Consider the following 72,089-nt stretch of genomic DNA (forward strand, 5'->3'; position numbering starts at 1 on the left):
CTCTGCCAGGAAGTGGCAGACAGAAGACATCTTTTCAATGTTGATTAGTGAATGAGTGTATTAACAAATAAATGCAGTCTTTCCAGCTCCAGGCAAAAGTACCAGGGAGTCCACTCCAGAAGAGGCTTGGCTTACATGAAATACTGGTAAAACTGCTTTTCCCTTGTCTTTCTTGCATCCAGAGAGTGCAGTTTGAGCGGAAACAAGTCTGTTTGCCCAGGCCTAGAAAACTGGGGCCTTTGTCCAGCCCTGAATAGGAGAGCCCTGTATCATTCCCACTCTCATCTTGTCGCACTGGAGGGTTTTCAGGGACAACAGGAACCTCTATCTCCTATGATAATGGTACCTTCTTCTGGAATACCTTCTGAAGGACTTGCCTGAGGTTCTTCTTGAGGTGTCACTCTTTTGAGAAATATGTTCACAATGCTTTTCTTCATTAGTTTCTTTTTATCATCATAGATTTGCCTGTGAGACAATAAAGTACAATGTACATTATTATATTATTATTATAATGTACAACATGTTAAACATGTGGAGCTTCTGCTAAACCATTTCACTGTGTATTTTCTTGGGAGTTCTTTTCTTCTGCTACATTTTTTTTTTTCCCTTGCGCCTTCTTCAGCTGTACATTTCTGGTCCAGTTCTAACAATCCCTCCTTAGTTAATTCCTCAGAAACTATCTCTAAGAGCTCCTACCTGTCATTCTTGATACAGGGTTCTCCTATTCAAGGCTGGACAGGGAGACCCCAGTAATTTCATGAAGGAGTGCCCTGCCATCTGGTACTGAGCTGGAGGTATTGAATTCATTCATTTGTTAATATGCTCATTAACATTAAAAAGGTGTCTCTCATCTATCAAGTCATGGCCAAATGTAATTCTCAAGACCATATGCCCCTATAAAAGGACCCCTGAGGAGACTTCTCACTTGGGTCTTTCCTCTGCCAGAAGGTCTGATGCTTTTTATTCCTTCTGAATTCCTTTCTGCCTAATAAATCCTGTCTTACCACTGATCTGCTGTCTGCAGGTTCATTCTTCAAATGCCTGAGATTTGCAGAAAGAAATTCCAGTAATAGTCTCATCCACCCTCAGGTGAAAACTGTTTGCCATCTCTATCACTGTCTTGTTGATTTTAGCAACTTCCTCACCTTTGGCAAATCTTTTGAAGTTGAAAGGTGTATGCAGTGGTGCACAGAGATGAGATGGGGTGGAGATGTTCAGGCCAGGTTTATAGAAATGAGAGGGCATCCTGCCTGCTAGTGCAAAAAAGGTGGCGACTGCCTTGGGGTCAGTAGAGACCCCCTTTTATATGGGAGATTGTTTGGAAAGTTAGGGTCTTTAGGGGGAACTTCTCAGTGTTGGGGTTAGCCAGATCCTTTGTGTCTTTGTCTTAGGAGGAAGGGAGGAGGAGTTGAAGGGGAAAATGTTCATGTGTGGCTATGTTAGAAGTTATGGATGAATTTCTCATATATCTTCTTCCAGATGCTATTTATATACGCCTTGGTGACTATAATCCAAGCAGAAGCAAGGTTCTTAAGGGAGTTATAAATATTGCAATCCGTCCATAATTGCACCCAAGTCTTCCCTGTGTGTTTCTGAGCTGCAGCAAAAGCTTGGGCAAAAGGTCCTTCCCAGGAAACAGACCATAAAAGCTATTATAACTCCTTGATCAATTGATTGGATCAAAGAATGCTATTTAGAGGCAGAAATAGTACTTCGGGAATGAAGATGACCAATAAAAGAATGATGTGAAGTAGGATTATCAGCAATAAGCAAAATCTTGAAAAGTGCATCATTTTGAAACAGTACTTCTCCGTTTTGCTGGAATAATAATTCATGAAGGCATCTTGGAAGAGGAGCTGAGCCCTGCATGACTTCTTTTTGCTCCTATAGTGCACTGGTACTGTGTGCTAATTACTATGCTTGAAGGCTCTGAAATTCTCACTGTGCCAGATCACAAGCAGTTTCAATTTGTAGCCTGCAACATTGCCCCAAGCAAGACTGTTATTCTGCCCTTGAAAGCCTTGAAACCTGGCATTGACTCGGCCTCCTTATGGATAAAAGTCCTTTCAGGCATCATCTTGCAGAATGAGGTTGCATTCATATTAAAAATTTTCTCTAGCTAGTCATTTTTTTTCTAGAAAGTCATTTTCCACCGCAATCAACTTTTTTAGAGTTTTCAAAAGTTCTTCAGCTGCCTTCACAATAGCTCTTGCATACTCACCACTCACTTTCATATTTTGAAATGAATACCAATTCCTGAATAATTTAAACCACCTACAGCAGTAAATGCAACATCATAGTTGAGTCCAACCTTTTGATTTTTCCAACATCACAAATTTTTTGCATTTGGGAGTGATTGTCATAGTCCTGAGAGGGATACAGTTCTATGTATGATTTTTAACCAGGTCATTAGGGGTTTCTCCATATCTAACATAGTTTGTTCCCAAATTTTTGTTTTGTTATCTGAGATGAGAAGCTGGTTTAACATCTTCCATAACTTTTCCTTATTCTTTAAAATCATAACTATGTTAAAATGGAACATTCCTAACTTATAAGAAATAACCATCACTGATTGTCCACCCTTGTAGTCCTTAATCACTTATAATTTTATTTTCTGGTTGCTCACTTGACATGACTTAGTGGCAACATGAGCAGTGGATTTTGTATAGTTAGGGGCCATGATGAGCAACATGAGATTAAATCAAGCACAAAAGGATATAATGCAATTAAGAGGTGATGTAAGCCCAAAATGTATAGGACTACTGCCAGCATTACAGGACTACTGCCAGCATTACAGCATTACAGCAAATTATGGTCAAATTTTTTTATAGGCAGCAGAAGTACACTCTAAAATATAGTATAGAACTTTAAATACACAAACCAGTAGCATAGTCATCTGTTGTAATTATCAAGTATTATATACTGTACATAATTGTATATTCCAGATTTTTATATGACTGGCAGGTTTGTTTACACCAGCATCACCACAAATGTGTAAATAATGCATTACACTATACACAGCTATAGCGTTACCACGTTATAGAAAATTTTCAATGCCATGATAATCTTATGGGACCACAGTCATTAGCTAAAACATTGTTATGGGGTTCATGACAGAAATAGAGATTATAACTAAAAAGATTATAATGTCTATAAAACATAAACATTCTCTGTAGAAGAGTACTCAGGGAAGTCCAAATACAATAGAGCAGACAAAAACAAAGACGCCAAATGAATTTTAAGCCTCCTACATATATAGCTACAGCAAATATTAAAAATAGCTCTATTCCTAGTCAGATCAACAGAAATCCCCCCTGTAGAAAGGCCTAGTTACCTCAGTTTTACTATACAATCCAGGGGAGAAATAAACAGTGAGTTTTCAATAAAAAAAAATACAGCACACTAAAAGGAAGAAAATTCACAGTTTAAAGAGACAATATAAGCATCAGACCCAGGCTTATATATTGTACAAATATTGGAGTTACCAAACAGGAAATTTAAAGTAACTATGATTATGTGCAGGGAGCTCCAATGGAAAAAGTAGATTGTATGTATATAAGCACAAATGGGTATAGAAACAGAAGAATATGAATTCTACAAAATAATCACAAGGAAATGCTATAAGTCAAAAACCCTGAGACACAATTAAAGAATGCCATTGATGAGTTCATGAGTAGATAGGACATGGCTGAAGAAATAAACACTGAGCTTACTTCCAAAAGTGAATTAAACATCCAATAACTGTGAGACAATATTTAGGTATGTGGTGTGCATATTTAGGCTATAAAAAGGAGGAGAAATAGAAATGAAAAAAAATGACTTTTTTAGCAACATCAACTTTCAATTACATAGCTGAGAATGTTCCAATATTAATGATAGATACCAAACTACAGTTCCAAAACCTTCAAAGAATATTAAACAACAAAAAAGTACCAAAATAATTACATCTAGCCATGTCACAGTAGTCAAAGAGAAAAACTTCAAAATATCTGGAGTTTGGTAGAGAGGTAGGGCATTTTATCTATAAAGGACCAAAGGTATGAATTATGCCAGACTCTTCATCAATATTACAACAAAATCATGCAAGCAAGAAGAGAGTAGAGTGAAATATCTAATGTGTCCGGAAAAAATAAGAAAAATACAAAGCCATCAACCTACAATTCTATGTCCAGTGAAATTAACCTTCAGAATCAAAGGAGATATAAAAACTTTCTGAGAAAAGAAACCAAGATAATCCATTGCCAAAACACTTGCACTTGAAAGACAGTTAAAAGAAGTTCGTCAAGCAGAAATAAAATACATACTGTTCCCAAAATAACTCCCTAAATAGCCATATGTAGAGAGAAGGAAAGGAAAACTTGTAGCTTAATGTACTGTATGGTGACTTTTGGAGCCCCCATGATATAAGTCAGAAATAAGGATCTAAATTTAAAGAGAGCATTGGAGAAGAAAAAAGTTAAGGTAAAATATATTTCATTTTTCTTTCTGAATTTTAGACAAAATTGATTTGTTTAAATTGGTAAGTTTAATAATGTACTGGATGAATATAGCATATAAATAAATGAGATACTGGTGGCAATGACATAAAAGATAGGAGAAAAGAATTGGGAACACTCTGTTATAAGGAATCTGCACTATACATGAAGAAGAATAGTATTATTTAAAGATGGACACAGTTTCATTAAAAGATTTACATTGGAAACTCTAGATCAACACTATTCTTTTTCTTTTCCTTCCTTCCTTCCTTCCTTCCTTCCTTCCTTCCTTCCTTCCTTCCTTCCTTCCTTCCTTCCTTCCTCCCTCCCTTCCTTTCTTTCTTTCTTTCCTTCTTTTCTTTCTTCTATCTTTCTTTCTTTCTTTCTTTCTTTCTTTCTTTCTTTCTTTCTTTCTTTCTTTCTTTCTTTCTTTCTTTCTTTCTTTCTTTCTTTCTTTCTTTCTTTCAGACAGAGTCATGGCATCACATCTCATGGCAACCTCAAACTCTTGGGCATAAGCAAATGTCTTGCCTCAGCCTCTCAAGTAGCTGGGACTACAGGCGCCTGCACAATGCCCGGCTATTTTTATTGTTGTTGTTGTTGTTGTCATTGTTTAGTGTGTCCTGGCTGGGTTTGAACCCAGCAGGCTCAGTGCACATGGCTGGTACCCTAACCACTGAGCTATGGGCACCAAGCCCAACCACTAAGTTTTTAAAAACAAAGCATAATTAATCTGCTTAGAGAAGAGATAAAATGGAATCACACGAAATGGTCAATTATACAAGAGAAAACCTCAAGGAATGAATAGAAAATTGTTTTGAATATCACAGATATTAGTCTACATTTATTGATTACTACTTTAAATATGAATTGTTTAAATACAGCAATTACAGACATGATTTTTATAATTGATTTAAAAAATAACAAGTTGTAATGATATGTTGTCTGACAAGAAACTCAATATAAATAAAAATATTATGAGGTATCAAAATTAAAGAGTAAAGAAAGATGCTATGCTCAAAATTAACAAAACACATTAGAATAACTATAATTTCAGGCAATGCAGTCTTTCTAACAAGGAAATTATCAGCAGTAAAAACAAGAGCTACGTAACATGGATATGGAGAAAAGGGAACACATTTGCACTGCTGGTGGGATTGCAAACTAATACAACCTCTATGGAAAGAAGTATGAAGAATTCTCAAAGAACCAAAAGTTCACCTTCCATTTGATCCCACAATCCCACTGCTAGGTATCTACCAAGAAAAAAATTATTTTACTGTAAGGACATTTGCACTAAAATGTTTATTGCAGTTCCATTCCCAATTGCCAAGAAATAGAATCAACCCAAGTGCTCACCAACCCATGAATGGATTAATAAACTATAGTATATGTATGCCATGGAGTACTATTCATCCAGAAGAAAAGATGGAGACTTTATATCTTTTGGGTTACCTGGATGGAGCTGAAACACATTCTTCTTAGTAAAGTATCTCAAGTATCCAATGTACTCAATGCTAATATGAAACCAATATATAAACAACTATAAGCCTACATGAAAGGAAAACACAACAATAGTCTAGGGGAGAGGGGTGGAGGACCCAGGCACCCTATCCAGAGCACCAGAGCAACAGAGTGAGACTGTCTCAAAAAAAGAAAGAAAGAAAGAAAGAAGGAAGGAAGGAAGGAAGGAAGGAAGGAAGGAAGGAAGGAAGGAAGGAAAGAAAGAAAGAACATAACCTAAACATTTGTACCCTCATATTAATCTGAAATAAAAAATAAAATAAAATAAAAAGAAAGCTACTTAGTGATGAGGTCAGTTCTTCATAAAGGCCTTATAATCTTTTTTCCCCTATTGTTTGGGATTCATTGAGCATACAAAGAATTAGGTTACGCTGATTGTATTTCTTAGGTAAAGACCCTCTTATAATTGTGTATGGCCCCCAACAAGTGTGCCATATACCATGATTCCCCATCCCTCTCCCTTCTCCCCTCTCTGAGATCACTCATTCCCCTACCCCCACCTTGTATTAAATCATCTACTGCCTTCATATTAGAATTGAGTACATTGGATTTCGCACCTCCATTCTTGTGATGCTTTACTAAAAAGAATGTGTTAGCTCAATCCAGATTAATACAAAATATGCTTGTTAATCCATTTCTGAGTTGGTGGGTGTTTACGTTGTTTCCCAATTTTGGCAATTGTAAATTGAGCTGTGATAGACAGTTTAGTGCAAATGTCCTTATGATAAAATGATTCTTTTTCTTCTGGGTAGAAGGCATTTTAATCCTAAATGCATATGCCTTAACAATAAAGCATGAACATATTGGAGGCAAAAATTGATGCAACAAGCAGGTCAAAAACCAATAAGTATATAGTTCGCTTGAACGAGTATATCAGTCAGTGTGATCTAATTGACATTTAGAAAATGACACTCCATTCAACATTAGCAGAGCACACAAGCTTCTCATGATCTCATAGAACATTCTCTAAGAGATACTGTATTCTGGGACATAAAATACACCTTAAATATTTAAAAGAACAGGAATCACCTAATAATAGATCTCAGACCACAATGGAATTAAACTAGCAATCAAAAACTGAAAGATATATAGAGATGATGAACAATTTTTCATGTGTTTGTTAGCCATTCGTCTGTCATCTTTAGAGAAATGCAAATCAAAACAACCCTGAAATGTCATCTAACCCCAGTGAGAATGGCCCACATCACAAAATCTCAAAACTGCAGATGTTGGCGTGGATGTGGAGAGAAGGGAACACTTTTACACTGCTGGTGGGACTGCAAACTAGTACAACCTTTCTGGAAGGAAGTATGGAGAAACCTCAAAGCACTCAAGCTAGACCTCCCATTTGATCCTGGAATCCCATTACTGGGCATCTACCCAGAAGGAAAAAAATCCTTTTATCATAAGGACACTTGTACTAGACTGTTTATTGCAGCTCAATTTACAATCGCCAAAATGTGGAAACAGCCTAAATGCCCACCAACCCAGGAATGGATTAACAAGCTGTGGTATATGTATACCATGGAATACTATTCAGCTATTTAAAAAAATCGAGACTTTACATCCTTCATATTAGCCTGGATGGAAGTGGAAGACATTATTCTTAGTAAAGCATCACAAGAATGGAGAAGCATGAATCCTTTGTACTCAATTTTGATATGAGGACAATTAATGACAATTAAGGTTATGGGGGGGGAAGCAGAAAGAGGGATGGAGGGAGGGGGGTGGGGCCTTGGTGTGCATCACACTTTATGGGGGCAAGACATGATTGCAAGAGGGACTTTACCTAACAATTGCAATTACTGTAACCTGGCTTATTGTACCCTTAATGAATCCCCAACAATAAAAAAAAAAAAAAACTGAAAGATAGCTGAAAAATCTAAAAATGCTTTGAAATTACATATGACACAATAAACCAAGGATGTTTAAGTGAAACTTAAAAATATTTTAAACTAAATGAAAAGCAACTTCAAAATTTCAGGATGCAATAAAGTTATTACATAGAAATTTATAGCATTAAACACATGAATTAAAACATAAGAAATATTTGAAATCAATAATCTAAAATATTGTTTTAATTCTAAATTACCAAACCCAAAACACAGTCTGACACATCAGCTTTCTCCTGACATGATCACTTTGGAAGGAAGACATTGATTCAGTTAGGTGTAATAACTCAAATACAGACAATCTTAAATCTGAAAAAAAACATACTTACGGGGAAAGTACTTTTGATTAATCCCAAAGCATAAATGAAATACATTGTACTTATGAGCAATATAAGAGTGAAGCTATCCTTTGAAGAATACAGTTTGATTTGATTATCTTCAGCATGAACTTTTTAATTAAAGGTTGATCAATATTATAAGCAACATAATTTGTAATTTGGCTTGTTTTATATTATATTAATTGTTTAGATTTTATTTATTTATTTATAAAAATATTATATTTTTTAATTTTTTAAAAATTCCATTTGCATTTAGAATACTTGTTGAAGAATATATGGACAGAATGAAAATATTCATGGGAAATTAAGTTCTATAGTAGTCTGAAGACATAAAGACTTCAGGAAACAGGCAGAACCTTCTTCTAAAATAAAGCTCTGGTGTGAGTCTATTGTGAGTCCATCTATTATACACGAGTAGTAAAAACAAAAGATCTTAACTATTCATCCAAACCCTCTTGCATGTTGTCCTTGACTTTTAATTTTGATAGATCACCTATGTGATTTATAGGACTGATGTAGCCCAGGATCATAGGCTCCCAACCTTAACTAACCAGGCATTAATTACAAAGAGACAGTTAAAAGATGATGTGCACTGTCCTGAATTTTATTTTTTTATTTCTCATAACCTTCCTCAAATAGCTATGTATCAAATAAGGAAGTGTGTGTGTGTGTGTGTGTGTGTATGTATTTACATATATTTCTTGTCATAAAAATTGTAACCTTAGATTCTGATGACTAGGTTGAAGTAAATTACAAAAAATACAAAAAACAAAAAACAAGAAACTTTAAATATCTATGTGGACAGGAAGAACTGACATTGTGTGTCTTCTTCCAAAATTTTGTTTTTAATTTCTGAGGTGATACGTGTTCAGTAAAATATTCTAGCTCTATAAATTAAAAAGTTAAATTTCTCCTCACTCAGCCATGTGCAGTTTTACTTTTCCTCTCAGAGACAACTTAACGTATCATATTTGTTGGTATAATAAAATACTTTTTAACAGGCATCCTCATTTATATTTATGTGTACATTATACATATTCTACATTTATTCAATCATTTAAGTGGTTATAAGTAATTTAGTGCAATGAAAGGAGCATAATGTATTACATATTTCTCTAATAAACCACCATTATAAACGAATAAACTGCTACAGTACACACACACACAAACACACACAAATAATGTTTTGTGTAAGTTTCCATAACAGATTCTTGTAACTAACTTCTGGGTTCAGTTACATGTAGGCTTATTTTTATTAGTAATAACTGGGATTGCATTAAATTTATACATTATTAAAAACTATCATGTTTAAAATCTGTCTCATCTAGATAATTTTTTGTTCATGTATTCTCCTTCATGACCTACAGAAATTTTTATTAGTTTTCTTATAAATATCTCACATTTATTTTTAGTTTAATGCAAAGTACTTTAAAATGGTGTTGAGATGTTTTATTATGTTAAATTTTACCATGAATAATTAATTTTACCCTAGCTCAGTTAAAAACTAACACACTTTAAAATTTTTTGCTCATATAATTTTGGATGGATAATATTTTGCTTTTTTTAAAATTTATCTATGATATGAAAGTTGTTGAATGTACACATAGTTTGGGGATTGGTGGGGAGGAAGGGAGGGAAAATAGTTGCTAGAAATTTCTATTTCTTTTAAAAGAAATTTTGGGGAACTGCTTTAAATATTAAGTATCTAAATAAAATTTCTGGGGTGCCTGGAAAATAATTAGAGGAAGATAATATTTGATGACTTAATTAAATAAATGAGAACACAAATGATGGTTAAATTAATGAGTTAAATTAAATTGATCTACCTGAATATTTCCACTAATCAGTATTGATAATTTTCTGTGACTAAGATTATCTGTTTTGCAGCAAAATCTCCTCTTTCTCATATCTCAACAATATGCCTGGATTTCATCTCCAAGTTTGCTTTCAGTTATACATAGTTATGTGCTGAATTGAGCTCCAGTGGAAGTAGAACTTAAGCTCCAAGCCTATTTGTTTTCATTCTTTCTGTGTTTCCATGGGTTACAATCTAAACACAAGGGAGACCTCACATTGAACATTCAGTGCCCTACCTGATGACGTCATACTTCATACAGCTACCCATCATAAAATAATAGCTGGCATCATCTGTATATTGTTTTATATTTGGTTTGATTTGTTCAAGTGTATTGAGGTATAATTTTCATAGAGCATAATTCACCATTTTGTATATATATACTTTTACATATTTTAACTAACATGTCCCTAATTTTACTTCCACTCTTGCCAAATTTAATAAAAAATTTAATGCTTGTTCATTTCTCAAATTCAAGGTCTGACGTTTTTGCATCAGCATACAAACACACACAACAACAATAATGAATGCCACTCAGTAAGACACGGCCATACATTGACATGAACACAACTGTAAGACACTGATGCTGATATTACTGAGTTGTTTGTACAGTGCTGCCAATGTATGCATATGGTGACAATTTCACAAACTTAATTGTCAGATCTCCTATTTACACAGTCTGTAGCTGCCATTAATATCAAGATAGAGAATGTTTCTATCATCTCAAAATGTTCACTCTTGCCTTTTTGTAATCGATTTCCTTAGCCTCAACTTCTCCCAGTGCTGAGAAACCATTAATCTGTTTTATTCCCTTTAGCATTACTATTTCCAGATTATCACATTAAAGGAAGTACACAGTATGTATCTTTTTAGTTGGACTTATCTCGCTTGCCATAAATGCTTTTCAGATTCATCCATAACAGCTCATATCCTTTAATTCTATTTTATGGATTTGCTGCAGTTTGTTTTTTAGCTCAATATACATCTAGAATTAGTATATAATTCTGGCAAATTGACCCTTTTTTATCATGTGATAGTTCTTACATTTTCATTTGTTTGTGTTTTACTGGTAAAATAGATATCTATAATTGCATAACAAATTTCTCAAAATCTTATCAGGGTTAAAAACAGTATAATTTGTATTACAGGTTTTTTTTTTATTTTTATTTTTTTGTTAAAATCAGGCTTCCAAGTAAAAGGGAGGTATGATTGCCACCAGGTATCTCATGAAATTGTAATCAAGCTGTTGACCAAAACATTGAAGGCTCAACTTGTCAGGGATATTCTTATAAACTAACTCATGTAAATTTGGGCAGTATTCAGTTTATTGTAGGTTGATACATTAAGGTGTTGAATTTCTCACCAACTGTTGGTCAGGTTTTTCTATCAATTCTTTGTCATTTTGAACCTGCTAGAAAAAAGATCACAACATGGAAGCTGAGTTCTTGGTAGAAAAAAAAAAATAGTAAACACTGAAGATGGAAATAACATTACTTTTATTACCCACTTGCAAAGTGCGATCTGATTAATTCTGCTATATTCTGTGATCAGAAATGAGTCATTAAGTCCATCTCAAACTTAGGGGAAGGAGGTAAAACAAGAACATAAACACAAATTGGGAAAAATTAGGAGACTTTTCAAAGTATGTCTACCCCATATTCTTCCTTCTTCTTTTGATTAGTGTGAACATACTATGTCCATTTCCCATTTTTACCATTAACTTATGCATACTTTTATATTAAAAGTTGGTGTCTTGGAGACAACATAGAACAGTTATTTTTTAGTCATCTGAGTTATTTAAATTAAAATCTTATATTTTAATCATTTAAATCCATCTATTAACAACCAGGCTCTGAAAATTATAACCAACAAGAAGTTATCATAATGATAATACATAAACAATTAATATGAATGCACAGACTCCATTGCTTCAGGAAATCTATACCTCACTCTAAATAATATGAAATAATTCAGTATGTGTGAATTCATTCAATGAGCCACTTTGATTATTAGAGCTGATCATTATAAAATGCAGATTTTTAGGTGATGAAAGCTACTAAGATGGATGGAATTTTAATATGGTCAGTGCATGGGTTATATAGAATTTTCCATGAGTATGAACACTTTGTCATACATCTTTTGAAGTGAATTCTCTGGTCAGAATCAATACTGTGTGACTTAATACAAGAGGGAACAAGACATTCTGTAAGTCTATAGATCAGGGGTCCTCAAATTTTTTAAACAGGGGGCCAGTTCACTGTCCCTCAGACCATTGGAGGGCCGAACTATAGTTTAAAAAAAAAAAAACTATAAACAAATTCATATGCACACTGCACATATCTTATTTTGAAGTAAAAAAAAAATGGGAACAAATACAATATTTAAAATGAAAAACAAGTAAAGTTAAATCAACAAACTTACCAGTATTTCAAAGGGAACTATGGGCCTGCTTTTGGCTAATGAGATGGTCAATGTCTGGTTCCATATTTGTCACTGCTAGTCATAACAAGTGATGCAAGTGTGCATCAGTTAGTCTAGATCTAGTTGGAGATTTCAGATGTTTCATTCTAGAAAAAGTCTGTTCACAGACATAAGTGCTGCCAAAGATGGTTGCCATTTTGAGTGCATGGTTCCTGAGATTAGGATATGTCTCAGAGGGGAGAGATGCTTGAAATTAGGAAGGCTGCTTGACTTAAATGCGTCTTTCAGAGAGTCACAATTCTGTAGTTCAGCAGTTCCATTTGGTAAATCATATGCACATGTTCAATGTCAATAGAAAATGGGTTATGGAAAAGCTATATGTCCTGTTCATGGAGATGAAGCTCTTTAAATCTAAATTGGAACTCCTTTTGCAACTTTTCCAGTGAATCCACACATGTTTTATTTGGGAATGCAACCAACGGATTTTCCACTAACAGATTTTGAGTTGTGGGGAGATGGCAGAAATTTTCCTCCTTCACTTGTTTGATGAGGAGGCCTGATTTTACTTCAAATGCTTTCACATGTGATTCCATATTAGATGAGCTTCCCCTTTCCTTGAAGTTGCACATTGAAACTGTTGAGTAGCTCTGTTACATCTGTCAGAAAGGCAAGGTGCCATTTCCATTCTGCATCATTGAGTTCTGGTACTTCTTTGTTTTTTGAAAGCAGAAAAGCTGTAGTCTGTGGAAGTAAGTCATAGAAATGTTTCAAAACTCTCCCTCGACTCAGCCAACGGACTTCTGCATGGAATGAAACATCTTCACAGGCAACATTTAGCTCAGACAGAAATTCCTGAAATTGTCTGTGGTTTAGTGCATTACCTCTAATGAAGTTAACAGAAGATACCACAGTTTTCATAACAGAGTCCCACTTCAGTGATTTAGTACACAGCACTTGCTGGTGGATGAGGCAATATATGGCTATTGGATGAGAATTTTTATGTTTGTCCATCTCTTGGTTAATGCAAGCAATTACTCCTTTCTTAGACCCCCCCCCCCCATGCCAGGAGCACCATCACACTGGCTAGTTTTGCCCAGCCAGCTCCAAACCATTCACAGTTTGGCAAACATTTTCATAGATATCCTCTCCTGTAGCTGTTCATTTGATGCTCTGCAGTGCAGCAAGCTCTTCTGTGACTTTGAAATAGTCATTCATTCCATGAATAAAAATAGAAGTAGTGCAGAATCACAAATATCATTACTTTCGTTGAGTGTCAAGGAAAAATAGGAAAGTATTTTTGCAGAGTTTTGCAAATGCTGATGCAAATTCTCCCATTTCTTCAATCCTTCGTGTAATTGAGGGTCCTGAAAGACTCACTGTACTAAATAAATTGGCCTTCTCTGGACACATCTCTTTGGAAAAAGAAAGAAGGCATTCTTTAACAAATTCTCCCTCTACGAATGGTCTGCCAGTGCACACTATTAGCTTGGCAACTTGAAAACTTGCTTGCAGACAAAGTATTTAGCTGTTTCTGCTTCACAAAAGTATTTTGCTGAGTTGTCAATGTATATTTCAGTTTTAATATTCTATCTTTTCTCACTTCTCCAACCAAACTATCATATTTATCTTTATGTTGAGTTTGATAGTGTCGACACAAATTGTATTCTTTGAACACAGACACTGTATTGTGGCATATCAAACACACAGCTCTTTCATTGTACTGCATGAAAAAGTAATCATAAGTCCACTGTTCTTTGAATATCCTACACTCGGAGTCAATTTTTCTCTTTCTTGATATCATTGTTTCCTAGGGATTCCAAATTATTAGTAAAATACATACATATATACAGAGCTCCAAAAACAATATACCAGCAATAACTTTGCCCACACAGAGACATATAGACTGCACTGCCCAGCAATGCAGTCTGATCACTGCCCATCAATGCAATATGATCAGTGTCCATTGATACAGCCTGCCAGTCCACATCATTTCAGCCTCACCAGTGCCCATATGCTGGAACTCCACTTTTACCTCAGGCTCACACTGGTGCGGTGTGGGAACAGGCATGATTACAGAGCCAGTTCCTCCACCACCTTTCCAGTTCACACTACCCTGGGTGAACTGCACGGTGATCTGTGAATTCGCACAGGAATCTGATCACATGGGTCTTCTCACCCATGCGATCAGATTCCACTGCAGGAAAAAAAGAAGGCATGTATGCCTTTTTTCTTCTAAATCTAATGTGAGTTCAGCCATAAGCTTGTATGCACTGCTCGGAGATCTCAACAGTGTGAACTGGGGCTTACACAGCACACAACATACAACATCATACACAACTGAATAGCAATCAGAATATAAATGCACTTACTGGCAATTAAATTGGGTTTCCTACTCCTCGGCTGTCTGCAGAGCTGGATTAAGTTCCCATGGGGCCCTAGGCACATTACCAGCTTGGGGCCCCTATGCAATAACACTGAGCACTGACCATTTGCATTAACACTGACTGCTGACCATTTGTGATAACACTGACTGCTGACAATTTGCACTAACACTGAGCACTTTCAATTATCATTACCACTGAGCACTATTTGCATTACCTCTGAGCTCTAACCATTTGCATTATCTCTGAGCACTGACAATTTGCATTAGCACCGAGAGCTGACTATTTGTGTTATCACTGTGATGCAACCCCCCTAGAAACCATCTGCAACCAATTAACCAACTTAAAAAAAAAGCTCTCCTAACTTCAAAAAAGTCTCTTCTAACTTCAAAAAAAGGCGCCCCCATCTTCAAAAAAGGACATCCTAACCAGTAAAAAAAGACCCCCCTTAACTGCAAAAAAAGGCCCTACTCACTGCAAAATTAAAAAAAAAATAGACCTCCTAACTTCAACAAAAAATAATAAATAAATCCTAGCTTGTTCTTAACTCAGTTCTTAGGCAGCAGCGGGCTCTGCACAGGCAACCTGGTGACTCCTCTGATTACACCAGAGACTGAGAGGAAGAGTCAAGAGACAGAGAGAAGGAGGGGTGGGGAGAGACAGAGAGAAGGAGTGGAGTCAGAGAGTTGGCGCACATTCCACACATGAGCACTGCGGCTCGGGATGAGTCGGCTGCTAAGCATGACAGGCAGGATGGCAGAAACACCCAATGGGCCGGGACAAGTCGGCTGCTAAGCAAGACAGGCAGCTGGGGCAAAACCACCCGGTGGGCCTGATAAATGTCCTCAGCAGGCCGCATGTGGCCCGTGGGCCGTAGTTTGAGGACCCCTGCTATAGATGGTAGATTTGGCAGAAGCCTGTTATGTAAGGAAGCAAAACTGTGTCAAGAGTATCTATTCTAGAAAGAATAAATGCTACCTTTCTATGACAGAAACAGTGTAATCAATGTGCCACCAGGTGGCTGGCTGATCATCCCAGAGAATGATGCCACAGCATGGATTCAGTGTTGGACTCTGCCTTTGGCAGATCAGGCACAAAGCAATGGCTTTAGCCAGATTGGTCTAGGTGAGTGGAAGTACATGTTGTTGATCCCATGATTAATTGCTATTCTTGTCAACATGCCCACTCATTTATGAGACCTTTGGGCAATAACAGAGGTGTTTGGAAAATGAAACTGACTGTGATTCACAGGACAGGTCAATTTGTCCATTCGAATATTAAAATTTTCCTCTGCTGAGGAAACCCTCTAGTAAGCATTCACCTGGGACACAATATCATAACATTTTTGCCCATTCAGAAAGTTCCATCCACTCTCCTTTTTCTTAAATTTGTTAGTGGTTTTTTTCAGTTATGTCTCTTCTAAGTCATTGAGAATCCAGCCAAACCATTGGCTAAGACCCAGTAATTAGTATACAATTGCACATCTGGCCATTTCTTTTCCTAAGCAAAGTGAACATCCAGGTTAAATTCCTAAAGTTTTTCTCACCAGGAATATTTCCCTTTATTGCTGTCCTTCAGTGATGTCCCTAAAAGGAATCATAGTACTATAGTTACATATGTTGGGATGGTGTCTGCATGTTATGCAAAACCATCTGTAAATCATGTCCTAGTCTTTTTTCTCCCATTTGCTATTCATAGTGGGCTCTCCATGAAGTCATAGATAAAGATTAGAAGAGAGACTATAGTTTAGCAGGAGTGGGGACTATGGGCATTTGGACCATTTTTCATGTAACCTACTTGGGCCTTGAGGGCCTGCTTGGGCTCTACCATATAGGCACATACACCACTTCCATTTGATAATAGAGTGCTCTGTGTACATCCAACTTAATGGCCTGGTTGGTCAAATAACTCCCAGTTAATGATGGACAGGAATTATAGCACTTTGGTGACTCACAGTTAGACATCAGTCTCTACTAAGGCCTAGTAGCAGGCTAAGAGCTGTTTCTGAAAAGGAGTCTAGTACTGTGTTGACTATGACAGAGATTTTCTCTAAAATCCTAAAGTACTGAGCTATAATTCACCTATAGGGACCTGAGAAAAGCTATGGTAGCATCTGTATTTGCCATGGTCACTTCAAACATCTTTGGATCTGCTGGATCATATGGCCCATGTGCTGGAGTTGCTTACATGGCAGTCTGGATCTGTTGTACAGGTCTCTAGTTTTGGGCCCCATTCAAAACTAGCAGCTTTTCAGGTCACTTGGTAAATGAGCCAGTGTATTATACCCCAAAAGAGGAATATGTTACTTCCAAAGTCAAATAAGCCCGACAAGGGAGTGGATCTCTTTTTTTGATGGTCTCAGGAGTGAGATGAAGTAATGTTTCCTTCACCTTAGATAGGATACCATGACCTATCCATACCACCAGATGAAAAACTTCACCAAAGTAGAAGATGCCTGAAATTTAGTCGTACTTGTCCATTATTCATAATTAATTATCAAGAAATCTAGGTTATTTGTTTTTTTCTCCCTGTCTAGTCCTCGTAATGTCATCAACATTATGAAATAGTGTGAAAAATTGTGGAAGGATAAAGTGATCAAAAATTTTAAAAAGTAAATTAAGCTGTGGTATATGTATACCATGGAATACTATTCAGCTATTAAAAAAATGGAGACTTTACATCCTTCGTATTAACCTGGATGGAAGTGGAAGACATTATTCTTAGTAAAGCATCACAAGAATGGAGAAACATGAATCCTATGGACTCAATTTTGATATGAGGACAATTAATGACAATTAAGGTTATGGGGGAGGAAAAGCAGAAAGAGGGATGGAGGGAGGGGGGTGGGGCCTTGGTGTGTGTCACACTTTATGGGGGCAAGACATGATTGCAAGAGGGACTTTGCCTAACAATTGCAATTAGTGTAACCTGGCTTATTGTACCCTCAATGAATCCCCAACAATAAAAAAAAAATAAAATAAAAGAAACATGCATACATTAAATACAAATACAATTAGGAAAAAAATAAATAAAAAGTAAATTATGATATAGGCCTAAAAAGTTGATATGTTTTGAGGTAGAGCAGTGAGGGTGTATTGCTGGCCTTGTCCATTGAGATAAAACTGCTTCTGCTGGTTTTCCTTGATAATTATGAAAAAAAATGTACATGCTTCATCAACAGCTGGGGAGGTATTAATTTTCTCAAAGAATAAATCTACATCTGGTGCAGTTTGTTAAATTTGTGACAGTTTTTTGTCATTTTCTAAGATCTGCCTGTCTTTTTTCCAGCCCAAATGAGACAGATGAGAAGGAGATGGGGTGGGAATCATTACCACTTCATTTTTAAAGTTTTCAATAGGGGCACTAATCTCTGCAATCCCTCTGAAAATGCAATATTGCTTTTGGTTTACTATTTTCCTCTGTAGAACTTTCACACAAAAAATAGCTCTCACTCAACAGACCAGAGAACTGATGTGGAGATTCTTGTATTTTTATTCCGAATATGCATTCCAGAACTAGGGGTGGGGGGAATAACCACAGAATGAATTTGGGGACTCAATGTTCTCAGTGAGATAGATCTGAACTAAAACTCCTTCCATAACCTGACTTCTCTAAGTCCCCATTGTAACTGGTGGGCCACAGTGATGTTGCATCTCATCTCCTGCAATCAGTGTCAGCACAGAGTCAGTGTCCCTTAGTCTCCAAAAAGTCTGTTTATTTCCTTTTCCCCACAGCACAGTTATCCTAGTAAAGAGTATAGGTTCCTTGCAGGTAGGCTAACAGTTCAAATTTTTGTCAATGTACCAGGATTCTTCCTCAAGGAATCCCAGGTTATTTCAAGGGGTCTTGGTCTATAAACTGGCTCAAGTCTAGGAATTGTACGAGGTTATGTGACTCTCTGATTTTATAATTCGAGTTAGATTTTCATTCACTAAGTTTTGAACATTCCATCTTATACCAATCAAGTAAGAATTTAGTAAACTTTCCATGTGTTTCACTCCTAGGAATGTCATCATCAAATAGCCAATGCCATGGGTTGCATGAGTCAGACTATTCAAAATGCTATCGTGGCTTTGTTGTTCATAATAGTACCGAGGCCCACCTTGCGTTTCGTTGTTGAGTGCCACTACTAGGTCCTGCATTACTTAGCATTGTGCCTGTATTTCCAAATTGAGTCACTGTAGTTTTCACCAGATGGCCTGACTTAAGAACAGAATGAGGACAGAGCTCTTCAAGGATGCAGCAGCTCCCGTCACAAATTTCTTCTCCTACTCATGGTGGAAGGTGTGTATTTTGGACCTCTCTGAGTGTGTGAGTATATTATAAATGAAAAATCTCTAATATTTCAGTACCCATAAACCTTTGAAAACTTTTTTTGCATTAAACCAAGTCAGGCCCAGCATTTCTTACTCATAGTGGGACACCTTTTGGTTCATATTTCAAAAAAAACTATTAGGGCCCTTTATAACTCCTTAAACTACAAAATTAAATAGGGAATTTCTGCTTTGTGGGCCCCTATCAATGAATTAAGCCTAGCACTCCCTAACATTCCTTTTTCTTGGCATCTATTCCCACAATTATTCCCCAGATTTTTATTTGTATAAATTAGAAAACTCAAGTTGTTCTTTTGGAGTGTAGTACATCTTGTAAGGGGTTATACATTATACCTTCCTTTTAAAGACTTGGTGGAATTGAATCTAGTTATAGGCAGAAGCAAACAGGCTCATTGGGTGTGGGTCCTGAGAAGAATCAGCATTATCTTGCAAGACAACTATCTCAGGGGCAGCCACTAAAATTTCCTCAGGCAATGCAGGATTAATACCACTGGACAAGGTGCAGAGATTGCCTCCACTGGGTGTGTAGCAGCCTGTTTACTGAGAGCGGAGAAGCCTTTTCCACTGGCAAGGAAGACTCACCAGAATTTGGAGATTCAATGTCCCCAGGTTCATCAGAGTTTTTCCATCCATCCCCATTTCAACTTTCAGGATCCCATTCTTTCCTAATAAACCCTCCCACTCTTAACAGTAAATATTCTCTGAGGCTGAGTATTCAACTCAAGTTGTAATTCAGCCAGTTGTAGGATAAAATTTGGGGTTTATTTTTCAATATTCTCATTTCTTCAGAAATAGGAGCTAAGGATGTCATTTAAGGCATATGTAATTTTAGGTCACTTATATGGGGATTGAGGTAGGAATTCAAATCGCTGACCTCATCCTTTTCTTTCTTCCTCCAATGACTTTTGGAGTAACAGTCACCCAGAACCATGCCTCTGATGAGTGGGTGATTAAGAGTATTCACTTGTGATATTTTGTGTATCTCTATTCCTATAATACCTTACAGACTGACTACCTGTTCTCTCTTTATCATTTTCCAGTAGTAATAGAGTCATTAGCATCTTTAAATCTTTAAATTCATTCAGTTTAGAGAGCCATTTCCTGAAACCTCAGAACTGATTCAGAAACTCCATCCTTCAAAGTCTATTCCTCTGGAACCTCTGTGTTAATTAGGGTACTTAATGAAAACATAACAAATATTATGTGTTGGGGGGGTCAATGGGGAGAAAGGGAGAGTGATAGGTTTTTATAAAAAATTGAGGAATTGGTTCAGGCAATTATGGTGTCTGACAAGTCCCAAAATCTGCAGTAGACACACTGGAGATCCAGCCAAGTTTGATACAGTAAATTCCGGTTTTGCTTAACATAAGATTTAAACTTGTTACCACAGTCCTGAATGATTGTACACTTGCTTTCTTGTTCAAGTGAGGGCGGACTTTCTCTTTATCTCTCTCACACCATTTTCTCCATTTTTTTGTTCACTCACTCAGCTCTAAAACATTACCTTGCCTGCAGTCTATTTTTAGTTCTTCCAACATGACAAAGTGTTATCACCTGAGGTTCTTTGTACATGGGGATCCCTCTCAAATTCTCCACTTCATATTTTAAACTGATTTATTGATTCTCAGCCTAAGCTTGGGTCTCAGTTTAAGTATCATCCTAAAAGATGAAGGAGACTTTATGATAATGCAATTTTGTTTCATTTAGAGTACAATCTCTAATAATTGTATTAATTTTTATGTGAGTACTTAGTTTATTTTTCTAAAGAGATCATCTTGAGAGTTATTATCAGGTCCAATTTGATCAATTGTAAGACTTTAGAATTTTGAACAGTTCTCCATACCTAACAGGCCACTTATAAATATGTATTGGCTGCATTGGTAAACACAAACATTGTCATTTTCCAAATTTTCGCTATAAAGTCTCTGGTTTCACTGGAGCTAAGGTGGCTCCTGAAGAAAATAACTTTTCTACAGAATGATTTAGATTAAGATTACTTGAAATACCAACATATGTTATAGCTTTTATTTTCTGTTGTCATTGACATAGCTTTTTCTAATCCCATATGCTTAGAGGTGTTAATTATCCCTATCTCACTTTATTATGTCTGTGTGACTGTGTATATTGCATGGATTCTCAGAGGAAAACACAAGTAGGCCAGGTGTGATGTTAACAAAATACACCACATGAAAAATTGCTAAGCATTCTGCAATATAGATTACATTGAAAGTTACTCCTATGCCAATATCACGTATTCATTAAGCTTTTCTTTCAAGACAAGATGACTAAATTACTTGTTTACATTTATTCATGCCATACTCTTCATTTATACATTGATTTTTTTGAGCACATTTAAACTGGGCAGAATTCCTTTAACAGTGATATCTGTTTTATCAGCTAATGTTGCCAATTTTACACTGTGACTCCTGAGAATTTAGGAAGAATGCAGACTTAATTAAACAGTAGGGCAGGGCATGGTGGCTCACACCTATAATCCTAGCACTCTGGAAGGCTGAGGTGGGTGGATTGTCTCAGCTCAAGAGTTCTGAGACTAGCTGAACAAAAGTGAGACCTCTGTCTGTACTAAAAATAGAAAAACTAGCCTGGCACTGTGGCAGGCACCTGTAGTACCAGCTACTCAGGTGAGGCTGAGGCAAGGGGATTGCTTGAGTCTAAGAGTTTGAGGTTGCTGTGAGCTAGGATGCCACAGCACTTTACCCAAGGCACAGAGTGACACTCTGTCTTAAAAAAAAATTAAATAAATAAAAGCAGGGAATTTTAATATATATATATGTTTTATTTTTATTTTTATTAATTATGGACATATCATAGTTATATGTATATATAAATACTTATAGACTACATGCAATATATATATATATATGTTTTTATTTTATTTTATTATTATTTTTTTTTTTTGCAGTTTTTGTCCAGGGCTGGGTTTGAACCCACCACCTCCAGCATACGGGGCTGGTGCCCTACTCCTTTGAGCCACAAGTGCCGCCCTACATGCAATATTTTTATACAGGCATACAAGGTGGATTAATTAAATGAGGGTAATTGGGGTATCCATCATCTCAGGCATTTATCACTTCTCTGAGTTAGGAAAACTACATTTTCACCTTTTTAGTTATTTTAAAGTATACTGTAACTTATCGTTGACTATAGTCATTTTGTCATGGCACCAAATATTGTTCATTCTATGTAACTAATATATTTTTTCCTCTTGTTAATCATCCCCACTTTATCCCAGAATCCCTGCTACCCTGTCTACCCTCTGGTAACCATCATTCTACTTGTTATCTTTGTAAGATCAATTGTTATTAGCTCCCACATTATGTATGGGAATAAGTGAAATTTCTTTTCTTGGTTTCTTTCAATTAACGCAATATTCCCCAATTCCATCCATGTTGCTACAAATGACAGAATTTAATTTCTCATGTCTGAATAATATTCCATCGTGTATATATACATTGCCTTTATCCATTTGTGCATTGGTGGGTGTTTAGATGATTCAGAATAATGCTGCAATAAAGATGGGAGTGCAGATACTTCATTATATTCTGATTTCTCTTATTTTGGATACATATATAGAGTAGGATTACTAGATTGTACGGAGTTTGAATTTTGGTTTTATGGGGAACTTCCACACCATTCTCCATGGTGGGTGCACTATCTTACCAACAGTGTATGAAGGTTCTCCTTTGTCCACAACTTTGACAGCATTACTTAATTGCCTTTGTTTTTGCTAAAAGCCATTTTAACTTGTGTGAGACAACATCTCATTATAATTTCCATTTGTGTTTTCTTGATGATAAATGATGTGACATTTGTTCATATTCCTGCTGACCATTTGTATGTCTTCTTTCAAGAACTGTCTACTCAGATTACTTGACTATTTTTTAATGAGATAATTTGATTTTTCCCTACTGAATTGTTGGAGCTCCTTGCATATTATAGTTATTAATTTCTCATTAGATTGGTAGTTTACAAATATTTTCCCCCATTCTCAGGGTATCTCCCCTCACACCCATTGATTGTTTCCTTTACTATACATACGATTTTTTAGCTTGATGTGATCCCATTTGTCCAATTTTGCTTTGTTGCCTTGTTTTGGAGGTTTTAGTCAGGAAGTTCTTGTCCAGACCAATGTCCTCAATGTTTTCCTTTTTCAGTTTTGTAATTTTAAATCTGAGGTTAAGTCTTTAGCCCATTTTGATTTTTTTTTATTTAGTGAGAGGTAAGGGTCTAATTTCATTCTTTCACATATGGATATCTAGTTTTTCCAGCACTATGTATTTATTTGTATTTCAAATTAATATGAGGGTATATCCAATTGGGTTACAATGTTTGCATTTGTAAGGCACCATTTATTGAAGAGACCATCTTTGTGTTTTCCCCAGTACATGTTGTTGGCACGTTGTCAAAGATAAGTTCTATAGACATGCAAACTTTTTTCTGGGTTCTCTATTCTGTTCCATTGGTCTATGTGTCTGTTTTTATGCCAGTACTATGCTGTTTGAATTACTACAGTAGCACTCCAGCCTGATTTGAAGTCAGATACTGTGATTCCTCTAGTTTTGCTCTTTTTGCTTAAGCTGGCTTTGGCTATTCAGGGTCTTTTTTGGTTCCATATAAATGTTAAGATTACTTTTTCTTTTTCTGGGGAAACTGTCTTGGGTGTTTTGATGGCAATTGCATTAAATCTGTAGATCATTTTGAGTAGCATGAATTTTATTATTGTTATTTCAAAATATTAAAGGAATACAAATGGTTTTGGTTACATGGATAGCTTTTGTTATGTTTGAGTCAAGGCAATAAGTGTGTCAATCACCCAGAAAGTATTCATTATGCCCGCTAAGTATAATGTACATTTACACACATCTCCTCATCCTTCTTTTGGTCTGTTGGATTTCCACTGAAGTTTACTTCCCCATATAAATCATGCATGCCCATCGGTTAGTTCCAATTTAATTGTCAGTACATGTGGTGTATGTTTTCTCATTCTTTAGATATTTCACGTAATAGTCTCTAGTTCCATCCAAATTGTTGCAAAAGGCACTAATTTATGCTTATATAAGACTGGATAGTATTCTAAGCACATATATACCGCATTTTGTTAACCCACTCTTGAATTAATGGGCACTGGAATTGATTCCACATCTTTAGAATTATAAATTGTGCTGCAATAAACATTTGAGTGCAGGTGTCTTTGTGATAAATGATTTCTTTTTCTTTGGATAAATACCCAGAGGTGGAATTGCTGGATCAAATGATAAGCTTACTTTTAATTCTTTGAGGACTTTCCATACTGTTTTCCACAGAGTATTTTGCAGTATACCAACTGCACATAAGAGTTTCTTTCTCTCTCCATGCATGCCAGCTTTTATTCTTTTTTGGACTTTTTAATAAAAGCCATTTTAACTCTGGGAAGGTGATATCTCATTGTCTGTGATTTCAATTTACACATGATGATGAGTAACAACGAGCGTTTTTTCCACACGTTTATTGACCATTTATCTTCCTTCCATAGCATCTGTTCGTATCTTTTGCCCACTTTTTTATGGAGTTATTTTTTTCTTGCTGATTTGATTAATTTCTTTGGAGATTTTGTTATTAGCCCTTTATCAGATGTATAGCTTGCTAATATTTTCTCTCATTCTGTAGGTTTTCTATTAGCTCTGTTGATTATTTCCTTAGCTGTGCAGAAACTTTTTGATTTATTCAAGTCCTACTTATTTGTTTTTGTTGTTGCTGTGATTGCCATTGGGGTCCTCTTCAAAAATTCTTTTTCTGGTTTATAGCTATAGAAGTCTTTCCAGTTTTTTTTTTTTTTTTTCTAGCTGTTGAATGTCTAGTGGACCCCAAACTGAGATAGTGGTCAGCAAGAGAGATGGCCCTGGGGAAATCACAAAACTTACACCAAACTTAGTGCATAAAACCTGGAAGCCTGTAAAGGAATAAATTGTTTCACATGCCTGGTGGCAGCATGAAAACAAAGCAGCAACCTGTTCTGCTTCCTGGGATTATTTTATTGGGTACATAACAGAGTATATGTGCAAAGATGCACAGCAGTTATTACTCACCTGTCAAGGTTAAGAATAAGAGAGGGAAGAGCACAGTTCCCAGTAAAGTTGAGTAAAGGTTAAGCAAGGACATAGGAAATTATATGTTTCAATAATGGAATGCCTGAAGTGGCCAGGTAACAGTGCAAGCAAAAGAGAGAAGGGAGAGCAAGTCTCTCAGCTGCCTGCCCTGCTGATTTCCCCACGCAGGGGTAGTCACGGAGATGTTTCCCTGACTGGGCACTTTACCCTGAGTTGGAAGGTCTGTGAGGTGTTCAGCTTGTCTGCCTCCCACATCTAATATTCTTACAATTTCATACCTTACATGTCAGTCTTTTATCCATCTTGAATTTATTTGTAAGTGATAAGAGACTTGGATCCGCTTCATTCTTCTGCATGTAGCTATTCAGTTCTCTTAGCGTTATTCATTGAATAGGGCTTCTTTTACCCAATATTCATTCCCCAAATCATGAGCATGGAATAGCTTTCCATTTGTTGTGTCCTTTTCAATTTCTGTCTCCACTCATACACTGCTGGCAAATGGGGTGGCCTAGGCACTGAAAGACGCTTTTCTGTCCTCTTCAGTGTGCCTTCCCTGGATATAATATTCAATCCAGGTACTGGGATCACTCTCCTGATTTTGGGTCCTTCTTTTGTGTGTGTGTGTGTGTGCGTGTGTGTGTGTGTGAGAGAGAGAGAGAGAGAGACAGAGTGCACAGAGTGCTGTGATGTCATTGCAGTTCACAGCAACCTAAAACTCTTGGACTCAAGCAAAGCCCTTTCCTCAGTTTCCTGAGTAGCTGGAAGTACAGGTGCCTACCATGATGGCTTACTAGTTTTTCTTTTTCATTTTTTTTTTTTTTTAGTACAGACGGGGTCTTGCTCTTTCTCACATTGATTTGAAACAACTGAGCTCCAGCAATCCACCCTCTTTGTCCTCCCAGAGTGCTAGGATTGTAGGCATGAGCCACTATGCCTGGCCTGATTTTTGGTTCTTCTGAAGGTACTTCCTTGCATAAGTAGTGTTGAATTTGGTGTTTTTGCAGAGGGACAATCATTGAAAGTTTTTATTTGGGCATCTTGCTCTATACCCTTTTCACAATTAAACAATAGTTTTAAAACATTTTCTTCTTAATTCAACTTTATAACAATTTTAATTTTGTCACTACAAATATACAAATTTGTTATGATGTGATCTTTGGTCTTCTGGGTATATACCTAGTAGAGGAATTATAGGATTGAATGGCAGATCTATTTTTAGATCTCTGAGTGTTCTCCAAACATCTTTCCAAAAGGAATGTATTAATTTGCATTCCCACCAGCAGTGTAGAAGTGTTCAAAGATATTTGTACCAGAATGTTTATTGCAGCCCAATTCATAATTGCTAAGTCATGGAAAAAGCCCAAGTGCCCATCGATCCATGAATGGATTAATAAATTGTAGTATATGTACACTATGGAATATTATGCAGCCTTAAAGAAAGATGGAGACTTTACCTCTTTCATGTTTACATGGATGGAGCTGGAACATGTTCTTCTTAGTAAAGTATCTCAAAAATGGAAGAAAAAGTATCCAATGTACTCAGCTCTACTATGAAACTAATTTATGGCTTTTACATGAAAACTATAACCCAGTTATAACCTAAGCATATGGGGAAGGGGGAGAGGGAGGGGAGGAAGGGAGAAGGTGGGTAGAGGGAAGGGGATTCGTGGGAGGGGGTAGGTGGGCGGAGGGAGGGTGTTTGGTGGATTATACCTGCAGTGCATCTTACAAGGGCATACGTGAAACTTAGTAAATATAGAATGTAAATGTCTTAACTCAATGGCTAAGAAAATGCCAGGAAGGCTACGTTAACCAGTGTGATGAAAATGTGTCAAACAGTCTACAAAACCAGTGTATGGTGCCCCATGATCTCATTAATGTACACAGCTATAATTTAATAATAAAAAATAATAATAATAAAAGAAAATCCAAATTTGTGTTTTAAGTTCTGAGATGTATCCTAAGTTTCAGGTCCTGAAATTTGAATCAAAGTCAAATACTCAAATTCTTGAAGACTTAAAGTAAACTTGTATTTTAATTTCTAAAAATCCCTCTTTTCTTGTTGTTACTCATTTCCTTTAATACTTCTTTTTTTCCCCATGCCACAACACCCCCACACCACCTACAAAAACTGAGAAATTTAGACTTATTTAGAATTTTCCCTCCTTCATGAGTTCCACTTACTTTTTATATTAAGTCTTACTGATGGCAAATGCACAATATTGTTGATATTCATCCATAGTGGCGAGAGATTCATCTCTTCATCTACACTATCATATAGAACATGGTGACCAGAATTACTTATCTAGACTTATATTAATTTCTCATTTGCTTCTTTTTCTCAGTTATTTCCCCTTCATTGAATTTAAAAATTTTAAGTGATTATTCGGTTTTTAAAATCATTCAATTTTCCCTGTAGTCTGCTAAATAAACATTAGTATCCTCAGCCTTGCCTTTAAAGCCTATCATATCTACAGTATAAGATTTATCCCAACAGTGTATTTCAAGTCTTTTTTTAAAAAAACTTTTGTTATAATACAACCATCTTAACAGTAAAATGAAATTATGATTCAAATGATTAGTTTAGTCCTAGTGAACTAATAATCAATTAATTTAAAGGCCTAGGTAAACAAAGTATCTTTACTTCATTTTTTATAAAAATCATAACTGATATTTTTCACATTATCAAATACTTATAAAAACAGTTAACATTTATATAGGCTATTTATCCATACCCCGCTCTGAAGTGCTAAGTGTTTTATATCATAATATTACAAAGTTTGCATGGGAATTATATAGGATCAAGAACTACTAGTATTTCAACTTTATATTTAAACTCTGTGCAGATAGCGATGTATCACATTTAAATTCTATAAGAAGCTGTGTTTAACAATGTCCTAAATAATTGTAATTTTTTATTTCTATTTTAAGTTCCTGATTTTTTCACTTCATAAATTTCACTTCTGAAATTTAGTGTGCCATGAAGATTTGTTGGTCTATTTTAGAAGAAACTGTATACAACTTATTAACCATCAATACAGTGGTAACTTGAAGAAATCCATTTTTTTTTTTTTTGATTTTTGTTTTTTTTTGGCCGGGGCTGGGTTTGAACCTGCCACTTCCGGCATATGGGACCGGTGCCCTACTCCTTGAGCCACAGGCACCGCCCGAAGAAATCCATTTATTAACTAACAAACTTAAACATTAAAGTATTGGAGGACATTTTGGGAATACTGATTCTGCTCAAGTATTTTTTATTCTAAATCAGCATATTGTAAAGAAATTCATTGCACACAAACTAAAAAAAACAGAATTACTTTCTTATTTAATAAATTAAAACATATTTTCAGTTTTTATGTCCAGAAAGGAGTCTTTTTTAACTCCATGTATAGTCCATTCATTCTTGTATTATAGATTTCAAAATATTTTCACCCTAATTCATCCTGGCTTTGACTTTTTTGTTTTAAAAAGAGTGGCATAAATGCTAGTCTATAAATGGCTCTTGTTACTTTTTATGTTAGGACTTTTAGAAATTTCTCTAATTAGAAATTCAAAAATTATCTTTCGGTGAGGGTACTATGAATGTTTCTTTCTAATTGTTATAAATTCATTTATTTTTTTTAAATTTCAATATTGAATCTCATGTCTTCTCAGCCCTCTCATCATTCTTCTCAAACATTGAATTAATGAACTATTCTAAGGAAGGCATAGCAAGTGGTATCAAAAACTTCTTTTGCTATCCAATTTATTTTGTAACTTACTGCATATTAAATATGCAAATAGAAATGAATAAAAGAAAACAGAAAAATCATAATGGTATTTTAGTATGATGGAATGGTGTATACATTTTCTTAATCTTGCGTTAACATGGTTTAATTAGTAACAGTGATTATAATAAAAAAGGCTAATGTCGTAATCAATTATTTTGTGCTAATCATTATTTCATTTACTTTCTTTGAATTAGATCTATGTGTGTTTTCACTTAAAAATGAGGAAACAGCTATAGAAGACCAAAAACATGTATGAAAAATGAGCAAAGGCAGTAAGAGAAAAATACAAAAAAGGTAAGAAAAAATAATTATTCATTATAATATGAAGGTGTTGCATAACATGTAAACTACACAAGTTGTGATAATAGTGAGTTTATTTCTCTCCCCCCCTCACTCTAAACAATGCCCATGGACTGTGGTGGACCATCTTATACTTTCATAAGCTGGAAATAAAAGCATATAAATAATCCATCCTTGAATGTAGTTTGGCTTCTGGAATTCATTTATGCGAACAAAACAACTGTTCACATATTTTATCTCAGCAATTCTATTTTAAAACATCATTTAAAGACAATAGTTATGGATATATTGTACAATGCTTTTTCATTTGGAAACCTGCAGCTCTTTATTTCTATTAGATATTTAAAAGTGAACACAGATCCTTCCGAACAGATCCTTTATATAATCACACAATATATATTCTTTTGTGATTATCCAATCCCCAATGTTTTCCAGGACAATGAAAGAAAAGAAAATAGGATGACAAAAGCAAAAAGAAAAGAAGCCGATTTCATATAGAAATTAAGTTCTGAGGGAGGCGGAGCAAGATGGTGGCCGAGTAACAGCTTCTTTGCATCTGGGCACCATGAGTCTGGGGAGATAGGACTCTAGGCATCTCTGGCTGCTGGGATCTGCCTATCATCACCCCTGTGAGGATACAGGGAGTCAGCGAGAGACTTCTGGACCCCAAGAGGAGGACTAAAACAGTGGAAAACTGGCAAGTGGTCGCATGTGTTCAATCCATCTAAACCTGCCCACAACTGTAAGTTTAGTAGCAGCGAGACTGCAAACCAGAAAGGCCTTACCTGTGAACTGTTTTGGTGTCTTTAGACTTGGCACTCAGTTGAACTGCCTTGGGGAGAGCCTGAGCAGGAGTGCGGAGAACTTTGGCCGTTGTCTAGGGCCCCAGTCTGAGCCGCTGAGCCAGATGGAGCTAATGGTGTTTGGCTGTGGGTCACAGGGAGCCATTGTGAGCGATCTGCCCCGGCAAGCTCCGCCCTCAGGGTCGCAGAGCTAGAATCGGGTGGGAGCTGGTGATCCAGCGATGGAGTAGCCTAAGGGTGGGGTCTGAGCCGCCTTGTAGCCCTAACCCTCAGGGGCAGAGTGAGACCGGTTTTGGCACACTGGGTAAGTGGATAGCCACTTCAGCAGGGATTCCAGCGACAAGCATTTCCCTGGGAAAGCTTCTGCTCAGCAAGTTTACAAGTTCAAAGTGCCTTTTAAGTGGGCTGAAGAGAGATTTAGGGTGTCTACCTGATGGAGTTTGAGAAATCAGCAGCCTCCAGTCGTATCAGAACTGTGAGTAACATCTCATACCCCAGAAGACGGCGTGTTGCCCAGACAATATTCAACAACATATATATACTGCTTTGTTTTTGGTTGTGTTTTTTTGTTTTTGTTTTTGGTGTGGTTGTTTTTTCTGTTTATTTTGATGTTGTTGATGTTGTTTTGTTTTTTAATTTCAACCTTTTCCGTACAGATCCTTTTTCTTTCTCAATTTTTCTAGTTTAATTATAATTTCCCATTGCTGCCTTTTTCAATAACTAGAACTTCATTTCTGCTAGTGTTTCTACCAGTATTATTTGGTTTTTCACCCAATTTTATCCTGTAAAATTTTCTGTTTGCTTGTTTTGGTTTGATTTATAGCATTTTTGTCTTTCCTCTCTACTTGGTGGAGGTGGGGTACTGTGTCTGATCAGGTTAGCAAAGAGCTGCTGAACTCAAGGGAATCACCTAACTGGGCATCTCCAGAAGGTGGGGTTTTTTTAAGGTTGTGTCAAAGTACCCTACTGTACACCTATATTGCTCTGTCTCCCTCTTTCTGTGCCTCTCTTCTTTTTGTCAATATTCCTTTTACCCACCCCCTCTCCTTTCTCTATTTTTCTTTTTTTTTATCACTTGGTCCTCCTTTCTTGCATCCCTTTTTAGCTCTTCAACCTTCTCACCCTTCTGGTCCTGTAACCCTTAGTCCACAGGCACGAGAACTTAAAGAGCAAGAGGAAGTGAAAGGAAAATTAGGGCAAGGAAACAGATAAAAGAAATCACTCATGAGGAAGAATCAGCAGAAAACTCCAGGCAACATGAAGAACCAGTCCAGAACAACCCCGCCAAGGGACCATGAGGTAGCTACTGCAGATGATTCCATCTATAAAGAAATGTTAGGAATGACAGAAAGGGAATTTAGAATACACATGTTGAAAACAATGAAAGAAATGATGGAAACAATGAAGGAAACTGCTAATAAAGTGGAAAATAACCAAAAGGAAATCCAAAAACAGAATCAAATCACAGATGAACGATATGAAGAATATAAAAAGGATATAGCAGACCTGAAGGAACTGAAACAGTCAATTAGGGAACTTAAAGATGCAATGGAAAGTATCAGCAACAGGTTAGACCATGCAGAAGAAAGAATTTCAGAGGTAGAAGACAAAGTTCTTGAGATAACTCAGATAGTAAAAGAGGCAGAAAAGAAGAGAGAGAAAGTAGAACGTTCACTGTCAGAATTATGGGACTTTATGAAGCGTACCAACATACGAGTTATAGGAATTCCAGAAGGGGAAGAAGAATGCCCCAGAGGAATGGAAGCCATACTAGAGAATATTATAAAAGAAAATTTCCCAAATATCACCAAAGATTCTGACACACTGCTTTCAGAGGGATATTGGACCCCAGGTTGCCTCAACTCTAACCGAGCTTCTCCAAGACACATTGTGATGAACCTGTCCAAAGTCAAGACAAAAGAAAAGATTCTGCAAGCTGCCAGGAGTAAGCGCCAATTGACTTACAGGGGCAAATCCATCAGAGTGACCGCAGACTTCTCCAATGAAACTTTCCAAGCAAGAAGACAATGGTCATCTACCTTTAACCTACTTAAACAGAACAATTTCCAGCCCAGAATTCTGTACCCTGCTAAGCTAAGCTTCAAAATTGATGGAGAAATCAAATCATTTACGGATATACAAACATTGAGGAAATTCGCCACAACAAGACCAGCTCTACAGGAAATACTTCAACCTGTTCTGCACACTGACCACCACAATGGATCAGCAGCAAAATAAGAACTCGGAAATTGAAGGACAGAACCTAACCTCCACACTGATGCAAAAGATAAAACTAAGCAATGGACTCTCACAAAATAAGATGAATAGAATACTACCACACTTATCAATTATCTCAATAAATGTTAATGGCTTGAATTCCCCACTGAAGAGACATAGATTGGCTGACTGGATTAAAAAACACAAGCCATCCATTTGCTGTCTGCAAGAAACACACCTGGCTTCAAAAGACAAATTAAAGCTCCGAGTCAAGGGTTGGAAGACAATTTTTCAGGCAAATGGAATTCAGAAGAAAAGAGGAGTTGCAATCTTATTTTCAGACACATGTGGATTTAAAGCAACTAAAGTCAAAAAGGACAAAGATGGTCACTTTATATTGGTCAAGGGAAAAATACAAGAAGAAGACATTTCAATTCTAAATATTTATGCACCCAATTTAATTGCTCCCAGATTCTTGAAACAGACCTTACTCAGTCTGAGCAATATGATATCTGATAATACCACAATAACAGGGGATTTTAACATTCCTCTTACAGAACTGGACAGATCCTCTAAACAGAAATTAAACAAAGATATAAGAGATTTCAATGAGTCCCTAGAACAACTGCACTTGATAGATGCATATAGAACACTCCACCCCAAAGATAAAGAATATACATTCTTCTCATCACCCCATGGAACATTCTCCAAAATTGATCGTATCCTGGGACACAAAACAAACCTCAACAGAATCAAAAGACTTGAAATTTTACCTTGTATCTTCTCAGAACATAAGGCACTAAAGGTGGAACTCAACTCTAACAAAAATGCTCGACCCCAACCAAAGGCATGGAAATCAAACAATCTTCTGTTGAATAACAGATGGGTGCAGGAAGAAATAAAACAGGAAATCATTAACTTCCTTGAGCATAACAACAATGAAGACACAAGCTACCAAAACTTGTGGGATACTGCAAAAGCAGTTTTGAGAGGAAAATTCATCGCTTTAGAAAACTGATTGAAGCTATCTATGACAAACCCACAGCCAATATTTTACTGAATGGAGTAAAACTGAAAGCTTTCCCTCTTAGAACTGGAACCAGACAAGGTTTTCCCCTCTCACCTTTACTATTCAACATAGTGCTGGAAGTTCTAGCCAATACAATTAGGCAAGACAAGGAAATAAAGGGAATCCAAATGGGAGCAGAGGAGGTCAAACTCTCCCTCTTTGCTGATGACATGATCTTATACTTAGAGAACCCCAAAGCCTCAACCACAAGACTCCTAGAAGTCATCAAAAAATACAGTAATGTTTCAGGATATAAAATCAATGTCCACAAGTCAGTGGCCTTTGTATACACCAATAACAGTCAAGATGAGAAGCTAATTAAGGACACAACTCCCTTCACCATAGTTTCAAAGAAAATGAAATACCTAGGAATATACCTAATGAAGGAGGGGAAGGACCTCTGTAAAGAAAATTATGAAATCCTCAGAAAGGAAATAGCAGAGGATATTAACAAATGGAAGAACATACCATGCTCATGGATGGTAAGAGTCAGCATTGTTAAAATGTCTATACTTCCCAAAGCAATCTACCTATTCAATGACATTCCTATTAAAATAGCAACATTGTACTTTCAAGATTTGGAAAAAATGATTCTTCATTTTGTATGGAACTGGAAAAAACCTGTATAGTTAAGGCTGTTCTTAGTAATAAAAATGAAGCTGGGGGCATCACCATAGCAGATTTTAGGCTGAACTACAAAGCCATAGTGGTCAAGACAGCATGGTACTGGCATAAAAATAGAGACATAGACACTTGGAATTGAATAGAGAACCAGGAAATGAAACTAACATCTTACAAGCAACTAATCTTTGATAAACCAAAGAACATACCTTTGGGGAAAGACTCACTATTCAATAAATGATGTTGGGAGAACTGGACGTCTACATGTAAATGACTGAAACTGGACCTACACCTTTCCCCTCCCACAAAAATTGATTCAAGATGGATAAAGGACTTAAATTTAAGGCATGAAACAATAAAAATCTTCAAAGAAAGCATAAGAAAAACACTGGAAGATATTGGTCTAGGGAAAGACTTCATGAAAAAGACTGCCATGGCAATTGCAACAACAAAAAAATAAACAAATAGGACTTCATTAAACTGAAAGCTTCTGTACAACTAAAGAGACAACAAACAAAGCAAATAGACAACCTACACAATGGGAAAGGATATTTGCATATTTTGAATCAGACAAAAGCTTGGTAACTAGGATCTATAGAGAACTCAAATTAATCCACATGAAAAAAGCCAACAATCCCATATATCAATGGGCAAGAGACATGAATAGAACCTTCTCTAAAGAAGACAGATGAATGGCTGACAAACATGAAAAAATGTTCATCATCCCAGTCTATCAGAGAAATGCAAATCAAAACCACCCTCAGATACCATCTAACCCCAGTGAGAATGGCCCACATCACAAAATCTCAAAACTGCAGATGCTGGTGTGGCTGTGGAGAGAAGGGAACACTTTTACACTGCTGGTGGGACTGCAAACTAGTACAACCTTTTTGGAAGGAAGCAGGGAGAAATCTCAAAGCAGTCAAGCTGAATCTCCCATTTGATCCCGCAATCCCATTACTGAGCATCTACCCAGAAGGAAATAAATCCTTTTATCATAAGGACACTTGCACTAGACTGTTTATTGCAGCTCAATTTATAATCGCCAGAATGTGGAAACAGCCTAAATGCCCACCAACCCAGGAATAGATTAACAAGCTGAGATATATGTACACCATGGAGTACTATTCAACCATTTAAAAAAATGGAAACTTTACATCCTTTCTATTAACCTGGATGGAAGTGGAAGACATTATTCTTAGTAAAGCATCACAAGAATGGAGAAGCATGAATCCTATGTACTCAATTTTGATATGAGGACAATTAATGACAATTAAGGTCACAGTGGGGGTGGGGGAAGGGAAGAGCAGACAGAGAATGAATGAGGAAGGGGTGGGGAAAGGAAGAACAAAGAGAGAGAAGGAGGGAGGGGGGTAGGGCCTTGGTGTGTGCCACACCTTTTGGGGGCAAGACAGGATTGCAAGAGGGACTTTACCTAACAAATGCAATCAGCATAACCTGCTTTATTGTACCCTCAATGAGTCCCCAACAATAAAAAAAAAAAAGTTACTAATTTGTGTACATTGATTTTTATATCCTGAGACTTACTGAATTTGTTTATCAATTCTAGGGGTCTCTTAGTTGAATCTTTGGAGTTTTCTAAATAGAAGATACATTTTCAGCAAAGAGCAATAGTTTGATTTCTTCTTTCCCCATTTGGACCACCTTGATTTCCTTCTGTTGCTTAATTGCTCTGGCAAGAAATTCTACCACTATGTTGAATAAAAGTGGTGAAAGTGGTCAATCATATCTTTTTAAATTTCTAAGCAGGAATGCTTTCAATTTTTCCCCATTCAATTTAATGTTGTCTATAGAGTGGTCATATTTTACCTTTATAATTTTGAGGAATGTCTCATCTATATCAATCTTGTTGAGTTTCTTATTGTGAAAGAGTGCTGAATTTTGTCAGATGCTTTTTCTGCATTGATGGAAAGGATAATATGGTCTTTGTTTTTGCAGCTATTCTTATGGTGAATTGCATTTATAGATTTGTGTATGTTAAACCATCCTTGCACCTCTGGGGTGAAGCCCACTTGGTCAAGTTGAATTAAGTTTTTGATGTGGTATTGAATTTGGTTTGTAAAAATTTTCTCACAAGAATGGAGAAACAAACACAGGTGCCCACCACAACACCTGGCTATTTTGTTGTTGTTGTTGTTGCAGTTTGGCCGGGACTGGGTTTGAACCCTCCACCCTTAGTATATGGGACCAGTGCCCTACCCACTGAGCCACTGGCACCGCCCTACTATTTCTTTGTGTTAGGAATGTTCAATGTCCTCCTCTATTTAAAATTATATATTGTTATTTTTTGAATACCTTATAAATGGTATCAAGGAGAAGGGCTTTTCATCACTTAGAACAATTTTCTGGATTTACATCTAGGTTGTCACATGTATCAGTAGTTTCTTTGTTATTGTTTGTGGATGTATTTTCCTGTAAGGATATAGCACATTTTGTAACCATTGAAGGAGATTGGGTTATTTCCAGTTGGGGGACTAATGAATAAAGCTGCCATAACCGTTGTGTTCTGAGTTTCTCATGGAAACAAGTATTCTTTTTTTATAATACGTGATCAAGGGTCTGTGTTTCATTTGGAATGTTTTCCATTGATACATTTTTAAGTTCACTAAACTTTTATTCTTAACTATGTAAATTACAATATGTATTTTTTTCTATGTTAGATCCATTTTTCATTTTTGCATGATTGCTTTAGGTCTTTCTTAAAATATCTTCCATATCCTTGTTTAATATTTTAAGTATCATTTCTACCTTCTTTATATAGACTATAGTAATATCCTTCTCAGTGTTTTTATAAGATACTTCTATTATCTATTATTTCTTGACATGTTTCTATTGAATTTTTGCATATCTGAAAATTTTTGTTGGATGACAAAAATTATGAATTTGATCTTGATTGTGTTAGTTTTTTTTTAATTTCTGTAAATATACTTGAGCTTGTTTCTCTGATGCAATTAACTGATTTGGCAACAATTTTCTTATTAATGATGGATGTCAGGTAGAATTCCACCAGAGAATCAGCAGAACCATTGGAATGAATAAATTTTTATTATATCTATATATTTGTACCATATAGATTTACTGATACCTACAGGAATGAAAGAAATTCACTTATTCAGTTATGGAGGCTGACTAAGCAGTTTCTTCCAGCTTGAAGTCCACAGGATACAAATTTAAATGGGAAGATCAAAAACAGCCTGGAACCCAATAACCTGTAACCTCACAAAGATTGACTAACATTCCTGTCCTTGTCTTTGTGTCTGACCCACAGGAGAAAGGTAGCCGGCATTGATGCCCTTCATGCAGCTGAACATGCGTCTTCCAGTCCAGGAATCAGAGAAACTAAATGGAGATGTAGAAGAAATGGGAAAGGGATTGCAGGGTCAGCTACTAGTACTCCAGACCACAGAGGTTAGTCAGCAAATCAGATCAGCAACAACATATCTGCCTGCAACAGAAAAGCCACTCTCTTACTTTAGCCCTCCAACTCCCAGGTAAGAATTACCCTTGAAGCCCACCTTACTAGGAAACATACTAGCAAAAGAGTTACGGGAAATGGTAGTTCAATATTTTCAGAACAGTCTTGAGTCAAGTCAGATTGCTGCTGAAGGAATAACCTTTGGATTATGTACATGCAATGTGTAGATGAATGTGCTGTGAATTCCAAGTTTTTCTACTCTGGATAATGGGAATATAAATTATTCTTAAACTTATATATGTTCATGGAGAAATTCCAATTTTTCTTTGGGATGATTTTGTGTAGTTTTCTGAGACACAAGTACCAATTACTGCTACTCAACAGATGACTTGAAGAAGGTACCTGGAGGCTACTCAGATGTGTGCACTTTATCTCTCAAGTTCCTTGGACTCCCTAAAATCCTAATTCAACATTTTCAACTCAATCAGGCTCTGTCTGGGTTTCCTTTTCTCTAACGTGTCCCAGAATCTCCTTCCATTACGTAAGAAGTGGCAGCTGTAGGGTTTACTTCATTTGTTTCCCTTATATTGGAATCACTGGTCATAGACTGAAGTTCATCCAATATCTGAAAATGCTTGATTCATATATTTTGCCAACCCTTCTATGATTGTTTCAGAGAACAGAGAAAATCAAGTCCCAATTATTCCAGCTGGACTGAGTGTTCCTTATTTGCTTTTATTACTATTATTCTGATTCATCCCATCTGGAAGTCATAACCTTCTCAACCTTTCTTTAGCTGAGAAACTATTTTGTTCATTTTGTGTCCTCTATTGATAGGTCCTAGACTTCAAATTTTGTCTGTAGCACCCTGTGAAACTGCAGAAAATGCTACTATACTTTTCAGAGCTTTGTGATTTTGCTTTCACCATGAACTGCTACAGAATTTTTTCTTCTTAAGGGAGATTATGCTAAACTTTGAAGACACTAAAATCTCCAATACTGTCTCTTCTGCTCCCCCAAACTGCCAGACATGTATCTCTGTTTCCCTATTCAACAGTAGTCACCGTTTTTCTTTGCAAAACATTTCAGCACCTTGTCTTTTCCCTCAATCTGCAAATGGCCCTCATGAGAAAGCAACTGTTAACATGTCACCTCTCTGTATTTTTGTTCTCTGTATATAATTTTAGCTCTTGTCTTAGTTGCTTCATCAGCTTTTTTAAACATTTAAATATTTTTAAATACAAACTTAAAATTGCTTTTGACACTGTTTTTGCTATAACTGTCTACCCAAAAGTGAAAGTTAATTGTTAATTGTTACTTTTTAATTGTTTTTTAAATTATATCCCCCATCTCTCTCCACACACACACACACACACACACACACAATGCCAATTCTGTATTGATATATTTTTATTTCATAGTTTAAATAAATAACCACTATCCACAATCACTGCTTCTTAGTCATCTATGCATACTAAGTCCTGAAAGCATACTAAAATTCTTAAATAAGGTTTGAGACTATATTTACTAAGCTCAGGGCACTATTTTTTAAGGCAGCATGATTCTCCTTCCTTATTACATGCAAAATAAGACAAATTCTTATTAAGCTCCAAAACTGGGCAAAGAATATATACAATTATTTAAGCCATGAGGCTTCAAAATAGTTATTTATTCCTCTTGGGTAGAATACATAATAGATGATCTTTTATAAATAAAGCATGTTTTGTGGCCATATTATAAAATAAGTCATCCAATAATAGCTCTATAGAAATTAGACATTATTTTCAAATTTAAAAGGAGCTACAAAAATTATTAATTTGACACAACTATTTGTGCCATATGTAAAATGTTGTCAGATATTTTAGGCTTAATTTATACATTTTGATACTCCAAATTATATGTATGTTTCAGATTTGCTACTTAAGAATTGACTACTTAGAAGGGCAATGTTGGATAATAGATGGATAACGTTACTAGAGTCATAAAGAGGTGGAAACACCAGGACTCTTGAATCCATTGTCTGCATATGCAATCTATGTATTTTAGCTTCTATGAGAATAAATAATAATTGTGAAATTATTCTGATCCATACCTTTTCTGACTTACAGGCTGATGTGAAAAGTAAATGCAATAAAAATCTGATAGCAATTTATAATCATAAAACTCTGAAAATATATGCAATTATATTCATTGAGGAAACTGAGTTTTAAAACTTTTGTTTTATTTACATACAGTGCTTTTTAAGTTCTCATTATAATTAGAGCACTGGGAACAGCATTTCTATAGCTTAATATGTTCGGAGGAGGACTGATAGAAGCCTCGTAATTATTTTTCATCCTAGATGGTTGAAATATTATACATTTATATTTAGATTTAAAAATGAGATAGATGGTGAGGATTTAACTTAGTTGAAACCTCCAATAATATTAAGGCAACAGATCTTGAAGTACCTTAACCAATTTTGCTTTTGCCATTTTAAGTGAGGCTATCTCTGCAGAAAGCTTGAGCACACAGCTACGTCTTGAGTAAGAATCAGGAGTGAAAAAGAAATATCTATGCTTTTCTCCAAAGACAAAGGTTTCACACTGACAATAGTGGATAAAAAAATCCAAAACTTTTCTTGCTTTTTTAGTTTGTTTTGGATTTGCATGGTGTATTGGCCGACATATCTTGCTTTAGAATATAAAGAAAAATCCTGTTTTTTGAAAGATATTGACTTGACTCTCATAAAGCAGGCATAATAATGTGACAAGCTTCTCAGTACCATGATCCCATTGGATAACAAACAAATCTTCAATTTCCCATATTTCTAATAAAAGGACAGCTGACTTTGTACAAGAGGTTTAAAAATCCCAATGACAGAGAACTAGAACAAAGCTCTCTGGCAGACTGGCTGATGCATCGGTGTTGTAAGGTAAATGCTGTAGAGAATTAACAGAGCTTGCCACATTCCTTCAGTGGAATAACTAAATAAATAATGTAAGGAATAACAACTTAGACTTCCACTGATATGACATGTTGAAAACATTACTTTCTTCATTAACATTCTCTTTTATCTATTTTTTCTACCTATACTCTCAACTGACTGTGCATATATTATATAAGCAACTAGCTAAGAGTTCAGATTCTGGTGTCAACAAACCTGATCCACGCCTAGGATTAAATATTTTGAACTGAAGCTCAATTTCTACATCAGCTCAGAGATACTAATGACTATCTCACACAGTGAATAAAATTGAGATAATGTTTGTAACATGCTTAAAACAGTTTAATGTGTAGCGTGGCATAAAGTACATAATAGATGATTGTTATTAGTAATAATTATATGCAGTATATATTTGATAATATTAATTCCTAAAAGACAAAATCAGTTCCACCTTTGGGTGGCATTAACAGACACGCTTACTTATTGTCATACTTATAAAGCATTATATCAAATCTTTTAGGTACCCTGTTTCCCTGAAAATAAGACAGTGTCTTATTTTAAGGTGTACTCCCAAAGATGTGCTAGGTCTTATTTTCAGAGGACGTCTTATCTTTCCTGTCTTATTTTCGGAGGATGTCTTATTTTCAGGAAAAGAGGGTTCTACTGATTAGCTAAGATGTGCTATACCAAGGATTTGACAATTTCAGGTGTCAATGGACAGACATTAAATGTTGCACCATTAGAAGGTTCTATTGGACAAGGATTTCCCCTATTCATCATGGTGATCCACATATTCTCAAAACTAAATTAACATGTGGTCTCAGCATTTGTAAAGCTAGTCTCAAATACAAGGTTCTCACTCAAAATTATACAGGTGAATAATACTCATTGTTTAAATCAATATTGCTTTTGACCTCTCTGTTAAATTTCCTCAGATGACATCTTATTATTTTAGTGCAACATAAATAGGACATTTCTATGATCCTGTAGCTAATTAAAACTCTAAGGAGAAAAGAGCAGCAACTCTCTAATACAAATATTTTTTATTCTCTGTATCTTAGTTGAAACTCTTAATTTATAGCATGAAAAAAATAATAATTGGCTCGGTACCCGTAGCGCAGTGGTTACGGTGCCAGCCACATACACCAAGGCTGGTGGGTACGAACCCAGCCTGGGCCAGCTAAACAACAATGACAACTGCAATAAAAAATAGCCAAGCATTGTGGTGGGTGTCTATGGTCCCAGCTACTTGGGAGGCTGAGGCAAGAGAATCACTTAAGCCCAAGAGTTGGAGGTTGTGGTGAGCTGTTTTGCCACTCTAATGAGGGTGAAATAGTGAGATTCTGTCTGAAAAAAAAAAAAAAGTAATACATATCAACCAAAGTTATAAGAATCTTGCCTTGTATACATACAAAATGGTCTTTCCTCAAACCCGTTCTTAGTTTAAGAATGCCATTGAGAGAAATGCCAATTGTCAAGAAAATTTACAAGAAAAAAATACAGATTGTAGAATTAAGCTGGAATTTTAAAATTCTGCATCTGTTTAATGCTAGCTAGATGAGCACAGGTTTAAATAATCATCCTTAATCATTCTTGTACTCAATTTCCTTAACTTAGAGAACACAAGTCCCTTTATCTTACAGGCTTATTTAACAAAGCAATTAAAACAGCATTAATAATACTTAATTTTAAAACAGATCTTCTCGAAATGCTTATTAAGTTTCTTGCAATATGTTTATTCATTGCATGCATTATTTATATAAGGGTTACTTCCACAGTGTCTAGAAATAAGATCTCTTAAATTCTCATTATTTATGTCTAAAGTTATAGATTCCCTCATGCATGCATTGCTCTATGACAAGGAAACATAATGGGATATAATTATCTGTGAATTTTTCATAAATTTACTAGTAGACTATGGGCTTTGAAAGAAGAAGAGAAGGATAGCTTTCATCTTCGATTAAAAATAAACACCTTTTTTTGTAGAATATGTTATTTCCTTAATAATGTTTGTTTAATAAACAAACACAAATAAATTAACTCTATATTGGCAAATTCTCAGAAATGGATTTAGTAAAAGACAGGTCCTTTAAAATTTAATGAACACTGTAAGGAAACAACTATACAAGAAATATTATATATACTACTAGTATACCACAGAGGAAGGCAAAATCTTTCTCTAAATGCCACACAACTAGCATACAAAAATGTAGGGGAAAAGTCATTACCATGAGTTGAGGGTAGGTTTGAAAAGAGCTCTGCAATCAAGAAAGACCTGGAGATATGAAATCAAGAAGGAAGACTATTTAAAGGCAGGAAAAGGTCCATGTAGAGAGAGAGCTAGGGAACTGAATAACCATGGCATCTTTATGGCATAGGCATTAGACTGCTACATATTACTGAATATCTGTGCAGGAAAGAATTTGGAGAGGAGAATGAATGGAAACTTTTGTCTGGTTTGACCTTATTGCTGGTCATTATCTATTGAGGTCTTTTGTACAAGAGTTTGCTAGAATATGGATATTTATGAAACGATTCAGTTATGTGTAAGGCAGATAGCAAAGGAAAGAATTTGAGAGCCCGTAAAACTTTTAAACTCCTATTAAAATTCTGTATTTTTTGGAAATGAGGATGGTGCTATAAAGGACACAAAGGAAGACATAGCTGTAGGAAGTGACAGTATGAAGACACAGGAAGAGTTGATGAAATAAAACCAAAAAAAGCTAGAAATGCTTCTTATATTCCTAGTCTACATAGAATCCATTAGAAACATTCATCATAAATTCTATGAGTTTTGAATTTGTTGGCATAATATTTCTCAAGTGCTTTCTGCCAAGTTCTATTTTAGGGTGAAAATAATAATTGTTATATGAAAGAGAGAAAGATACAGGGTCAAATAAGGTTAAAATTGGCAGTTTAACAAGTAAAAATGTTTTCTTAATATTGTTCACTGTGATATTCTAAGAAACTAAATTAGCAATTATGATTTTCCAAAATTTGGCCACATAAAACCCTACCACTTTGTACTTCTGTTTTTCAGAACATTTCCTATGCTTCTAATCTACTTTTAGAAAATGTTGATCTACATTTAAAAAGAAATTTTTTATTTTGGTCTGCTCTCAAACTGACCACACCCCTATTGGTATGATTGTCCTATCTATCTCCTGTGAGTCTGGGGGAATTTCTTTCCAGTTTTTAAATTATTGGAGGAAGAAATCTGAGTCTGAAATTTGCATGATGATAACAACCTAAACTTTAGGAAGCAAGATTTCATGCTGTTTCTAACCAAAAACTAATTATAGCCTGCATTCATTACCATGCGAAATTTCTTGTGAAGTGCGTTTGTGTGTGTGTGTATTCATGTTTTAAACTTCATAAGTAAACTAGTATGTGAATTTTTGTGTATTTTCATTGAGCTTTAATGAGTATTCATTATGTCATGAAATTAAATTTTTAAACCTTTACTAGCATTATCCTCATTTATTTCTTTTTTCTTAAAATATGGATTGGATCATTTATTTGGTAGTTTTTTAACCTACTTCAATTCACTTCTAAAAATCGTATTTTTCACTATTCCATATTTTATATTAGGTGATGGGTGAGATTATATTTCGGGAGTTTCCTCTGTACATCCTGTTTGTTCATTCTGAGATGAAGCAGGAAATACTAAATACTGCTCACAGCCAAACTGTGCTGTCATTTTTCCGGCAATAAAAATAAGTTATTCATTAAAAGATTATCAAAGAATCCAGCAACTACAAATGGTACTCCACAGATCTGCCTCAGAGATAGGGCACATTCAGTTCCAGACCACCACCATAAAGTGAACATCCTGATAAATCCAGTCTCACAAATTAATTGTTTTCCCAGTGCGTATAAAAGTTATGTTTACACTATACTGTGGTTTACTAAGTGTGGAATAGCATTATGTCTTAAGACAATATGCATAGCTAAATTAAAAGCACTTTATTGCTAATAAATGCAAATAATTATCTGAGCTCCCAGGGAGTCATAATCGCTGATGGAGGATGTTGCTTTGGTGTTGATGGCTGCTGACTCATCACAGTGGTAGTTGCTGAAGTTTGGGGTGGCTGTGGAAATTTCTTAAAGTAAGACAATAATAAAATTTGCTGCACCAATTGACTGTTCCACTTATGAAATTTTTCTCTGTAGTAGTCAATGCTGTTTGATAGCATTTTACCCACAGTAAAAATTTTCTAAATTGGAGTCAATTCTCTCCAACCCTGACACTTACTGTTTCATCAACTAGGTTTATGTAATATTCTAAATCTTTTGTTGCCATTTCAACAGTGTTCATAGAATTTCCACCAGAAGTAGAGTCTGTTTTAAGAAACTACTTTCTTGGGGCCAAAGTGGCTCACTCACGCCTGTAATCCCAGCACTTGGGAGGCCGAGGTGAGTGGATTGCCTGAGCTCACAGGCTTGAAACCAGCCTGAGCCAGCTAAAAAATAGCTAGGGGTCGTGGGCACCTGGGAAGCTGAGGCAAGAGGATCACTCGAACCTGAGAGTTTGAGGTTGCTGTGAGCTAAGATGCCATGGCACTCTGCCAAGGGTGTCCAAGTGAGACCCTGTCTCAAAAATACAAAACAAAACAAAATAAAAACTACTTTCTTCTCCCATCTAATGGATGAAACTCCTCATGTATTCAGTTTTATCATAAGATTGCCGTGATTCATTCAGTAACACCTTCAGCTTTCTCCTCTAATTCTAGTTCTGGTGTCATTTCTATCACGTCAGCAGTTACTTCCTCACTGACGGCTTGAGCTCCTTACATGAGGGTTGAAATCAACTTTATCCAAACTCAAGTTAATGTGGATATTTGATCTGCTCTCATGATTCATGAATATTCTTAATGGCATCAAGAATGGTAAATCCTGGGCCGCGCCTGTGGCTCAAAGGAGTAGGGCACCAGCCCCATATGCTGGAGGTGGTGGGTTCAAACCCAGCCCCGGCCAAAAACTGCAAAAAGAAAAAAAAAAGAATGTCAAATCCTTTGCAGAAGGTTTCCAATTTGCTTTGCCCAGATCCATCAGAGAAATCGCTATCTCTCACAGCTATAGACTTAAAAAATGTATTCTTAAATAATAAGACTTGAAAATTGTAACTACTCCTTTATCCATGGACTGCAGAGTGCATACTATGTTAGCCTGCATGAAAAAAATACCAATCTCCTTCTACATCTCTGTCAGAGCTCCTGGATGACTAGATGGATTGTCGAGAAGCACTAATATTTTGAAAGGAATTATTTTTCTGAGTTCTTACTATTGGCCTTAAAATATTCAGGAAGCTGTGCTGTAAACAGGTTGTGTCATGCAACTTTTTTATTCCATTTGTAGAGTATAGATAGTAGATACAACATGATTCATAAAGGCCCTAGGATGTTTGGAATGATAAATGATCATTATCCATAGAGTCACCAGCTGCATTAGGCCTAACTAACTTAAGAGTCAGGCTGTTCTATAAAGCTTTGAAGCATCAACTTTTCCTCTCTAGATATGAAAGTCCTGGGCATCATCATCTTTTTTACAATACAATGCTATTTCTTATACACTGAAAATCTATTGTTTGGTGTAGCCACCTCCATCAATGATCTTACCCAGATCTGGATAATTTGCTGCAGCGTCTTTATCAGCACTTACTGCTTCACCTAGAACTTTTATACTATATTACAGAGGTGGGTTCTTTCCTTAATCCTCATGAACCAACCTTGCTGGCTTCAAACTTTTCTTCTTCAGTTTCCTCACCTTTCTCAGCCTTTATATAATTGAAGAGACTTAGGCTCTATTCTGAATTTGGCTTTGACTTAAGAGGATATTGTGGCTGATTTAATCTTTATTTAGATCACTAAAATCTTTTTCACCCTATCAGCCATAAGGTTGACCTGCTTTCTTATTATTTGTATATTCACCATAGGAGTAACTTTTAATTTCCTTTAAGAACTTTTTCTTTGTATTCACAACTTGGCTATTTGTTGCAAGAGAGGGATTGCTTTCAGCCTATCTCAGCTTTCAATATGCCTTCCTCATTAAGCTTAATTGTGTCTCGCTTTTGATTTAAAAAGACATGTGACTCCTCCTTTAAGTTGAAGGTGTATAAGCCATCGTAAGGTTATTCATTTACCTGATTTCAATATTGTTGTGTCTCCGGGACAGGGAGACTAGAGGAGAAGGAGAGAGGGGAATGAGGGGTCAGTGGAGGAGTTAGAATGTTTACCCATGAGGTTTTGTATACAGGCGCAGTATATGTGGCTTCTTGAAACAATTACAACAGATCCAAGTTCACTGATCAGAGATCACCTTAAAGGCTATGATAATAATAAGACAGTTATTTTTGTGAGAATAATAAGACAGAAATATTATGAGAATTACCAAAACATGAAACAGACACATGCTTCTGGGAAAATGGCATTGATAGATTTGGTTGGCAAGGGCCTGCCACAAACCTTCAATTTGTAAAAAAAAAAAAAATCTGAAAAATGCAATAAAATGAAGCACAATAAAATGATATTTACCTGTGTTAAAAGGAATTTTAAATACTTAAAATTAAAGAAAATTACTACCCTACCACAACACAAATATAGAATGGTTTAAAGGTGGTCTAACAATTTCTAAAAAGATTTGTTTCAGAGTGAATCTCTAGATATAGTTCCATTACATTCACAATACTCGTCATATCAAACAAACAATATCAATTTAAAAAGCTTTTGTGACTTGCAATTAAATGGCATATAAATCCTCAACATTGGTTCTTCATCTTCTGCAGAGTTCAAAGGCTCAGACTCAGGGAGTTCTGAACCCCACGGAGGAAAACAAAAATCTGAGGTGGGAGCACTTTACACTGACAGTGAAAGCTTTGTCGGTCAGTCCTTTGAGGTTTTCAACTACTCTCAAGCTTTATAAATTATTCCTCTGTTAGCATTCCTACATGTATATTTTGGTCACGGTGATACACCAACATTAATTAGGTAATTTAGCTAATCAATCAAATAATTCAGTCTAGCATGTGAAAATTCCATTCCTGTACTTGATTATGGACTCTATCTTTAGGTTATCAGATTTCTGTTTTTATATATCAAATAATTAACTGGAAATGAAGGTATTTTTGTCTTATTAAAAGTATTTTTGCATTTTAATTATTTTTTTCAACCTGGATTAAAAGGCCTTAAACCCTTATCTGTATCAGGATTTCTAGGTATGATAATGTATCATATTTTAATTCTTTTTATTATATGTATTTAATTTTACTTTTGATTAAAGTCCTTTGCAAGCATTATGTTTAAATACTCAGCAATAGAAGATTTCCTATTAAGAAGATCTTTTGAATATTTGACTAAGCTTTTGAGGGCTAGAATGCTCTGTATATTTTGTAGTGTGAATTATTGTTAACCTCTCTTTTAAATAAATTATTTGCCTGAAAAGAATTGTGCCATAATTGTGTAGTTCCTGTCATTACCATCCCAAATTGAACAATAAAAGAATGAAACTTATTTGTAACATTTTATAAATTATGTCTCCTTCAGGAGCTGCTGTATGCAAACTCCCAGTCTTTTACATATTGGTCTACATAGTCAAAGTATCTTTGAGTTGATTAGCAAAAGAACCAGAGGAGGTTTTCTTACACAAAGGCCAAATGTGCACTATATGAACTCAGCCGACTGTGTATGCAGCTTCCACATTATGGATTCAAGCAATTGTAGATTGAAAATATTCAGAATAGGGCGGCGCCTGTGGCTCAAAGGGGTAGGGCGCCGGTCCCATATGCCAGAGGTGGTGGGTTCAAACCCAGCCCTGGCCAAAAACAAAAAAGAAAATATTCAGAATAAAACAATAAAAAATAACAATACAATATATAAACTCCAAATTTAAAAATATAGTTCAACAGATGTTTACATAGTATTTACATTGTATTAAGTATTATAAGTGATCTAGAGATAATTTAATGCATACAAGAGAATACAAATATGTAAATACTATGCCATTTTATATAAAGGACTCGAGCTTCTGTGGAGTTTGTTATCTGTGGGGACCTGTAACCAATACCCTAAGGATACCAACAGACAACTAGTTCTCTGATCGGCACTTAAAAGTTTTGAAGTATTCGTGTAATTGCTCTGAGAAAGAAGATGGGGTTTGGGATTGGCAGATGGAGACAAGTGGTTCTCCCGTACCCTACCTGTATTTCAGGATATTTTTTTCTTATGAAACACGACATCATGGAGTGGAGCATAAGGAAAGCAGCAGCTTTAGTTTCCGGGTAATGTATTTCCATCTGGGTTTCTGTATTCTGCTTGTTCTGTACACCATACATGTCCCTTGCAGTGTGTAATCCATCCTTCTCACTCATTTTCTTGCTCCTATTACTTCTCCTAATACTATTGTTAACTTCCCTCTTCACACTGAGTGCTTTCATGGGACAATCTCATACACTTCAAAATTTTCAAATATGTTTCTTTTCCTACTATATCTTCTTAGCTCAAGAAAAATACGGCCAAGTTCATATTATCTGTCTCTAATATGATGCTTCATGGGCACTTGGATATAATATTCTAAAATAATCTTATCCACAAACTAATTTTAAAATATGCCAATTTTTGGAATTCTAAAAGAACATTTAGTAATAATGTTACTAATTTGGTCACCCTAAGCAAATAAATCATTCGTATTGATATTCGCCATTTTTTCTTATCAACAAAATTACTAAACTAGTCGTTATACTTTTAAAAGTCTACCTCTTGAGTACTGTGTACACTATTCTGGCTATGGGTACACAGAAAGCCCTGACTTCAGCATTATGCAATTTATTCATGTAATAAAAAAATACTTATTCCCCTTAATTTTTCTGAAAACAAATTTTTAAGACTTAGACTAATCTTTTAATTATAAAATACATATTTCAATTTAAAAATAAAAGAAATTAAAATCTTTTTTATTATATCATAACCACATAGATCATGTATACACTAAGCATTTATGGGGTACAATGTGCTGATTTCATATAGAATTAGGAACGCTTACATCATACTGGTTAATATATACCTCATCTCGTTTACTTAGTTATTGTGTTCAGACATTTATACACTATACTAATAGATCTGACATGTACTCTTATATTAGGCACCATAGGTGTGATGCCACCATTCACCCTCCCTCGATTTGACCTCTCCCATCCCCTGCCATTCCTCCCTCTCCCCTCCTTCATCTTGGGCCATAGTTGTGATCTATTCTTCATATGAAAGTGTGAGTGATTGTAAATTGTTTTCATAATAGTACTGAGTACATTGGACATTTTATCTTCCATTCTTGAGATACTTTACTAAGTAGGATATGTTCCAGCTCCATTCATGTAAACGTAAAAGAGATAAAGTCTCCATCTTTTTTAAGGCTGCATAATATTCCATGGTATACATATACCACAATTTATAAATCCATTCATGGGTTGATGACTTGGCTATTATGAAATGAGCTGCAATGAACAATCTAGTGCAAATATCTTTGTTATGAAGTGATTTTTGGTCTTTTGGATATACACCTAGTAGAGGAATTACAGGATCAAATGACAGGTCTCCTTTTAGATCCCTGAGTATTCTCCATACTTCTTTCCAAAAGGGACGTATTAGCTTGCACTTCCACCAGCAGTGCAGAAGTGTTCCCTTTTCTCCACATCCATGCCAACATCTGCAGTTTGGGGATTTTGTTATGTGAGCCACTCTTACTGGAGTTAGATGGTATCTCAAAGTGGTTTTGATTTGCATTTCTCTGATGATTAAAGATGATAATTTTTTCATGTGTCTGCAGGCCGTGTGCCTATCTTCTTCAGAGAAGCTTCTGTTCAAGTCTCTTGCCCACAATGAAATGGGATTACTTGTTCTTTTCTTATTAATAAGTTTGAGTTCTCTGTGGATATATTCCATCTTTGTTACCATCACTTGACCAATTCCAATTATTCTTCATAGGCAATTCATATACTTCATATTTATTTTAAAACTTATTTTGGATTTTTTTATTATTCCTACATTTAAACAGATTTTCCCGGCTTCAGTTCCTACATACATACTTGTGAGTTTTCCATTATCTATTCAAAAATATCAATCACATACTTTCTATTCATGACAGATAGAAAAAATAAATTTGCTGTCTTTATTGAGTTTGTATTCTAGTAAGGAGACCAAGAACACTACTATTCACTTAAAAGTTTGATGATTACAGATAACGACAGTGATAGCAATAAATTCTAAGGCAAAATTAAATCTGGGCTATGAAATAAAGCTTGTTGGTGGTTGTTGTGAGGATAAAGCTTGTCACAGGAAGATCAAAGAAGACTTCTATAGGAAAGTGATTTTTGACCTGAAAGCTATATGATGAAGTTGAAGTCATATGATGATGTGGGTGAAGAATATGGTGATAGAGAAACAGAAAGAGCAAAGCTCCAAGGAGACAATAAACTTGGCATATTCACATAACTTTCACATACTTTCTATTCAACCACGAATAAGCTTTATTTCATAGCCCAGATTTAATTTTGCCTTAGAATTTATTGCTATCACTATCGTTATCTGTAATCATCAAACTTTTAAGTGAATAGTAGTGTTCTTGGTCTCCTTACTAGAATACAAACTCAATAAAGACAGCAAATTTATTTTTTCTATCTGTCATGAACAGAAAGTATGTGATGTGGGTGAAGAATGTGGTGATAGAGAAACAGAAAGAGCAAAGCCCCAAGGAGAGAATAGACTTGGCATATTCACGTAACTGATACAGAGTGGAATGTCGAGAGCATAGTAACAGATACTGCATGACTTAACCCTTGAAAATGCAGATGAGAAGTCCAGATTTCGTTATAAATTTAACAGAAAACCATGGCATTATTTTAAGTAATGGAGAAATACGTGACTTTTATTAAGCAGCATGTATTTGTATTGAAAAAGGACTGAATGGCACGTATGAGAACAAGTAGAAAATGGTTAATAGTCATGTGGGTATGACAGGCGACTGACAAAGGGAATGAACATGATTCTATATGAGTTTAAAACTCATTTACTAAATTGACTCTGCAAGTATTTAAAGACCATGTTTCATATAACAAGATGAAAATTTAGCACTCCTATTCTTAGGGTATTTAGAGACTGACAGAGAAGTCTTTAATATAGGTTGGTATAGGTCTCACGAATGCAATCAGTCAGGAAACGAAGAAAGGATGGTGAAGTAGAAGGCACTTGAGATGAGCCTTGAAAGAATATATGAAAGATATATAAGGAAGAATATATGAAAGAAATACGTAAGGAAGAATAAAATTAAGATATATAAGGAAGACTATATGAAAGAAATACATAAGGAAGAATAAAATTAAGATACATAAGGAAGAATATTGAATAGAATATTGAATAGATTAGATAGATATTTGAAAAATTGAATAGATATTTAAAAAGTTACTTTCAAAAAACTAAAAAAAAAAAAAACCAGTGTATTTAGAATGCTATGCAACTAAAAGCTCTGGTGATAAATCATGTGTATTCAAATTCTGGGTCGTTTTATTACTTTCAGAGTAGTCTCTTGTCAGTTACTAAATCTGTGCACTTTGGTTTCCCCATCTATGAAATTCAGAGAAGTGTATTTACTAACCTGTAACATCCTTTTGAGGATGAAATACTGGATTAGTGCTTAGTGCAGTTCCTGGCAGAGAGAAAACAATCAATTAATGGTAGATATGATAGCTTACCATGACTGATGTAATGAGGAGCCATATGGAAAACTATGGCTTAAAAAACAGGAAGGATCAAGCTCACAGTGGCTGTGTTTATAATGCTAGTAAGTATTGATTTCATCATGATAATAAGTGGCAGTTATTCACAGTTTCTATGTAAAAGTCATATATCAGACAGGCTTCTCAGAGAATTCATGTGAATTACATTGTGGATCGTGAGTTATGTGGCAGGATGGCTTATCAGAGTGCCCAGGAGGAAATCTGCCCTAACTCACATCAGAAATGTTGAGAGTCTGTATTCAGTCATAGACTCTGAAGACAGAAAGTAGGATGTACAGAAAAATTATTTAGAAGACATACTTTATAGTACATGAAATTTCATTGACTTTCTAGAAGTGAAGAGTCAAAGAAAATGATGACCATTCATAAATATAATATTCATTATCTATTAAAAAGTTCCCAAGCGGCGGCGCCTGTGGCTCAGTGAGTAGGGCGCCGGCCCCATATGCCAAGGGTGGCGGGTTCAAACCCGGCCCCGGCCAAACTGCAAAAAACAAAAATAGCCGGGACTTGTGGTTGTGGCGGGCGCCTGTAATCCCAGCTGCTCGGGAGGCTGAGGCAAGAGAATCGCTTAAGCCCAAGAGTTAGAAGTTGTCCTAAGCCGTGTGACTCCACGGCACTCAACCCAGGGGCGGTACAGTGAGACTCTGTCTCTACGAGAAAAAAAAAATAATAATAAAAAGAAAAAGAAAAAGTTCCCACGTGATAGCTTGTTTACACACCTTGCAGCCACTTCTCACAAAGATCTTCCAAAGCAATTATTATTGTTGAGCTTTCGTTAAAGGAATAGAGGATCAGAGGGGTTAATAACATACATGAATATGCACAACTGGTAAGTGCTAGAACCTGAGTTTGAGTCAAGGTTTCTCAGATTTTTATCCCATCCAATTTCCACTAAATAATAAGTCCTCCTAAACAGGGCTAATGAAACTGGTGTGTGGAAATTAGTTCCATGACATTAGGAAATGTCTTACTGCAATTAGACTGCTATAGCAGACATCTCTGAATGCTGGGAAGTGACAGCAGATTCAGTGTCTGCTGAGGGCTCTGTGCTTCAGAAGGAGAGGCTGGCTGCACCTCACATGGGAGAGGGGCAAACGGTCTCTCTCCAGCCCGTTTTGTATGGGCACTGATCTCATTCATGAGGATAGAGTTCTCTTGTGACCTAGTCACTTCCCAAATGCTATATGTCTTAATACAATTGGAATTTAGGTTTCAGCATAAGGTTTTCAGAACCTGCAGGAGCTTATTACAAGTGGCACTATCTCAGGGGAAATATGGTAGCTTAAACTAAGGATGTGTTTATTTTTAGGTATTGTTATGAGATAAAAATGAAGAAATGGAGCATTTGTTAGAGACGGGAGATACCTATACTATGTGCATGATGAGATGACTGAAATTCTATGAGGTTAAGTATTAGGTCCAAAGTTATGAAGAACATAGCAGAGCAGCAATTTAATTTTTATCTAAATCCAATCTTAGTTTTTATCTAAATTGAGGTCCATATTTATTGCCTCATTTCTTTCCCATCTAAGAGGTGGGCCATTAATCTCCCTCGAAGCATGTTTTTCTTCATCCTTTGACCTAACCAGATAATTGCTTTCTTTTATTCTCTCAGTAATTTGTACAAACTGATACTAAAGCCTTAATCTCATTATGTTTAAACTATTTGTTCTCTACATAGTTTATAAATATCCAGAATTTTAACAATAGTATTTATTTTGATGCATGCAGTGTGGCCTCCCAGTATTACTTTATATTGTCTAGTGATTGAATGATGAAAGAGTTAAAAATGTGGTGGACAGGACACGAGGAAAGTGGACTATTTTATAGAATTCTTTTAAAATGGCACCATTGTAGGTTACTGTTCAAAGGACAGGTTGAACTATCTGAATTCACAACCCTGACCTCATGTATGCAAGCTTTGCCCTATAAAGAGAAAATATCTTATGCCTTTAGAAGGCTGAGCCGAAGTTCAGCCTGTGCCATTCAATATCACAGCAGGAACATCACAGCCCATCACTTCTAAAAGTTAATGTACCATCCTTCACAAGATCCTCTCTAGACTAATATTGCCAAAGGTTAAATGACATTGATACAGAAGTTCATGACTGCATAATGCAGTTTATAATCCTGAGGACATACTTTAACAGCAACAACCATTCTTCTCATATTCCCCTTATCTTTTTGATATAAAAATTGCTCTTGTGGAAAATTATCATTTCCCAAAGGTACAGTTCTTAGTGATGGGGCTACATGGGGCACCGAATAGCTGAAATCTTCAGTAAGAAACAAAACAATAGATAAAGTAACTGCAATCCAAAGACAGTTAAATTTTAATACTAGATTTTCTGATGTCTCTACTTCTTTACAAAACAGAAAAATGTGGAATTCTGTGTTTTGTTTATTCTGCATCCCTGGGAATACCTTCTGCGGTTGTATATATGTATGTTGTGTAATATGTTTCTTTTTCTTGTAGTTACGCTCTTCCATTTTACTGATTTTAGGAGATACCACATACCATGTACCTCCTAAATGTTCTTAGATTCCGAGTGAGGCTATGACTTTGTTGATACTTACATTTTAGAAAGAGAGATACGAGGCCGGTACTCAAGCTACCAGAAATGTATTATTTATGATTAGGGCATTTGTTTGAGTCTCTATGTACTCATGTACTTTAAAAAACGAGGCTAGCCATGTAGCTACTTCAAGGAAACTAATTCCATTGCAGCGCTGAAAAATCCCTCGACTACGTCCGAGAGTAAGGAAGTCTTTGGGATTTGATTCTTCCAGGCATTCCTTAGTCCAGCCCTGCAGAGGGTATTTTATTTTAAAATGTCTCATTTTGCCAGTCTAACAGCTGATAAGAAAAGAGGACACTTCCATAGTAAAAACTTAAATTATCTCAATTCTCTTCACAACAGCTTCTCATGGCAGACTAGTGACCCCAGTGAGTGCTCTTAATAAAACCATTACAAACTTTAAAACACAGCAGTATATGCCAACTTGCAGTTAGAAAATATCTCTCCAAAATCTATATTTTGTGTCAACTGTGTAATTCAAACAGCATGATTGCTGATTCAGATCACGATCAATAATATGTTCTTAGAAGCCACTGAACAACATAAATACAATTCAAGGGAGTATTTGAAAACAAACCGTTGTCAAGCAGCTTGAATATTTTAGAAATACTCATTTTTCAATTTCTCGTGAAAAATGTTTCTCATATGCTTATTCAAATTAAACCTCATAGAATTTGGTTATGTTATGAATACCTTAAAGGAGTTTTACTTTAAGTTAGAATCCTATGGTCAGATAACTCCAAGTAAATCTCAATTAAAAAAAAAATTATGGATATCCTGTGTTAGTTTAACAGTATATTCATGACCCTTTCCTATTCTCCCAGAAGTTAGGAGATTAAGCTGACATTTCTTTCTCATCAATATGGGCTGGACTAAGTAACTCTCAATGAATAGCATATGGCAAAAAGGACCTGTGTAAATTCCTAGGTTAGGTTTTAAAAGGCACAGAAGCGTCCTCCTCACTTCCTTCTCTTAGATTACATCACTTAGAGGAATCAAACTGCCGTGGCATAAAGTCACTTAAGCAACTCTCAGAGAGGTTCACCTGACAAGTAACGGAATCCTTATGCCAAAGATCTGCACTCATTTGTCACGAACCTGAACGCTCCACCCTGAAAGCTGATCTCTATCTTCTGTTAAACCTTCAGATTAGTCCAACCAACATCTTGATGGCAAGTTCATGTGTGTGAGGTCATACATGTTTATTCTTTCTATGCCAAGTTTTTAGGTAATATTCTACTGTGCTAGCATAACAAATGCAGGTCCATTTACTCCAGAACTTCTCCAGGCCTTAAATAGGTTGACCTGTTTTACTTTTAAAGGACAGACCCACAATACATTGAGCAATAAAAATATTTTCAAACAAAGTACTCATTTCTCAAGCATATTTCTTAGAAATATCTTTTTATGAAACATCTTTTTCATAAAAACTATATGTCTAAAAACTGATATTTATTGACAGCTAGTATGTGCCAGGATTTTTGTCTGTGTAATCTAATGTAATCTTCATCAAATTATTATAATGTATTATTTATCCCATTTACTTTGTAACAGTGATAAGGCTAAAAGATAAGATAATTGATTATTTTTTCCTGATAAGTCCTAGTTGCTCTCCATGGCAGTGGATTACACACACAGGATTTATTTAATACAATTATATAAGCAACTGAAGAGCTGAATTTGAAACTGCGGGCTTTGGGCATCAGTTTTTTAAAGTTAAAATGAAGAGGTTGACATTGTTGATATGTATGCTCTCTTTAATCACCAAAATTCTGTAACTATACTGTTTGAATTGAAAGCAGGGGAATAAAACCCTATTTCAATAAATATTTCATTTCAATTTAATGTAACCATTAACTTTTAAAATAATTTTTGTTTTTAGAGTGTCAACAACTGACTAATTTGAATCATAAGTCATGGTTTTAAAATACTGTTCCAGTACCTACTAACTATACCAAATGCTTCCTTAGCAAATAAAAGAAATTCTGATAATATAAAAATGCCACTTACTATCTCACATAACTGGAGGTTCAGAGGTAAGCTGTTATGGGGGAGTTGATGCCCGTGCTCTGATCAATGTCTGGGGGTGTCTCTGGACATGTCTCTAGTGATTACTAGTTGGATACAGCAGCCCCAGCGTTGTGCCGTAACACAAATATGTGCAAAGGCCGGAAGGCATTTGTCCTTGTAAGTCAAGGAAAACAGTAGCTCTGTCCTTGTAAGTCAAGGAAAACAGTAGCAAGAGTCTCTCTTCTATCTCCTTTGTGTTTTGCCACCTGCATGATGCCTAATCAGAGGAAGAGAATTGTCGAGATGGATTTACAGTAATTAATATTTAACCCCTGGGTCTAGGGAGGGACCCATGAAATTTGTATCTTCCAATAACTGGACAGACTTAGAGCCATATTTTGTAAGCAAGAAATTTAGTGGGAGAAACTTGCCGGTTAGGCAACAAATAATGTCTGAAATAAGAATATAAAATAAAAAATGTTGAGCACTATGCAATTTAAATGTTCTCTTTTTTTCAGTTTTTTTGCAAGTCAAATGAGAATAAAGCCTACCTTAAAAGGCTATCTGATTATTACATGGGGGTACTCTTTGACATGCCTAAGGAAAATCTATTTGTGTAGAATGAATTTATACAAATATTCATGTTTGTAAGAATAAATGAATAAATAAATTTGTACTTATTTATTAACAGAGACTGCCTTTTATTTTCATTGTTCTAAATTGGTAAAAATTGACCGGCTTGGAAATATGAGGGCATAACAAACTATATGGTAATTTTATGAATACATTTTCTCAATTTGCATTTCCTTCTATTTGCATCATATCCCCCAGGTCCTTAAATACACCTAAAAGGCAAGTTTATCTACATGCCAAATCCTATTTATGTCCTTTACTTTCACTTTGAAATGACTGTCATGTGAAAACACAGGTTGCTGTCTTGCTGCAGAAGTTCACTTGGGCATAGTTGTATTATAATCCATGAAGACAGGTGGGTGGAAAGTAGTCTGATTCTTTTCATGTGCCCAGTAGAATGCAAAGCAAATGCTCTAGTGAGTGGAGCATGAATTGAACTGAGATTGGTGCTAACATCAGGAAAGTGGCTGCTGTTGCTATTAGAAACATAATTATGAATTCCTGCCTTGAATAAGAGAAATGCTGTTTTAAAACTACTACATCTAACAAGAAGTCATACAATTTGTCTATTTATTTCAGAAGAGATACCAATCCGTGCTCTCAATGATATCAAATCTTAAGGGACTTGGCAAAGAACTGCTGGAGTAACAGTGTGAGAGCATTGGGATGTTATATGGTCAAACATTTCATTAGTTGTCTTTCAGGCTGAGAAACCAGGAGGTGGTTTTCAATCTGATTGTTTCCATTTTGCTCAGCTACTTCATGCCTGTATTTAGTAATACCTAGAGTTTTGAATTATATTCAAGAATTTAAGGACAGAAATGTTACTTAGCGGAATTAAAGTCACACCATGTGTATGAATTAAATGTAACTGGACAAGCTACCTTAAGAACATATAAGTATGTAACCAATTGAAATAATTAGAAAATACTAATAATTTAGGCCACTTTTTGCTACCAATATGAATTTGATTCTTTCAAAATCCAGAGGCAGGAGTAAGCACAAGGCTGTGTATTCAGAAGTGTAGAAATGCTAATTCTAGAAGTTTAGAAAGTTTTTCTAAAATTTCTAAAACTTTCTGGAAAGTTTTTTTTTTTTTTTTGAAAATAAAACACTTTTGTATATACGTAAATTGTCTAGAATTGCTTACTACATAGCCCAGGGAAATTCACAACATTTCCATAGTAGGTCTATTTAGTCTTGCACGGAGTTCTTTAAGACAATATTAGTGCTCACATATTTGACAAATTAATTATTAATAAATATTTTTCACTCTCTCCTTCTTTCATGAACACAAAACCAAAAATAAACAGCATGTCACTGGGATTCAGGGACCCCCCTCCTGTTTTGCTTCTTACCTGCTGGTTGCTACAACTCAGTCTCTTTTTCAGGTTCCTGATTTCTTACAGGCATCTTAAAGTTGGAGTGTCCCAGGGCTCAGTAGTTGGACTTTTTCTTTAAAGTTGTCTTTAAAAATCACATTTATACCTTGGTTGTTTCAAGACTTTGTATTATCTCCAGCATGAAATCAAGATACGTCTATTGAACTGTCATCTCTTTTCTGTGTACTTGATATTCCTAATGCCACATGTGTAGCTGAACCACTAACCTTGGCACCATAAACCTGTTTCACTGGCAACTTGCTTTGTGTCAGTTATCAGCAGTTCTATCAATCCACAAACCTGAGGGCCGTCATTTGACCTCTCTGTCCTTCACTCTGCCTCTTCTATTTCTCCCTTCTCCTTCTCCTTTCTCCCTCTTTCCCTTTCCATCCAATCCCTGAGCAAAACCTATTGGCCATCCTGGTGACTGTCTTTATTAGTGCACTCTAGTAACTTCTTATATTTCTCTCTGACATTCCTATTGATAAATTAAAAGTTCATTCTGGATAGAGCAGCTAGAGCTACTCCATAAAAATGTGGGCATATCAGGTCACTTGTCAGCTCAGAGCCCCACAATAAAGTTCTTCACTCTACTCAGATTGAAGACTTGCATATAGTCTGGCCTCTCACATTTTGACCTCGTATTTTTCCCCTTTATATGCTCTTCTCAGTCCAACTAGTTTCATAACTGGTCTTTGAACAATCCTTGCATCTTCTGCTTTAGTGTCTTGTATTGTTCTATTTTTCTGCCCAGAATGTTCTTCGTCTGTATATTTTCCTGCTAATTTTTCCACATCACTTATGTCTTTGTTAAAATGTCACTGCTGTATTACAATTTGCCTTTAAAAATGTCATTTTTCATTTCCCATACTCTGCTTTATTATCGTTTCCATAATACTTACCATTATATGATATACCATATATTTTGTTACATTCTTCTTTTGTTTATCTTAGAGTCCAAGCTTCATGAGGGCATGTCTGTTTGGTTCACAGATACATTTCAAGTGCATGTAATGGTAGCTAGTAAATGAGAGATGGTGAATATATATATATATGTGTTTAATAAATTAATTAAAATATTAACTTAATTACATAATAAAAGTCAAAAGCTTGTTTTTTACAAATAATGAATGTATCTGTAACAAAGCCTATAACATACTTTCTACTAAAAGTATAAATAAAATGAGGTTGATTAAACTTTCATTGCTATTAATATTTTGACTTGTTGCCAGTGGCATAAGATATATTACAGAAGTATAATGTAAAAGCATAATTATTATAAATTTTAATTTTAAATAATATGAAAACTTAACAATAAGATGCTTACTGAAGATATGTTAATAAATGAAACAAAAAATAGTCTAAAAATAATATATATAATAAACTATGACACTCAATATTAGGAAGCAATAATTAAAATGTATATCATTTTAATGAAAATATTAAAATAAAAGATGAAAACATAAAATATAACCAAATTTTTACAAATTAATAAATTAATGTGAATAAAAATGATAATATATTTTGAAATATCATAATGAAAAGGATTGTATATCATGGGAATTCATTCAGTTATAAGAGAGAAAGATTTACATTTATATGTAATTAATGAGGTACTGAGGAAGTCATCAGGGCCTTAGGTCCCCCTTTTTTTGAATGAGGAGATAGAAACAGATCAGTTGCTTAACTCTATTTAGCAAAGTCTCAGCTGGTAAGAAGAAGCATCAGAAAAACCAGAGGGAATAAAGGGGAAAATGAAAAAAATAGGAGAGGGTTAGCTACCCCCAGAACCATTATACTGTTTTAGTTATAAGATAGATTTGACGTGAAATTTTCTTAAAACAAAATTTCTACTACTAAAATCTAAAGTTAGGATACCAGTCAATTGTATAAAACCTAAAATACTTTGCAACTCAAACATCTTTCAATGATTTGATGTATCAATAACCCCCCTACAATGTGCAATAAGTCATTCTATATGACATAGGAAGAAATATAGGTATGGAATAGATTCCTTCACTCAATGAACTATAGTGATTTTTTGTGGAGTAAGACATTAAAAGTATAGACTATTTAGCTATAATTTTATTGAAGGGTGCAGAATTCGCCATTATTCATTGTGTGAAATAAAAGCTTTGTTGTTGCTGTTGTTTTGTTTTAGTAATCATTTCCCCCGTCCCCCCAAGAAGATAGTAAGAGAGGAAAAAACAAAGCATTAATTTTATATAGGGTGTAAGAAAGTGGGGCTCTCAGGTATTGGGAGAATTTGGGAAGTGAGAGCATTTAAGGACTTTAAGATGCCTGTAAGAAATCAGGAACCTGAAAAAGAGACTGAGTTGTAGCAACCAGCAGGTAAGAAGCAAAACAGGAGGGGGGTCCCTGAATCCCAGTGACATGCTGTTTATTTTTGGTTTTGTGTTCATGAAAGAAGGAGAGAGTGAAAAATATTTATTAATAATTAATTTGTCAAATATGTGAGCACTAATATTGTCTTAAAGAACTCTGTGCAAGACTAAATAGACCTACTATGGAAATGTTGTGAATTTCCCTGGGCTATGTAGTAAGCAATTCTAGACAATTTACGTATATACAAAAGTGTTTTATTCTCAAAAAAAAAAAACTTTCCAGAAAGTTTTAGAACTTTTAGAAGTGTCTTTAAGAAGACAAAGAATACTTTGATATTTCTTTGTAGGCCTAATTATTCAAATGTTATCGATACCTCTGTTGATTTCTGCAGAGAGGATTGTACAATGCTGATTTAGTCACTAACAAATAACTATTGCAGTATATTTCTCCAGAAAAGAAGATAACTGTTTTCAGACAAGTTCACAAGAAATCCTTTTAGGGCAAGGTCTTTTGTTTTTTGGGTTTTTTTCTGGGTTAATATAAGGGTACATATGATTAGATTACATTATTAGAATCTGAAAGGTAAAGTCCAATGTCTGATTTGTAGTTGATTCCTTCACCCAAGAAATGTGCCATATACCCCTAACATTGTACACATTAGGTGGGCACTTACCAAACGCCATCCTCACTTCCCCCTTTTAGAATTTATTTGTGTTTCCTTACCCATAATTCCTGAGTGCAGGAGAACTCCTGAATAAATCTCTTTCTCCTTAATTATTTTCTCAACATCTACATCTTGAGGAAATCAACTTGTGACAAGTGCCTTCCATACTTTATAATTTCCACTAATTGTGGTAGGGTTTTATTCTCAGTTATCTTGTCTATTGTATCTTGCATCTCTTGTAACTGCAGAAGTTACCTTTTCACTTTATTTGGAGATAGACCAAAAGAGTAAAAACCTTGATAAGCATTTATATATAATTTTTCTCACACTGGTCTTGCTATAAAAGTTGGGAATTCTAACTTGTTCCTGTAGGAACCTCCAAATGACAGAATCTCTCTTTAAATCTAGGATTGTTTGTTACAAACTATCACCTGAGTCAGTTTACAAACTATCACAAAAGTCCTCACAGTAGATTTTAGCACATAAATAGTAGTTCTACAAATTTCATAATTTATATATACATATATATTTACAAATAGTAGTTCTACTAATTTCATAATATAGATAGATAGATAGATAGATAGATAGATAGATAGATAGATAGATAGATAGATAGATAGATAGATAATCTCAGGCTGCTATAGCAAAATACAATAGATGGGTTGACTTAAACAATAGCAATCTATTTCTCACAGTTACAGAGACTACAAACCTGAGCTCACAGTGCCAGAAGGGTCAGTAATTGGTGAAGACACTCTCTTTGAGGTGCAGATATGTTCATGTGACTCCTGCATATGTTGGGAGAGGAAAAGGGAGAGAGGGGAAGGAAGCTTTCAGGTGTCCCTTTTTATAAGATCACTAATCACGTCACGAAAGCCCCTACCTCCTGGCATCATCTAAGTCTTACTACCTGCCCAGGGCCCCATGGCTAAGGATCACCACTTTGGGTGTTCAGACTCCATGATACGAATTTTGGAGGGATGCCATTCAGTCCATAGCACATATATTTCAAAATCTATGAATATACTCAGACTTCGAGAAAATTGTTTCAAACAAGAGTTAGAAATTTAAAGAATATAATTTAAAAGCAGGCTTGTGATCATAAAATTCATCCTACGATGTTTTACAGAATGTTGACTAGGAAAAGGACAGTTTATGTCAGTAGGAATGGCATAGTTTCACAACAAAATATTAGACAATTTTCAAGAGTCTCTGTAGCAAGTTTATTCAGTTGTCTAGCATGGTAATAAACTACTCCAATTACTTGACAAATGTCTCTACTTTTTAGCATGACAAAGTTTTGCTTGTCTTTCTTCATTACTTGATTAGAAGATTTGCAGAACTTTATAGAGAACTTTATATAAAAGCATATATCTTCACAGGAAAAGATTGACCAAATCTTGACAAACTCAAAATTAGAGAGGTATTTATTTTATATGTCACGTGAGTGAAATTTAAAGTAAGTGACAATGAGAAACTTTAGTAGTATTAAAATGAATGATCAACCCAATAATCCTAAAATATATTCAAAAATAAAGAAAACATGATTACCTGAATACAGTCTTCAAATATTCTAAGTGAATAGATAATTCATAAAGGAAATGAATATATAGAGTAATACTTTAGTCACTTAAATACCAATATTTATCTTAAAACCAAAATATCTGTTGGCAGAATTATAAAATAAATCCTCATTTTTTCCTGAAATTCAAACACTAACAGTTTGACATATTTTAGCGTAGCCAGGATTTATAGTAATAACTGTTTCACTGAACATTTTTTTTTTTTGTAGAGACAGAGTCTCACTGTACCGCCCTCGGGTAGAGTGCCGTGGCGTCACACGGCTCACAGCAACCTCTAACTCTTGGGCTTACGCGATTCTCTTGCCTCAGCCTCCCGAGCAGCTGGGACTACAGGCGCCCGCCACAACGCCCGGCTATTTTTTTGTTGCAGTTTGGCCGGGGCTGGGTTTGAACCCGCCACCCTCGGCATATGGGGCCGGCGCCCTACTCGCTGAGCCACAGGTGCCGCCCTTCACTGAACATTAAAAATAACAAGAAATTACAAGCACTATTATCATCACAATATATGATTAAAATAGTGTTTTCGCTAAGGCTGGATCATGTGATTTGCTTTGTCATTTCATATTAGTGTAAATATATTTTAATATCTATTTTTATATTTGCAATTTTATGTGTTAGGTATTAAAACATAATATTAAATTCCACTTTTCCCATTACTATTATTCTTGTCTCTTTCTCCTCGTTTTGCTGGCATTCATTATCCACCATCCTCTTTTAACAGGCTAATTTGGTTTATGTGTATTTGTTTTTCCTCAAGATGGAAGAAAGTTGTCATTAGCAGGTGGGAAGTATTATTTTTGTCATTTTTATCACATCACCAATATGCCATAAAAATTGCTTATTTAATGGGGATTGACAGCAAATATAGAGAATGTATTCTAGAAAATCAATTTAAAGGATCACTTTTCATTTTGTATCTGATTGTACAAAATATGTCATTATTCATTATGTCAGCATCATAGTAAAAAACTTAAATAACTTCATACTTTTTTAAAGCATTTGCTTTACTCCCTGGTATGACATTTAAAAGTAATTGTCAGGATGGTGCCTGTGGCGCGTGAGGAGGGTGTCAGCCCCATATACCAAGGATGGTAGGTTCAAAACCAGCCCCAGCCAGACTGCAACAAAATAATGGGTGAGTGTTGTGGCAGACACCTGTAATCCCAGCTGCTTGGGAGGCTGAGGCAAGAGAATTGCCTAAGCCCAAGAGTTGGAGGCTGCTGTGAGCTGTGACGCCACGGCTCTCTATCAAGGGTGACAAAGTGAGACTCTGTCTCTAAAATAAAAAAAAAAAAAAAAGAAAAGAAAAGTAATTGTCAGCCACTATGAAAACAGAGAAAGTATACCCAGCGTTCAAACTTCATGAATAATTTAATATATTAACATATATAAGATATTTTTTATGCCAGATGCATCTTAAAGTATGTACATTTCCAACACTGTCAGCTTTTGAAACTGTATTTGGATGGATTTTAATCACATACTGTAGCATTAATCAAGGGGTAGGTTGTGTGAGGGAGGGAGTGTAATGAAATGAAAGTACATATATTTAATGCTAACCTTAGTTCTTGCCAATGATAGACTATTTTTTATGGGTTCTTTTAAATTTGAGATGATATCAAAAATAATGGAATCCCAAGTTGATAATCCTTCAAGTTAAAAAATATATTTTGTGGTACATGGTGATCTGCACGTGTATTTCTGACACTCCAAACTGATATATCTAAGAAATCATTTTATTATAGACACCTTCTTTTAAAGATTGGTCTTATTTTCATGATTTCAAAAAGTATAGAGTATCACAATTCTTTTGGAATTTGTCTAGCACGTTTTCCATTTTTTACCAGAACTTTCCTCCCAAATAAAAATAAATTTAAAAGTACCTACTACTGCAAGACATTCTAGTATTTAGGGCCCTAAATATGTAGTTGTAGAGGCCTCTAACTTTATTATCAGCATCATTAAGTTATATTACCCAATTCAAGTCAAACTTGCATAACCTTAATCTAAATATTATACCATTGGATGAAGTTTTGAGTTTTGTATTGTGTTGTTAGGCACTTGCTATAGAATTTCAGAGAAACTTATTTTATTTATTTATAAATACAAGCAAGGATTCATCAGCATCTTGGACTAGGTTTCTCTGAACAATTATTAGGATCATTAATAAAATATAATTTTAAAATATATTTTTATAAGTGTCATAGGCTACTCTTTAGAACACTCACAAAACAGAGCATAGTTGGCTCTGTTCCTGTAGCTCAAGGGGCTAAGGCGCCAGCCACATACACCAGAGCCGGCAGGTTCGAATCCAGCCCAGGCCCACCAAACAACAATGACAACTACAACCGAAAAATAGCCGGGCATTGTGGCAGGTGCCTGCAGTCCCAGCTACTTGGGAGGCTCAGGCAAAAGAATTGCTTAAGCCTGGGAGTTGAGGGTTGCTGTGATCTGTGATGTGAAGACACTCTACCCAGAGTGACAGCATGATGCTCTGTCTCAAAAACAAACAAACAACAACAACAACAAAAACATAGCATAGCACTAGCTTTGGAAATGTAAAAGTAAAGAAAATGTAAACCAGTGTGGAAATCTGTTGTGTTTAATGATATTCTAGAGCTAAAATTCTGGAATGACATTTTACTTGACAGATGTTTTAGTGACTACCAAGGTCAAGATTAAAACAAAGAGGAAGACAAGTTTCAACTGATTTATCTCTGTTATCAGCAGTTAGCACACGGGCCAAGTGTGTGCTGGTGACAGGTACCAGTACTTCATGCCATCTCTCTTTTCACCAGGAATTGATTTAACCATAACCTGTCTTACCAGGAGTTGTAAGTAGTGCCTTAGGCACAATGTCTAGGATTCTTAATTCTTCAGGAGGGCTGTGGATATATGCATGCCATCATCAGACTGTAAAATCTATATTGGCCAAAGTAATAGGCGAGACATTCTCCACGTGTTAATGGCCCTAGGCTTAGATAGCAGAGCATAAGCGAGCAAGGGTGAATAAGATTTCTAGATTGAAAATGTGTTTTCATAAATTAACTCACTTCTGAAAATCTCAAAGGTTCATAACTCTCCAAATTTTCTATAGTTGACCATGGCTAGCAATTTAAAGAGTTTTCTAAAGTAATTCCCTCAGGTAGGCAGAAACAGGCCATTCTCCAGAGAATAGATAGGTGAGGGAATTGGGATCTATAGAAATGGAATTTTATTGGGAAATCAATGTCCTAGTGAAAGGAAGGATAAAACTGTACATTTTATCTTTATTAACACAGTGATTTTTGTATTTTTAACCACATACAGAAAATGCTTACATTGGTTATCACTGGAACGTTTGAAGGAAATTTTAAGCGTTAAAGATATGACTCTTTCAGGTATCCTTTTTTTTTCTTAAAAAATAGAAAATAGATTCTGAAAAGAAGAAAGTTAAAAATTAGCTGACATGTTTCCTATCAGGATAGGGCAGAAGGGATTATAACTGCCGGTGGTAAATGCCTACAGGTTCATCTCTGCTTGAAATGACCTCTCCTGTAAGTTTTCTGCTTTCCACTCTCTCAGAAAGAAAATTACTGACAACTTTGGGAAGTTTAATTAAGATTGCGCCATGCAGAAGGAGTCAACTGGGACTGAGCAATATTTCTGTTTCTGTTTTGTAAAGCAAATAAATGGCGTATCATTTCTGAGCTAATATTTACTGTTTATTTCCTACCTTGTATAGTCATTAATTGTTCTATGTTTCATAATCCAAGCTGTGGAATTAGCTCATTCTATTATATTGTTGGGCAGAGTAAAAAGGAAATTTTTTAAGAAGCCAGAATAATTTCACATTAAATTTCACTCAGCTTTAAAAGGAACCAAAAAAACTCCAACCAAAATTGTACTTTAAAACTGTATAAATATTCCTGAAACATGCATTTATATTGTCATTTTATTTTGAAATAAAATATTCAAAATATCAAAATATTGATTCAAAAAAATAGACAAAAACAAATTTATTTACACAAAATAAGTATCTTTAAGAAAATAATATAGTGGACCATGTAACACACAATTATTTTATTCAACCTATGAGCTTCCTGGTATTTCTCAGAAGTAGTTGTGAGAAGAGCATCAGTTCCTAAATATTATTTTCTTCTTAAAATTTGCCACTTTGAGATATAAGCAAATAGACAACTCCTACCTCCTTTTGAGGAGAAAGGCTTTAAAATGCTCTAGGTAAGATAAAAATCAACATTTATTTAGAGGTAAATGACATATATATATCATATATCATATATATATATATTTACAAGCACACATCCTAAAAATTTGCTATATTCTATGACGACAATAACTTTGAAGTCCACATGAAAATAAGAATTAGAGTTAATACTGAAAGTCTGGATGAAAATAATTGTAGTTGAAGGATCTCAGTTTAATATATGTGTAAGTAGAATTCTTGGGAAGACTTGAACTTATGACTAAAAATATGACAAAGACAACCAGTGTCAATATTACTGTATCCATCATATTTTAGGAGGCCATTAAAAAGGTAAATAATTTATTTTGGTTAATTGAAATATATAAATATAATTTATTTATATTGATTAGATAATGGTAAATATATCCCCGAAGTTTTCAATACCAGAAGAGACAAAAAAAAAAAAAAAAAAAAAATTGACCTATTCAATAACAGGAAGAGATATTTTGGGCATTTAAACACAAAAAGAAAATATGAAACTTTGAGTAGTACTAAATAAAATCAATATTTCTTCACTGACCTATGTTAACATAAGCCATCTATCAAACACTCATTTTATACTAGCAAGTTATAAAGTGTTCTATTTAAATATATAGATAAATTGATTCAAAGTATTCTAAGTGATAATATTTTTTGCATATTAAAAAAATTGGCCAATCAATCATTTTCTTAAATTAGCAGTTTTCCTATTGATATTGTTTCCAGTGTTTTACATCATAAAGTTATTATGTTTGTTCACCATAGTTGAGTTATGGAATAAAAAATAAATTTTGTTAGCAGAGAAATTCAATAACTGTCATGAATAATTATAGTGGATTTAGACCATTAATAATCTCCATTTTCAGAATTTTGGTTTAAAATTCTCTGAATAACTGCCACTGACCAAGCATTCCTCAATTTCCAGCTGAAAAACCTTCGAAAATACAGAAATAAAGAATACACACCTGGGCGGCACCTGTGGCTCAGTGGGTAGGGTTCTGGCCCCATATGCTGAGGTGGCGTGTTCAAACCTGGCCTCTGCCAAAACTGCAGCAAAAAAAACAAAAACACACACCAGGGCTGAAAATCAAGAATAACTTTCAGTGAAAACACACTAGTGCTGAAAATCATAAATGAGCTGGATTTAGGGAGATAATTTTTCTTAATTAGAAAATTCAATGACTAGAACAAAAAATATAAACGTAGAACAACTTATTCTAGTTACAAGAATGTACAACTGAAATAAGTTGAAAAATAACTTAAAAAATAGACTTCTGGTTTATGCACTCAGTAAATTACTGTCTCAAGTCCATATAAATGTTCTGAAAATATAGATTAAATAGATGATTTTCTAAGAAGCTATGAATTATATAAACCAACATCATAATAACTACATTTATAATGGTCATATGTTAATGAAAAATATTAAAAAGCTCACCATTCACCAGTAAAGCAGTTTTATATAGCAAATTCTTCAAGACTTCTAAGAGACATTTAATTTCAGAATTTTTTCAAGTTTTTTGCATAGTTCTTTAATTAATTAATTAATACTTTATTTATTTATTATTTTTAAATTTCAGGTTGTGAGGGTACAAACAACCAGGTTACAATATTTGAATTTGTTAGGTAGATTGAATCCCTCTTGTAGTTGTGTCCTATACCCAAAAGGCATACCATACACCCCTACATTGTGCCCATTAAGTGGGAGCACCTGAATCTCCTTCCCTCCTCCCCTCTCCCCCTCCCTTAACCCCCCTTCTACACCCCTATCCCCCCAACTTGAATTGAATTAAGATTTTCTCGTATGTGCGCATGAATCAGATCATCTACTGGCTTCATATTAGCATTGAGTACTTTGGATATTTTTTGAGGGAAAAAAATAATGAAAAGCTTGCAAAAATTTTTGTGTCCAGAAAATATTGATAATGCATTCATAAAGTTATTACTGTGAGAGAACATTAAAGTCAATTTTATTATTTATTTTGGTATAAAAAATTTTACTAAGAATTTCACAAACACATTTAATGTAGGAATATAAACATGTTTTAGTATTAGGAAATATACCATATATTAATATAATTCACCATATTAGTAAGTCAGAACAAAAAACACACCATCATTTCTTTGAGAATTTATTTAAGTTCAAAAATAAATGCATTACTGATTTTAAAGTTTGTAATGAGAAATACTAGGTATATAAACACAACAACATACTAATTTGTAAACCAGGATCATGTGTAGTACAGTCACCAAGAATTACCACTAAAGTCAGGAGGTTTAACTAGGTATGCATAATTAAAATTCTATTAATATGTTGTTGGAAAGTCTAGTTAATGCAATTATAGAAAAGCAATGAATAATAACAGAACTTTTTAAATTATATGCAAAAATTAACAACCTTCCAATGTACAAACAGCCATTCATGGGTGAGAAACCTGTGGCGTTGGGCCACATATGGTCTTCTGGATCCTTTAGTGTGGTCTTTTGACTGAATCCAAATTTCACAGAACAAATCCTTTTATTAAAAGGGGTATAGCAGAAGAAGATACAGAGTTTCTTGCCTGTTCTGGTTCTTACCGTCATATGGAAAACTGTCTATAAGAAGATACAAATATAGATACAAGTAAGATAATATGTGTCCAGAAAATATTGATAATGCATTCATAAAGTTATTACTGTGAGAGACATTAAAGTTAATTTTGCTATTTATTTTAATAATCCTTGTCTCTGCTTTTAAGTTACATGGAGATGCCCCCAAATACAGCAATGGCTCTGTCAGTCTTGCCCGGGTGTTCCCACCACATGTCTGAAATGGCCTAAGTGTGAATAAACACCTGGCAAGAGATTAGGTAGATTAGGGAAATATTCTGATCCAGCATATATTAAAGGATATCCCTTGATAGCTATGGAACCCCACAAACCCCTTCCACTAGGAAAAGTCTTCTAATTCCATGTCCACGTGGGTCTTTCATAGAGCCAGAGTGTTGGGGCCCAGAAACTCTAGGTAGGTCTGGCTTAGCCAGAAACACTAGTGTGAGAATACAAAAGGCATGGGAGGCTAACTCCAAGGAACCTAGTGGTAGATGAATACCCCACCTTAGCTGGCTGCTGCTACTGCTTCTAAATCATTCTTCCCAAGGGCTCTGTCAGGCTTAGTCTTGTTTGAAATTTTCCACTCCTGAACAAAGCCCTAGATCCAGAAAAAGATTTCACAGAGCTGTGAGCTAATCAGGTACTTAAAGTGGCCATGACTCTTCCAGCCTCTCCTATGCCTATTCATTTCTAGAGCCTGCCTATAGAAAACAGTGATTGTAGAAGTGACAGTGGTGTAGATTTTGGATTCGTCTCTGGCTCTGGGATTCCAGACCTACTTAGTACAGATACTGGCTGAGGTCAACCAGCAGATTGCTATTGTTGACGGTGAAACAGGGAGTGAACCAGGTGGCACTGGCACTAGAATTAGTGTGCATACAAGTTCTGCCTCTGGCAGTCTATACTGAGCATAATGACTAAAATATAGATTTCAATGTCATCATTAGAGAACAGTAATTACATGCCAAAGTTCAAAATACTAATTCTGAGACCTGACATTTACTTAATGGAGAAATAATCATCATAAGGCATTATCAAACTTAACTCATTTAAAATATTGTGAAATAAGATGGAAAATAATATGTTTGCTATTAAAGTGAAACTCGTTTTTATTATAAAGGTGATATATGCTTATTATAGAGAAGTTAAAATATGAAGAAAACAATAGTCAAAGCAATTAATCTTTCTAGTCTTTCTAGAGAATTTCATTTTGATCAAGATTATTTCTTATCTTAGAGTCTGCCAAAACTCATTTTGGATTATTTGGTTTATGCAAGTTAGTTATACTAACCTAAGACTTTAAAATATATATAAAGTTCATTTTTAAAAACAAAAAACACAGATGATAAAAATTTAAAGTTCCTACAGTATCAGTTACTTATGGATTTTTTTTTCTCTAAATACAGTTTTAGATAGATAAAATGATTCTGTATGTTGTGACTTTTAACCATATTGAACACTAATGTATTTCCATATGCTAGTAGGAAGAAAATGCAGAAAGGTTGCTAGTGATGATAAATGACTTAAAGTGCATGTGATTTAAGAATAGGTCATTCAAATTCCTTGACAATCAAATTACTATTTTGAAGCTTTATTTTCCTCTCTACATCAATGACATTCTTATAAAGGAATGCAAGTAACAGCAGTGTAACCACCACTTATTAGTCGGTTTTAGGACAAAAAGACACCAGTTCTGCCTAACCACAGGATAAGGGTTGCTTATTAGAATTACACTTTGGGGGGGACAGCGATGAGACAGACAGATGAGGAAATGTGAAGAAAGTCAAACTTTCTTCTTGAAAGTCCTCTTGGGTTGCACAT

This window comes from Nycticebus coucang, chromosome 2 (assembly GCF_027406575.1).
Source record: "Nycticebus coucang isolate mNycCou1 chromosome 2, mNycCou1.pri, whole genome shotgun sequence".
Lineage (NCBI taxonomy): Eukaryota > Metazoa > Chordata > Mammalia > Primates > Lorisidae > Nycticebus > Nycticebus coucang.